The sequence below is a fragment of the Mirounga angustirostris genome, unplaced genomic scaffold, assembly GCF_029215605.1.
Source record: "Mirounga angustirostris isolate CCGP_5_RB_7025 unplaced genomic scaffold, mMirAng1.0.hap1 SCAF_9, whole genome shotgun sequence".
Taxonomy (NCBI): Eukaryota; Metazoa; Chordata; class Mammalia; order Carnivora; family Phocidae; genus Mirounga; species Mirounga angustirostris.
This window is the reverse complement of record NW_026991717.1, coordinates 37,352,978-37,425,066: the sequence shown is the minus strand read 5'-3', so window position 1 is coordinate 37,425,066 and position 72,089 is coordinate 37,352,978. Positions and strand designations below refer to the sequence as shown.

The following is a 72,089-nucleotide window of genomic DNA, read 5'->3' as shown; positions in this document are numbered from 1 at the left end:
CTGAGAAGTCTGACATTTAGAAATAAATAAGAAAACAAGAATATCTAAAATCATGCTTTCTTTTAAAAAAAGGAAGATGTTCACCTTACAATTTTTAACTTGTGCCATTCACTGGACTTTTCTATGTAAATTAATATTGTTAAAAATTCTGAACTTATCTTGTGAATAGCACAAGAATAAAGGGATTGTGTATTTGGGGTGTTTTAAATGCATTATTTTTTATATGTAAATGTTAACATGTGCCACAATTTTACAACTATTTTGTCATTTCTACAAATGACAAAGTAATAGATATAGCTGAGCCTGTTTGCACTGCTGGGGTTTCCCATAGGAGCCCAATCCTATGGGTGCTCCAGGATGCAGGGCTTTTAGTGCTAAAAGTAGGACAGTCCCCTCCAGGCAAACCAGAATTATTGGCCACCCTATACAAGCCCTTTAGAGTATAGCACATTCTGATCTTACAGGATGGCTGGTTCCTCACTGGCTGAGTCTGCAAATCTTTTCTGAAGAGGAACAGAAGCTACCCATTCCCCCTTTATGCTGAAACAGGCACTCATACTAGGAGCATTCAGCCTAAAATCATGATGCCTCCATACACAACTGCCCACTCCTCCCAAACTAACCTCTTTTTAACTCAAATTGAACATTTATCTGATGACAACAACAAATGCAATTATGTAATATCCCTTATATAAATCATAGTAGAGTGTTTTATAAACTAAAACCAAGATGAATGTAGAAATCTTACAATTTTTTAGGACCTGGCAAAGATTTAGCTTTCTCAAAATCACCTGGAGGCTGCTGCCACACCTATGTGGTATAAATTTAGAAAACCCTAGATATGGGGTTCCAAGGCTGAAATTTGAAGTATCTAAGACAGTTGAAAGATACAGACTTTTGAATATATAATTAAATAAAAGGTTTGGAGAGTGTATGGTCCTGCTAAAACTGTGCACTGTGTGAGTTAAATAACTAAAAAAAATCAATACACAATGTTACTGACAACCAAGCTATTGTATTGTGGAGGTTTTGTGCTGAAACAGATAGTAGTAAAAGAGAATGATGGTGTTTTTCATGCATCATGTGCTGCCCTCCAACCAATGGCATGATCTGGGGAATCCATAACTAATGATTTATGGCACAACTCAAGCCTTGAAATGAAGTCATTTGTAATCACTTGTGATCAACATCTTCACCTGTTTGTTATTTAAAATGCAATAAAAGACTTCTAGACCTGAAAGATAATCACCCATGTTAAAAGAATAAATGGGTTACAGAAACTTCTTTAACCGCCACTTAAAACTTTTCGCAGCACCAGTAAGATTTAAATTGCAAGGTCAGTCAAAACAAAGCCAATTGTAGTTTATGAATGATTGGAAATGGATCAGCTTTGCCAAGTGGAGAGCCAAATAAGAAACTCCCACCACAAGCAAGGGTGTGGTTTGAACATGCTCATCAGCGATTGTGGAAAGGTAAGGTGGGACAAACTTGTTAGAGGGCAATTTGGCCCTAAATACAAAGTTTTATGTTTCTTTGTTTTTTAAGATTGATTTATTTATTTATTTATTTATTTATTTATTTATTTATTTATTTATTTATTTATTTATTTATTTGAGAGAGAGAGAGAGAATGGGGACGGGGGAAGAGCAGAGGGAGAGGGAGAGAGAATCCCAAGCAGACTCCGCACTAAGAACGGAGCCCTACTCGGGGCTTGATCTCGCGACCCTGAAATCAGGACCCCAGCCCAAACCAAGAGTCAGACACTTAACTGCGCCACCCAGGTGCCCCCCTAATACAAAATTTTAAATACAACGTGTCTGATGGAGCAGGGTTATTTCTAAGAATTTTGTTCACAGAAATATTGGCACAGATCTACAAAGATCTATAAACAAGAAAAGCTTATGCTGAATAGTTATACTATTTGTGATGGTGAAAAGTTGACCATCTAGATGTTTAACAATAGTGTTAAAAACCTTATTGTAGATCCAGGGGCGCCTGGGTGGTTCAGTTGGTTAAGCGTCCCACTCTTGATCTCAGCTCAGGTCATGATCTCAGCATCATGAGATCCAGCCCCACGTTGGGTTCTGCTATCTGCTTGAGATTCTTTCCGCCTTCCTCTCCCTCACCCTCTGCTCTCCTCGCCCCCCGCCCCCGCTTGCATGCATGTTCTCTCGCAAATAAATAAATAAATAAATACTTTATTGTAGATCCATACTGAAGAATACTATGCAGCCATCCAAAGGAAGTAAATAGATCTATATGCATTGACTTGGAAATAAGTCTGGGATATACTGGGGAAAAGAGAGCAAGTTGCTGAGCAGCATGCATAGTATAATTTTATTTTGTGAAATAAATTCAGAAAAACAATCTGAATACACATTCATATGTATGCTCATAAATAATTCAGGAAACACTATATTCAGAGCAAACTTAAGAGTGGTTAGTGTTTGAGAGTGGGAATGCTTCATTTAAATTTTTTAGGATGTACTTACTTTTGTTTTTTCAAGGCAGAATTTCCTTTTTCTTTTTCTTAAAAACTAGGGAACATGTCAGTTAGGTCCTGACTCTGAAAATCATTGTATCTCTCCCTTGCAATAACCACATCAGAGACAAAAGATAGCAGAGATCATATATAAAAAGACATCAAGGATCCTGCCAGTAAAATCAGGCCTCTTCACACCATCCCAGCTACAGGGACGGAAGAAAAAAAAAGAAGAGCTGTTCTATCCTGTGTTTTTGGCAAGTTTTCAATTAGGTAACATATTAAACCATTTATCAAATGAAGATAATATATTATTTAAAGAATCAAAGTTATATATTTGTACCTATTCATATTGCTCCATTTTAAATTTGAAGGATAAAGAATCCCTTTCCTTCTTCCTTATTTCTCACTTCCCTGGGTTTTCCCAAGCCCACATCTGTCTCTCTCTAGAATCCATTCATTTGAACTAGAATTTGTTTATGCACTTTAAAAAAATTTTTTAATTCCAGTGTAGTGTTATATTAGTGTCAGGTATACGATATGGTCATTCAACACTTCCATATATTACCCGGTGCTCATCATGATAAGTGTATTCTTATACCCTTCAACTATATCACCCATCCCCCCACCCACCTGCCCTCTGGTAACCACTAGTTTGTTTTCTATAGTTAAGAGTCTGTTTTTTGCTTTCTCTCTTTTTTCCCCTTTGTTCATTGTTTTGTTTCTTAAATTCCACAAATGAGTGAAATCATATGGCATTTGTCTTTCTCTGATTGGCTCACCTTGCTGAGCATTACTCTCTAGCTCCATCCATGAGATATATATATATACACACACCACATCTTCTTTATCTATTCATCTATTGATGGGCATTTGGGCTGCTTCCATAGTTTCGTTATTGTAATAATGCTGCAATAAATATAGGGGTGCATGTATCCCTCTGAATTAGTGTTTTTGTATTCTTTGTGTAAATACCCGGTAGTGTGATTGCTAGATCATAGGGTAGTTTTATTTTTAATTTTTTGAAGAACCTCCATACTGTTTTCCACAGCGGCTGCACCCATTTGCACTCCCACCAACAGTGCACAAGGGTTCCTTTTTCTCCACAGCCTCACCAACACTTGCTGTTTCTTGAGGTTTTTATTTTAGCCATTCTCACAGTGTGAGGTGATATCTTATTGTGGTTTTGATTTACATTTCCCTGATGATCGGGGATGTTGAGCATCTTTTCATGTGTCTCTTGGCCAGAGTGTCTACTTTGGGGAAATGTCTGTTCATGTCTTCTGCCCATTTTAAAATTGGATTATTTGGTTTTGTTAGTGTTGAGTTGTATAAGTTTTTTTTGTGTATTTTGGATACTAATCCTATATGGATATGTCATTTGCAAATATCTCTTCCCATTCCATAGGTTGTCTTTTAGTTCTATTAGTTGTTTCTTTCGCTGTGTAGAAGCTTTTTATTTTGATGTGGTCTGAATAGTTTATTTTTGCTTTTGTTTCCCTTGCCTCAGGAGACATATCTAGAAAGATGTTGCTACAGCCAATGTCAGAGAAATTACTGTCAGTCCTCTTATCTAGGATATTTATGGTTTCAGGTCTCACATTTAGGTCTTTAATCCATTTTGAATTTGTTTTTGTGTTTGGTGTAAGGAAGTGGTCTAGTTTCATTCTTCTACATGTGGCTGTCCAGTTTTCCCAACACATTTGTTGAAGAGACAGTCTTCTTCCCATTGCATATTCTTGCCTCCTTTATTGATGATTAATGATCTATTTTTGTGCCAGTACCATACTGTTTTGATTACTACAGTTTTGTAATATAACTTGAAGCCCAGAATTGTGTACCTCCAGTTTTGTTTTGTTTGTTTTTTTCAAGATTGCTTTGGCTATTCAGGGTCTTTTGTGGTCCCATACAAATTTTAGGATTGTTTGTTCTAGCTCTGTGAAAAATGCTGTTGGCATTTTGATAGGGATTGCATTAAATGTGTAGATCACTTTGGGTAGTATAGACATCTTAACAATATTTGTTCTTCCAATCCATGAGCATGGAATGTTTTTCCATTTCTTTGTGTCATCTTCCATTTCTTTCCTCAATATTTTATAGTTTTCAGAGTACAGGTCTTTCACCTCTTTGGTTAGATTTATTCCTAGGTATTTTATCATTTTGGTGCAATTGTAAATGGGATTGTTTTCTTAATTTCTCTTTCTGCTGCTTCATTATTAATGCACAGAAATGCTATGGATTTCTGTACATTGATTTTGTATCTGTTACTTTACTGAATTCATTGATCAATTCTAGTAGTTTTGTCGTGGAGTCTTTAGGGTTTTCTATATATAGTACCATGTCATGGGCAAACAGTGAAAGTTTTACTTCTTCCTTACCAATCTAGATGCCTTTTATTTCTTTTTGTTGTCTGATTGCTGTGGCTAGGACTTCCAGTACTATGCTGAATAAAAGTGGTGAGGGTTTGACATCCCTGTCCTGTTCCTGATCTTAGGGGAAAAACCCTTAGCTTTCTTATTGAGTATTATGTTAGCTGTGGGTTTTTCATATAAAGTCTCATGTTGAGTTATGTTCCCTCTAAACCTACTTTGTTGAGGGTTTTTATCATGACTGGATGTTGTACTTTGTCAAATGGTTTTTCTGAATCTATTAAAATGATCATATGGGGGCACCTGGGTGGCTCAGTAGGTTGGGCGTCTGCCTTCGGCTTGGGTCATGATCTGGAGTCCCAGGATCGACTTCCATATTGAGCTCCCTGCTCAACAGGGAGCCTGATTCTCCCTCTGCCCCTCCCCTGTCTCATGCTCTCTCTCTGTCTCATTCTTTCTCTCTCAAATAAATAAATAAAATCTTAAAAAGAATGATCATGGATTTTATCCTTTCTGTAACTGATGTGATGTATCACATTGATTGATTTGCAAATATTGAACAATGTTGCATCTCAGGAATAAATCCCACTTGATTGTGGTGCATGATTTTTTTTAACATATTGTTGGATTTGGCTTGACAAGATTTTGCTGAGGATTTTTACAATATGTTCATCAGAGATATTGTGCCTGTAATTCTCTCTCTCTCCCTTTTTTTTAGATTTTATTTTTAAGTAATTTCGACACCCAATGTGAGGTTTGAATTTACAGCCCCAAGATTGAGTCACATGTTCTACTGACTGAACCAGCCAGGCGCCCTTGTAGTTCTCTTTTCTTTCTTCTTCTTTTTTTTTTTTTTTTTTGTGGTGTCTTTGTCTGGTTTTGGAATCAGGATAATGCTGGCCTTATACAATGAATTTGGAAGTTTTCTTCCCTCTTTTATTTTTTGGAATAATTTGAGAAAAATAGGCATTAACTCTTCTTTAAATGTTTGGTAGAATTCACCTGTGAAGCTATCTGGTCCTAGACTTCCATTGTTGGGATTCTTTTTTTATTTATTATTGATTCAATTTCATTTCTAGTCATTGACCTGTTCACATTTTCTATTTCTTCATGCTTCAGTTTTGGTAGGTTATGTTTCTAAGAATTTATCCATTTCTTATAGGTTGTCCATTTGTTGGCATATACTTTCTCATAATATTCTTTTACAATCCTTTGTATTTCCGTGGTTTTGGTTGTTATTTCTCCTCTTCCATTTGTGATTTTGTCTGAGTTCTCTCTCTCTCTTTTATTTTTTTGATGAATCTGCCTAGAGGTTTATCACTTTTGTTGATCTTTTAAGAACCAGCTCCTGGTTTCATTGTTCTGTTCTATTGTTTTTTTTAGTTTCTGTATCACTTATTTCTGTTCTAATCTTTATTATTTCCTTCCTTCTACTGGTTTTGAGTTTTGTTCTTCTTTTTCTAGCTCTTTTAGGTGTAAGGTTAGGTTGTTTATTTGAGATTTTTCTTAGTTCTTGAGGTGGGCCTGTTTTGCTATAAACTTGCTGCTCAGAACCATTTTTGCTACATCCCAGAGATTTTGTACCATTGTGTTTTCATTTTCATTTTCCTCCATGTAATTTTTTATTTCTTTTTTTATTTCTTGGTTGACCTATTCATTATTTAGTAGCATGTTATTCAAACTCCATGTATTTGTGGTCTTTCAAGATTTTTTCTTGTGGTTGATTTCTAGTTTCACAGTGTTGTGGTCAGAAAAATGCATGATCTATTGTGGAGAGCGTTCCATGTGCACTTGCAAAAAATGTGTATTCTGGTGTTTTAGGATGGAATGTTCTGAATATATTTGTTAAATCCATCTGGTCTAGCATATCATTCAAAGCCATTGTTTCCTTGTTAATTTTCGGTTTGGCTGATCTGTCCATTGATGTAAGTGGGGTGTTAAAGTCCTCCACTATTATTGTATTACTGTCAATTAGTTCCTTTATGCTTGTTATTAACTGTTTTATGTTTTTGGGTGCTCCTCCCATGTTGGGTGCATAAATATTTACAATTGTTATATCTTCTTGTTGGATTGTCCCCTTTATGATTATAAGGTGTCCTTTTTTATCTCTTGTTATAGTCTTCATTTTAAAGTCTATTTTGTCCAATATAAGTATTGCTACCCTGCTTTCTTTTGACATCCATTTGCATGATAAGTGTTTCTCCATCCCTTCACTTTCAGTCTGCATGTGTCTTTCGGTCTGAAATGTATCTCTTATAGGCGGCATATAGATGGGTCTGGTTTTCTTATCATTTGGTCACCCTATGTCTTTTGATTGGAATGTTTAGTCCAGTTACATTCAAAGTAATTATTGATAAGTATGTATTTATTGCCATTTTGATACTTGTTTTGTGGTTGTTTTTGTAGTTCTTCTCTGATTCTTTCTCCTCTTGCTCTTTTTCATCGTTTGTTGCCTTCAGTGCTATACTTGGATTCCTTTATTTTTTGCCTATCTATTACGTATCTATTACTGGTTTAGATCTTCTGCATATAGCAGTCTACATTAAGTTGATGGTTGCTTAAGTTTGAGCCCATTCTTTACTCCTCCCCTCCAACATTTTTGGTATATGGTGCCATACTTTACATCTTTTTATTTTGTGAGCCCCTTCACTGATTTTTATAGATATGCTTGTTTTTACTGCTTTTGTGCTTCCTACTTTTTAAACTCTTACTTATGGTCTTTCCTTTCCACTCAAAGAGTCCCCTTTAACATTTCTTGTAGAGCTGATTTAGTGGTCATGAACTCCTTCAGCTTTTGTTTGTCTGGGAAACTCTTTATCTCTCCTTCTATTTTGAATGATAGCCTTACTGGGTAGAGTATTCTTGGCTGCAGATTTTTTTCCTTTCAGCACTTTGAATATATCAAGCTACTCCCTTCTAGCCCACAATGGTTCTCCTGAAAAATCCACTGATGGCCTTATGGGGTTTCCTTTCTATGTAACTATCTTTCTTTTTTTTTCTCTCTTGCTGCTTTTAAGATTCTCTATCATTACTTTTGGTCATTTTAATTACTATGTGTCTTGGTGTGGACCTCCTTGGGTTGATTTTTTTGTGGGATCTCTGTGCCTCCTAGATCTGGATTTCTGTTTCCTTCCCCAAATTGAGGAAGTTTTCAGCTATTATTTCTTCAAATAAATTTTCTGCCCCCTTTTCTCTCTCTTCTTCTTCTAGGGTCCCTATAAATGTTAATGTTATCATGCTTGATGGAGTCACTGAGTTCCCTTAGTCTATTTTCATTTTGCATAATTTTTTTCTCTCACATGCGCAGCTTGATAACTTTCCATTACCTGTCCTCCAGGTCACTGATTTGTTCCTCTGCTTCTTCTAGCCTGCTATTTATTCCATCTAATGTATTTTTAATTTATTGTGTTCTTCATTTCTGATTGGTTCTTTATGCTTTCTATCTCTTCATTAAGGGTCTCACTGATGTCCTTCACTCTTTTCTTAAGTCCAGTGAGTATCTTTATGATTATTACTTTAAATTCTCTATCAGATAAATTACTTATATCTGTTTTGCTTAGGTCTCTTATCGTAGTTTTGTCCTGTTCTTTTATTTGGGACATAGTCCTCTGTCTCCTCATTTTGTCCAACTCTTAGCATCTTTTTCTGTGTGTTAGGAAAGTCAGCTATGTCTCCTGCTCTTGAACGTGATGGCCTTATGAAGACAAGGTCCTGTAATGCCCTGCAGTGCAGTGTCCCCTGGTGCTTCAGGGATGTCTCCTATGTGTGTTGCTGTTGTGTCCTGGCCATTTTTTCTTTCAGTCCTGTTGTCTGCAGAGTCTCTCTTTGCCTGTGGTGGACAGTGTTTGGTCCCTGGCCATGGTGAAGCATACAGTTTTAACAAGGTATACACCAGTGGGCGTGCAAAATGTTTTCCAACATCCATTCTGCTGCCACTGCTGGGACTGGGGCTGCCTGGACAGGGTGCTCAGTTTTAACAAGGTGTGCCTTGGGTTTGCACAGGGCCTGCAGCCACCACCCCCACCATGTTGGGGGGTGGGGGAGGGAGATGGCACCTACCACCTCCTTTGTTCCTGGAGAAGTACCTCCAATGCTGGCCCTCTAGACATGCTCTGAGATGCATAAATAACTCTCTCACTCCTGTGCACTCCAGGCATTTTTCATTGCTGTTTCTGTGCTGTAACTCACAGGCTGTTTGTCATGCTATCTCTTTAAGGGTGGGGACTTCGCTTCCTATTGCCCTCCAGGCTCTCCTAGAACTGAGCCCTCTGATTTTTAAAATTCCAGGCTTTCGGTCTCATTGGTTGTAAGAAGTCACAAAATTTGGTCCCTTTAGTTTTCAAAGCTAAATGTTTTGGGGTTTTGTCTTCCCTGCACAGGCTCCCTGGTGAGATAATCTTGTTTCTCTCCCTTCTCTATGCCTGCAGCTTCCTCCCCCATGGACAGCCACAGTTCATTTAGTTCCCTACCATGTCTGCCCTTCTTGCCCTCTTTGATGTCGCCTCTGGCTTCTTCTCTACCTTTTGTTGTGGAGTTTGTTCTGTCAATCCTCAGGTCATTTTCTGGGTTATTTACACTGATGTGTTATCTAGTTGTATCCATGGGACGAGGTGAACTTAGGGTCCTCTTACTCTGCCATCTTGGCACCCCTCTCAATTAAAGTAAATTTTAAGATATTTTAAAACAGGAAGCAGAAGCTTTCTGTGAGTGGCTCTAAAAGAAGGGTTATTTCTGGAAGGTTCCAAATGGACTAGGGGAATGGAGTGGGTCAGGACATACTTGTGAGACCCAACAATTAGGAAGAGACTGAAGAGCAACTACTCAAAGACCAAGGATAACTCTCTCTCTCCCCACCCATTAACAATCCCTGTCAGTCAATTTAGTACTCTGAGAAAGCAACCAAAGAACTAATGGAGAGTATTAGAAATGCAGGGAATTAAGGAGAATTGCTTTGAACAACAGCAGTTTAATCTTGGAAAACATCATTTGAACTCTTACTCTTCTTGAAAATAAACTTTTAATTGCAGTATAATATACAAACACAAAAGTGCACATATATTAGTACAGCTTATTAAATTTTCACAAACTCAACACACTCATGTAACCAGCATCTAGATCAAGAAAGAGTATATTATTAGTACCCCAGGATCCCCCCATTGTTGTTTTTTAATGTCAAATGACAGTGTGGGCCTGTTTCTGGGCTCTCTTGGGAGGGACTGACATTGTCACAATACTGAATTCTCCAATCTTTGAACATGGTCTACCTCTTACAAAGGGAAACTTTATGATTCAACAGCTGGTGGGAAATGCAGGAATATCAGGAAGAGATTGGCTGACTTCATCAGTTTCTCTGAAGTTTCTGAGAGTCCCTTGAGGAAGCAGATGTCCCCCGCTCTCCATATGATCTAGAAAGAATGTGAATGTGCTCCTTGGCTTCACGGAGTAAGTAAAGTTGCCACCTGGAGCCTCCACTCCATTTCTTTATCCAAATCACAGCAGGTGCTTGGTGTCTTCCATTCTCCATAGGACGTCCTCCATCATTTTGTGCCACTTTTTCTCCAGTTCCTCTGCTAAGAATTTAAGTATGATCCAGCACTTTTGGTGGCCTTCCATCTTGGTGCAGGGCTGTTGCTCTAGCCTTTATTCTTGCTGGTCACTTTGGAGTGGTGCTGCTAGCTGTTCCTTGTTGATTGACCTCTTATCCTAGGACTGTCTTTGAAATTTGTTCTTCATGCTGGTGTGCCTTAAGGGAAAACAGGGATACCTTCTTAACATGGAATGCTTCCCACCAATTTCCATGATAAAGTTTTCAACATAAAAAAAAAAACTAGAACAAATCAAATAGTTTATATACACATACCAATCAACTAGAGTTAACAACTGTTAATATTTGCCATGTTTGCCATAGTGGTCTTACTATTGAGATGTTGTGAAGTGAATACAGACGTCATTATATTTCACCTTAAGTATTTCAGTAGGCATCTCTAAAAAGGTCATTTCCCTACATGACCACAATAACCTTATCATCTCTAACAATATCCCTTCATATTATCTAATATCTAGAAGTTAGTCAATATTTTTCAACTGTCCCCCAAATATCTTTATGGCTGGTTTATTCATTTATTATCTTACTGTATGTCTCTTCAATCTTGAATTATCTTACCATTCACTTGTTGAAGTCACACCTTCTGGATTTGTCTGCTTGCTTCCTCATATAACTGTGTGAGTTGTTTTTTCTATCCCCCCTCTTTCTTTCAACCAGAATTTAAATATTTTTTGGCAAAAATACTTTATAGGTGGTGCTGTATACTTCATATTTCATCATACTAGAAGGCACATGAATCTAGTTCTCCCAATATTTGCAATGCTAAGAGTGATCTTTGGATTAAGATGATGATAGCTTGATACTAGAATTACAAAATTATATTCTCCTGCTTGTGCTTAGCAAGTAACCCATGACGTGAAATTTTATGAATATGTAAAACACCAGTTCCCATCAGTCTTTCACCTAATGCTTTTAACATCTTTTGTTGATCCTTGCATGAATCAACTATTTCATTAGGTGTTGTAAATTGATTTTCTAATTCTATTATTCCTTCGACATTTATTATCCAGCATGCCTCTATAAGTCAGACTCTCCCTCATCAACAAGGTTAATCTGATTATCCTGATAACAGATCCTAATGAAAAAGTGGGATAAATGCTTAATTACTTTCCTTTAATAACCTATTTTCAAAGTAAGAAAGTAATTACCAATTTTCAAAGTTAATGCTATAGCTACCACCACTGGTAACAAATGAGTTTGTTTTTTACTCTTATTCAAATAGCATTGTGAACTTATAATGTAATATCATTATGAATTCTAAGTACTTCAACCAATTACATTAAATGTTTTTTGATGCTCACATTGTTATACATTTGGCCAGTAGAACCCCTTCAAGGTGGTTTACTTCTTTTGACAAGCTTTTATAAGCCTTTGAAAGTTTCCTTACTTTCTGACATAACCAGATCATCCACACTCACCAGCTCATCAATTTACAAGCTGTGTAAACTTGAACAATTTTCTTAAATTTTCCAAGCTTTAGCATCCTCATTTATAAGATGGAAATAGTGGTACCTACCTCATAGTATTAATATGAAGAATAAATGAGATACTGTTATTTGCTATAGTAACTGGCATTCAGTAAGTAAGTAATAAATCATAGTTATTATTATTATTACTATTGGTCCAAGCTCTGGTTAACTTGGTTAAGACATGTAGCCTCAGCTTCTCTATCTATACAATGGGAGATTTGAACTATAAACTTTGAGGTCCATTCCACTTCCAACATTCAATGATTCTCTTTTGTAACCAGATCAGTGGTTCTGTACAGATTTGACAAAAACAAAAACAACAGAAAAAAAAAAGAAGAGCATTTATGAAAAACCCACAAATAACACCATATTCAATAGTGAAAGACTAAAATCTTTCCCCTTAAGAATAGAATCAAAATAAGAAGCCCTCTTTCATCACTGCTATTCAACATCATACTGGAAGTTCGAGCCAGAGCAAGTAGGAGTTGAAATGAGTTGAAGGAGCATTGAAGGAGTGTCCTAGAACTGAGCCAATGTGCAAAGACTGGGAGAGGTCTCTCTCTGTCTTTTTCCCATTCAGTTTCTGGAATTCAAGGAAATCTGTTAAAACACTACCTGAATATAAGCTAAACAAAGAGAGACTTCAGAGATCACTTATAACAAAGATTGAAAACTTTACAAAATAGTTTAGAAAAGTAATTAGGCAAACAAATAGCTAAAGCTTATAGCAAGCAACAATAACAAACACTGAAGGAGTAAACAATCTGATTTTTGGAGTTGCCATGTTATAACATTCAAAATGTTCAGTTTTTTAAAAAAATTATGTAGTATAAAAAGAAATGAGAAAGTATGGCCCATTCACAGAAGGTATGACTGTCCCTAGGGAAGACATTGAACTTACTAGAAAAAGCTTTTAAATAAATTGTCTTTAATATTCTCAAAGAACTAAAGAAAACCATGAACAAATAGGTAAAGGAAAACTGAAAACAAGAGGGGGGAAAGATGGCAGAGGAGTAGGGGACCCTATTTCAACTGGTCCCCGGAATTGAGCTGGATATCTACCAGACCACTCTGAGCTCCCACAAAACCAGCCTGAGATGTAAGAAGATCTGGATCTCTATAAACAGAATATCGCAGGCAGTTAGTTTTGAGGTACAAAGCAGGGAGCCATGATTCCGTGGGCAGATATCGGAGGATAAACAGCAGCGGGAGGACGCCTGGCCGTGGGGATACTACACCGCCAGTGAGTGACAGTTTCGCTCACTGTGGACGGGGCACAGACTCACAGACTGGTAGCGGCGGGGAAAGGACTTTAGGGCAGGCCCCTGGGCAGAAACCCAGAGTGGTGGGGTCGCGCCTGCGAACTGCAGCCCCCGGGACAGAAACCCAGAGCGGCGGGGTCGCGCGTGTGAACTGGGAGCAGCTGGTGGTTTTAGAAGCACAAAGGGCAGAGACATGCCCCGACCTGGAGGCAGGACTGGGGGTGCTGTGGAGGGGCGCACAACCCAGGACGCTGCAGTTTATAGCAGCATGGACAGAAACGGAGACAGTGTGGCCTGGAGGGCTCACTGAAGAACAGACTGCGGTCTCTCTGCTCTGAGGCAGAGGGTTGGAAACGGTCTCTTCTCCTCTGACTCACGGAAGAGACGTGGAAAGCCGCCAGGGAAAGCTGCCAGAGAACAAAAGCCCCCCAAAACTGATTCCCACTGAGCCCATTCCCCCGCCACAGGGGGGCAGGGCAATACTGCCCAAACAGGGTTGCCTGAGTAACAGTGTGGCAGGCCCCTCCCGCAGAAGACAGGCTGGGAAAACAAGAGGCCAACAACCCTAAGGTCCCAAGAAAACAGGTGCATCTTGCTTGGGTTCTGGTCAATAATTTGGACTCTATACATTCCCTCAAACACCTATCAACAGAATGACTAGGAGGAGGAGCCCCCAAAATAGAAAAGACTCAAAGATTATTACTTATGCTGCAGATTTACAAATGGATGCAGATATAACCAAGATGTCGGAGATGGAATTCAGGCTAGCAATTGTGAAGACAATGGCTAGAATGGAGAAATCAATTAATGGCAACATAGAGTCTCTAAGGGCAGAAATGAAAGGTGAATTGGCAGAATTTAAAAATGCTATCAATGAGATCCAATCCAATCTAGATAATCTAACAGCTAGGGTAACTGAGGCAGAAGAGCGAATAAGCGACCTGGAAGACAATATAACAGATAAAAAGGGAAAAGAGGAGGCCAGGGAAAAACAACTCAAATTCCATGAAAATAGAATCAGAGAAATAAGTGACACCATGAAGCATTCCAATGTCAGAATAATTGGAATCCCGGAGGGAGTGGAGAGAGAGAGAGGACTAGAAGATATATTTGAGCAAATCGTAGCTGAGAACTTCCCTAATCTGGGGAAGGAAACAAACATTCGAATCCTAGAGGCAGAGAGGACCCCTCCTAAGATCAAGGAAAACAGGCCAACACCCCAGCATGCAATAATAAAACTTGCAAATCTTAGAACCAAGGAAACCATCTTAAGGGCAGTTAGGGGGAAGAGGTTCCTTACATACAGAGGGAGGAACATCAGAATAATGTCAGACCTATCCACAGAGACCTGGCAAGCCAGAAAGGCCTGGCAAGACATATTCAGGGTATTAAATGAGAAGAACATGCAGCCAAGAATTCTTTATCTGGCAAGGCTTTCATTTAGAATGGATGGAAAGATGCAGAGCTTCCACGACTGGCAGAAACTGAAAGAATATGTGACCACTAAGCCGGCCCTGCAAGAAATATTAAGGGGGATTCTATAAAAGGAGAAAGACCCCAAGAGTGATATACAACAGAAATGTACAGGGACAATCTATAAAAACAATGTCTTCACAGGCAACATGATGACAATTAATTCATATCTTTCAATAATCACTCTCAACGTGAATGGCCTAAATGCTCCCATAAAATGGCACAGGGTTGCAGATTTGATAAAAAGACAGGACCCATCCATATGCTGTCTACAAAAGACTCATTTTGAACCTAAAGATACATCCAGACTGAAAGTGAAGGGATGGAGATCTATCTTCCATGCCAGCAGACCTCAAAAGAAAGCTGGGGTAGCAATTCTTATATCAGACAAATTAGATTTTAAACTAAAGTCTGTAATAAGAGACACAGAAGGACACTATATCATTCTTAAAGGATCTATCCAACAAGTAAATCTAACAATTGTAAATATCTATGCCCCCAACATGGGAGCAGCCATCTACATAAGCCAACTGTTAACCAAAATAAAGAGTCATAGTGATAACAATACGTTCATTGTAGGAGACCTCAATACACCACTCTCAGCAATGGACAGATCATCTAAGCAGAAAATCAACAAGGAAACAAGAGCTTTGAATGATACATTGGACCAGATGGACCTCATAGATATTTACAGAACATTCCACCCTAAAACAACAGAATACTCATTCTTCTCGAGCGCACATGGAACTTTCTCCACAATAGACCATATACTGGGTCACAAATCAGGTCTCAACCAATACCAAAAGATTGAGATTATTCCCTGCATATTCTCAGACCACAATGCTCTAAAACTGGAACTCAATCACAAGAAAAAATTTGGCAGAAATTCAAACACTTGGAAGCTAAAGACCACTCTGCTCAAGAATGTTTGGGTCAACCAGGAAATCAAAGAAGAACTTAAACAATTCATGGAAATCAATGAGAATGAAAACACATCGGTCCAAAATCTATGGGATACTGCAAAGGCGGTCCTAAGGGGGAAATACATAGCCATCCAAGCCTCACTCAAAAAACAGAAAAATCCCGAATTCACCAACTAACTCTACACTTTAAAGAACTAGAGAAAAAGCAACAAATGATGCCTACGCCATGCATTAGAAGAGAAATAATTAAAATTAGAGCAGAAATCAATGAATTAGAAACCAAAAACACAGTAGATCAGATCAACGAAACTAGAAGTTGGTTCTTTGAAAGAATTAATAAGATCGATAAACCACTGGCCAGACTTATCCAAAAGAAAAGAGAAAGGACCCAAATTAATAAAATTATGAATGAAAGGGGAGAGATCACGACTAACACCAAGGAAATAGAAACAATTATTAGAAATTATTATCAACAACTATATGCCAATAAACTGAGCAATCTAGATGAAATGGAGGCCTTCCTGGAAACCTATAAACTGCCAAGACTGAAACAGGAAGAAACTGACAACCTGAATAGGCCAATAACCAGTAACGAGATTGAAGCAGTGATCAAAAACCTCCCAAAAAACAAGAGTCCAGGGCCTGACGGATTCCCTGGGGAATTCTACCAAACATCCAAAGAAGAAATAATACCTATTCTACTGAAGCTGTTTCAAAAAATAGAAACAGAAGGAAAACTTCCAAACTCATTCTATGAGGCCAGCATTACCTTAATCCCCAAACCAGGCAAAGACCCCATCATAAAGGAGAATTTCAGACCAATATCCCTGATGAATATGGATTCCAAAATCCTCAACAAAATCCTAGCTAATAGGATCCAACAATACATTAAAAGGATCATCCACCACGACCAAGTGGGATTTAACCCCGGCATGCAAGCGTGGTTCAACATTCGCAAATCAATCAGTGTGATAGAACACATTAATAAGAGGAGGGAGAAGAACCATAGGGTCCTCTCAATTGATGCAGAAAAAGCATTTGACAAAATACAACATCCTTTCCTGATTAAAACTCTCCAGAGTATAGGGATAGAGGGAACATTCCTCAAGTTCATAAAATCCATCTATGAAAAACCCACAGCGAATATCATCCTCAAAAGGGAAAAGCTGAGAGCCTTTCCCTTAAGATCAGGAACACGTCAAGGATGCCCACTCTCGCCACTATTGTTCAACATAGTACTAGAAGTCCTCGCAACCGCAATCAGACAACAAAAAGAAATAAAAGGGGGGTGCCTGGGTGGCTCAGTGGTTAAGCGTCTGCCTTTGGCTCAGGTCAGGATCCCAGGGTCCTGGGATCGAGCCCCACATCGGGCTCCCTGCTCAGCGGGAAGCCTGCTTCTCCCTCTCCCACTCCCCCTGCTTGTGTTCTCTCTCTCGCTGTGTCTCTCTCTGTCAAATAAATAAATAAAATCTTTTAAAAAAAAAGAAATAAAAGGTATTCAAATTGGCAACAAAGTCAAACTCTCTCTTTTTGCAGACGACATGATACTTTATGTGGAAAACCCAAAAGACTCCACCCCCAAATTACTAGAACTCATACAGCAATTCAGTAATGTGGCAGGATACAAAATCAACACACAGAAATCAGTTGCTTTCTTATACACTAACAACGCAATTGTAGAAAGAAATTAGGGAAACAAATTCCATTTACAATAGCACCAAAAACCATAAGATACCTCAGAATAAACCTAACCAGAGAGGTAAAGGATCTATACTCTAGGAACTACAAAACACTCATGAAAGAAATTGAAGAAGACACAAAAAGATGGAAAAATATTCCATGCTCATGGATCGGAAGAATAAACATTGTTAAAATGTCTATGCTACCCAGAGCAATCTATACCTTCAATGCCATCCCGATCAAAATTCCAATGACATTTTTCGAAGTGCTGGAACAAACAATCCTAAAATTTGTATGGAATCAGAAAAGACCCCGAATCGCCAAGGAAATGTTGAAAAAGAAAACAAAGCTGGGGGCATCACATTGCCCGATTTCAAGCTATATTACAAAGCTGTGATCACCAAGACAGCATGGTACTGGCACAAAAACAGACATATAGACCAATGGAACAGAATAGAGAACCCAGATATGGACCCTCAACTCTATGGTCAAATAATCTTCAACAAAGCAGGAAAAAACATGCAACGGAAAAAAGACAGTCTCTTCAATAAATGGTGCTGGGAAAATTGGACAGCCACATGCAGAAGAATGAAACTCAACCATTCTCTAACACCATTCACAAAGATAAACTCAAAGTGGATGAAAGACCTCAATGTGAGACAGGAATCCATCCAAATCCTAGAGGAGAACATAGGCAGTAACCTCTTTGACATCGCCCACAGCAACTTCTTTCAAGATACATCTCCAAAAGCTAGTGAAGCAAAAGCAAAAATGAACTTTTGGGACTTCATCAAGATAAAAAGCTTCTGCACAGCAAAGGAAACAGTCAACAAAACAAGGAGGCAACCCACAGAATGGGAGAAGATATTTGCAAATGACACTACAGATAAAGGGCTGGTATCCAAGATCGATAAAGAACTTCTCAAACTCAACACCCAAAAAACAAATAATCAAGTCAAAAAGTGGGCAGAAGATATGAAAAGACACTTCTCTGAAGAAGACATACAAATGGCTAACAGACACATGAAAAAATGTTCATCATCATTAGCTATCAGGGAAATCCAAATCAAAACCACATTGAGATACCACCTTACACCAGTTAGAATGGCCAAAATGGACAGGGAAAGAAACAACAAATGTTGGAGAGGTTGTGAAGAAAGGGGAACCCTCTTACACTGTTGGTGGGAATGCAAGTTGGTACAGCCACTTTGGAAAACGGTGTGGAGGTTTCTCAAAAATTCAAAAATAGAGCTACCCTATGACCCAGCAATTGCACTACTGGGTATTTACCCCAAAGACACAGATGTAGTGAAAAGAAGGGCCATATGCACCCCAATGTTCATAGCAGCAATGTCTGCAATAGCCAAACTGTGAAAAGAGCCGAGATGCCCTTCAACAGATGAATGGATAAAGAAGATGTGGTCCATATATACAATGGAATATTACTCAGCCATCAGAAAAGATGAATACCCAACTTTTACATCAACATGGATGGGACTGGAGGAGATTCTGCTAAGTGAAATAAGTCAAGCAGAGAAAGTCAATTATCATATGGTTTCACTTATTTGTGGAACATAAGGAATAGCATGGAGGACATTAGGAGAAGGAAGGGAAAAATGAAGGGGGGGAAATCGGAGGGAGAGATGAACCATGAGAGACTATGGACCTGAGAAACAAACAGGCTTTTAGAGGGGAGGGGGGAGGGGGATTGGTTAGCCTGGTGATGGGTATTAAGGAGGGCACGTACTGCATGGAGCACTGGGTATTATACGAAAACAATGGATCGTGGATCACCACATCAAAAACCAATGATGTATTGTATGGTGACTAACATAATAAAATAAAATAAAATAAACTGGAAAACAATACAGAGAAAGAGAATATTAACATAGAAATAGAAATGATAGAAAAAGAGCCAAACTGGAATTCTGAAGCCGAGAATACCATAACTGAATGAAAACCTACTAGAGGGTTTCAATACGAGATTTGAATAGGAAGAAGAAAAAAATGGCAAACTTGAAGTTAGATCAAGTGAAAATATCCAGTTTGAGGAACAAAAAGAAAAAAGAACAAAGAAAACTCAACAGAGCCTGAGAGATGTGTAGGACACTACCATACTAACATATGTACAATGGGGGTTCCAGAAGGAAAGGACAGAGAGAAAGGTGCACAAAGATTATTTGAAGAAATAATGGCATCACACTCCCCAAATCTGATAAAAGACATGAATCTACACACTCAAGAAGCTCAAGAAATTTCAAGAAGGATAAACACAAAGAGAGCCACACTGAGACACATAATCAAATTGTCAACAGCCAAAGACAAAGAGAACCTTGAAAGTAGCAACAGATAAGTTGACTAAGTATATAAAAAGGATTTTCAATAAGATTAAAGCAGATTTTTCATCAGACACATGGAGGCCGGAAGCGAGTGAGATGACATTTTTTAATGTTCTGAAAGAAAAAAAAAAAAAAACAAACCTGGCAGCTGAGAATTGTGTATATGGCAAAATTATCCTTCAAAAACGAAGGAGAAATTAGGACATTTCTGAATAGACAAAAACTAAAGGAATTTGCTGCCAGTAAAACTGTCACACAAGAAATGCTTAAAGGTGTTCTTTGGGTTGAAATGAACAGACACTAAGCAGTAACTCAAAGCCATATGAAAAATATAGCTCTCCAGTAGAAGTAAGTACGTAGGTAAATATAAAAGCCAATATTGCTGTATTTTGGTTTCTAACTCCATTTTTTATATCCTACATGATTAAAAGACAAATGCAGAAAACAATCACTGAGTTTATGTCATGGGTGCACAATGTATAAAGATGTAATTCGTGAGGGAAAAAAAAACTAAGAAGGAAATGGAGCTGTATAGGAGCAGAATTTTGTATGCTATTAAAGTTACATTGGAATCAATTCAAACTAGATTGCTATTTAGGATGTTAATTGTAATCTCCATGGTAACCACTAGGAAAATATCTAAAAATTATACACAAAAGGAAATGAGACAGGAATCACAATGGTGCACTACAAAAAAATTAATGAGCACCAAAGAAGGCAGTAATGAAGAAAACAGAAGAACAAAAAAGTATAAGATATACAGAAAACAGCAAATGAAAAAGTAAGTCTTTTATCAATAGTCACTTTAAATGTAAATGAATTAAACTCTCCAGCAAAAGGCAGAGATTGGCAGGATAAATTTAAAAAAACTATGATCCAAATATGTGTCGATTAAAAGAGACTCACTTTTTTTCTAATTTTTATTTATTTATTTAATTTTTAAGTTTCAGGTGTAGAATTTAGTGATTCATCACAACACCCAGTGCTCATCACAACACATACCCTCCTTAATACCCATCACCCATTTAACCCATCCCCCCACTCATTACCCCTCCAATAACCCTCAGTTTGTTCTCTATAGTTAAGAGTGTGTTTTCTGGTTTGCCCCTCTTTTTTCTTTTTTCCCCTATGTTCATCTGTTTTGTTTCTTAAATACCACATGTGAGTGAAATCATATGGTATTTGTCTTTCTCTGACTTATTTCACTTAGCATATACTCTCTACTCTGTCCACATCATTGTAAATGGCAAGATTTCAGTCCTTTTTATGGCTGAGTACTATTCCATTATAGATATAGATATCTATGTCTCTATATATCTATAATGGAATATAGATATATAGATATAAGATATACATATATATCTTATCTTCTTTATTCATCAGTTGATGTACACTTGAGCTCTTTCCATATTTGGCTATTGTTGATAATGCTGCTATAAACATCAGGGTGCATGTACCCCTTCAAATCTGTACTTTTGTATCCTTTGGGTAAATACCTAGTAGTGCAATTGCTGGATTGTAGTTCTATTTGTAACTTTTTGAGGAACCACCATACTGTTTTCCAGAGTGGCTGCACCAGTTTGCATTCCCAGCAGTACATGAGGGTTCCCCTTTCTCTGCATCCTCACCAATACCTGTTGTTTCCTGTGTTGTCAATTTTAGCCATTTTGACAGCTGTGAGGTGGTGTCTCATTATGGTTTTGATTTGCATTTCCCTGATGATGAGTGATGTTGAGTATCTTTTCATGTGTCTGTTGGCCATCTGGATGTGTTCTTTGGAAAAATGTGTATTCCTGTCTTTTGCCCGTTTCTTGACTGGAATATTTGTTTTTTGGGTGTTGAGTTGGATAAGTTCTTTATAAATTTTGGATACTAACCCTTTATCAGTTATGTCATTTGCAAATATCTTCTCCCATTCTATAGGCTGCCTTTTAGTTTTTTTTATTATTTCCTTCACTGTGCAGAAGCTTTTTATCTTGATGAAGTCCCAATAGTTCATTTTTGCTTTTGTTTTCCTTGCCTCTGGTGACATGTCCAGTAAGAAGTTCCTTTGGCCGAGGTCAAGGAAGTTGCTGCCTGTGTTCTCCTGTAGGATCTTGATGGTTTCCTGTTTCACATTTAGGCTTGAATCCATTTTGAATTTATTTATGTGTATAATGTAAGAAAGTGGTCCGGTTTCATTCTTCTGCATGTGGCTGTCCAGTTTTCCCAACACCATTTGTTGAAGAGACTGTCTTTTTTCCATTGGATATTCTTTCCTGCTTTGCTGAAGGTTAGTAAACCATATAGTTGTGGGTCTATTTCTGGGTTTTCTATTCTGTTCCATTGATCTATGTGTCTGTTTTTGTGCAAGTGCCATACTATCTTGATCACTACAGTTTTGTAACATAACTTGAAGTCCAGAATCATGATGCCTCCAGCTTTGCTTTTCTGTTCCAAGATTGCTTTAGCTATTCGGAGTCTTTCATGGTTCCATATAAATTTTAGGATTGTTTGTTCTCCTCTGTGAAAAATGCTATTGGTATTTTGATAGGGATTGCATTAAATCTGTAGATTGCTTTGGGTGGTATAGACATTTTAACAATATTTGTTCTTCCAATCCATAAACATGGAATGTCTTTCCATTTCTTTATGTTATCAGTTTCTTTCATAAGTGTTTTATAGTTATCAGAGTACAGATCTTTAACCTTTTGGGTTAGGTTTATTCCTAGGGATCTTATGGGTTTTGGTGCAATTGTAAATGAGATCGATTCCTTGATTTCTCTTTCTGCTGTTTCATTATTGGGGATATAGAAATGCAACAGATTTCTGTGCGTTGATTTTGTATCCTGCAAATTTACTGAATTCGTGTATCAGTTCTAGGAATTTTTGGTGGAGTCTTTTGGGTTTTCTATATATACTATCATGTCGTCTGTAAATAGTGAAAGTTTGACTTCTTCCTTGCTGATTTGGATGTCTTTTATTTCATCTTATCATCTGATTGCTGAGGCTAGGACTTCCAGTACTATGTTAAATAACAGTAGTGGGAGTGGACATCCCTGTCTTATTCCTTACCATAGAGGAAAAGCTCTCGGTTTTTCCCCATTGAGGATGATATTAGCTGTGGATTTTTCATATATGGCCTTTATTATGTTGAGGTATGTTCCCTCTAATCCTACTTTGTTGAGGATTTTTATCAAGAATGGATGTTGCACTTTGTCAAATGTTTTTTCTGCATTTATTAAGAGAATCATATGGTTCTTATCCTTTTAAAAAAATTATTAATGTAGTGTATCACGTTGTTGATTTACAAATATTGAACCACCCTTGCAGCCCAGGAATAAATCCCACTTGATCATGGTGAATGATCATTTTAATGTACTGTTGGATTCTATTTGCTAGTATTTTGTTGAGAATTTTTGCATCCATGTTCATCAGGGATATGGGCCTGTAGTTCTCTTTTTTAGTGGAGTCTTTGTCTGGTTTTGGATTCAGGGTAATGCTGGCCTCATAGAATGAGTTTGGAAGTTTCCCTTCCATTTCTATTTTTTTAGAATAGTTTGAGAAGAATAGGTATTAACTCTTCTTTAGTGTATGTTCTGCTGAAGCAAGCACAGGTGTTAACTCTTCTTTAAATGTTTGCTAGAATTCCCTTGTAAAGCCATCTGGCCCTGCACTTCTGTTTGTTGGGAGATTTTTTATTACTTATTCAATTTCTTTGCTGGTTATCAGTCTGTTCAAGTTTTCTATTTCTTCCTGTTTCAGTTTTGGTAGTTTATATGTTTCTAGGAATTTGTCCATTTCTTCCAGGTTGTCTCATTTGTTAGCATATAATTTTTCATAATATTCTCTTATAATTGTTTGTATTTCTGTAGTGTTGGTTGTGATTTCTCCTCTCTCATTTATGATTTTATTTACTTGGGTCCTTTATCTTCTTTTTGATAAATCTGGCTAGGAGTTTATCAATTTTATTGATTTTTTCAAAGAACCATCTCCCAGCTCTTGGTTTCATTGATCTCTTCTGTTTTTGTTTGTTTGTTTCTATATCATTTATTTCTGCTCTAATCTTTATTATTTCCTTTCTTCTGCTGGCTTTAAGCTTCATTTGTTTTTCTTTTAATAGCTCCTTTAGGTGTAAGGTTAGGTTGTTTGAGATTTTTCTTGCTTCTTGAGGTAGGCCTGTATTGCTATATACTTCCTTCTTATGACTGTTTTGATACATCCCAAAAGTTTTGAACCATCGTGTTTTCATTTTCATTTGTTTCCATGTAATTTTTTATTTCTTCTTTAATTTCCTGGCTAACCCATTCACTCTTTAGTAGCATGTCCTTTAACCTCCATGTATTTGTGGTCTTTCCATATTTTTTCTTGTGGTTGACTTCAAGCTTCATAGTGTTGTGGTCAGAAAATATACATGGTATAATCTCAATCTTTTTGTACTCATTGAGGCCTGATTTGTGACCAAGTATGTTATCTATTCTGGAGAATGTCCCATGTGCACTTGAAAAGAATGTGTATTCTGCTGCTTTAGGATGAAATGTTCTGACTATATCTGTTAAGTCCATCTGGTCCAGTGTATCATTCAAAGCCATTGTTTCCTTGTTGATTTTTTTGCTTAGATGATCTGTCCATTGATGTAAGTGGAGTGTTAAATTCCCCTACTATCATTGTATTATTATCAAAGAGTTCCTTTATATTTCTTATTGTTTTATACAAGTGGGTGCTCCCAAGTTAGGGGAATAAATATTTACAATTGTTAGATTTTCTTGTTGGACAGTTCCCTTTATTATGATATAATGCCCTTCTTCATCTCTTGTTACAGTATTTGTTTTAAAATCTACTTTGTCTGATAGAAGTATTGCTACCCTGGCTTTCTTTTGCTGTCCATTTGCATGATAAATGTTTTTCCATCCCCTCACTTTGAATCTGCAGGTATCTTTAGGTCTAAAATTTGTCTCTTGTAGGCAGCACATAGAGGGGTCTTATTTTTTTTTTATCCATTCTGACACACTATGTCTTTTAATTGGAGTGTTTAGTCCATTTACCTTCAGAGTAATTGTTGATAGATATGTATTTAGTGCCATTTTATTACTTGTTTTGTCATTGCTTCTGAAGATTTTCTCTATTCCTTTCTAGTCTTTCTCACTTTTGGTCTTTTTTTCCACTCAAAGAATCCCCTTCAATATTTCTTGCAGGGCTGGTTTAGTGGTCACAAACTCCTTTAGTTTTTGTCTGGGAAACTCTACCTACAAGAGAGTCACTTTAGATATAAGGACATGCATAGGTTGAAAGTGAAAGTTTGTAAAAAGATATTCCCATGCAAATAGTAAGCCAAACAGAACTTTATGACAATAGTAAAATAGAAAAAAATAGACCTTAATTCAAAAACCATTATGAGACAACAAGGACATAATATATTGGTAGAGGGGTCAATTCATCAAGAAGTTATAATAATTATACACCAAGCAACAGAGCCCCCAAATATATGAAGCAAATAGTGATAGAAGTGGAAAATAGCTCAACAATGGTAGTTGGAGACTGCAATATCATACTTTCAATAATGAATAGAACATCTAAACAGAAGACCAATAAGGAAATAGAACAACACTGTAAACCAACTAGACCTAACAGACATATATAGGACATTCCACCCAATAATAGCAGAATACACATTCTACTGAAGTGCACATGGAACATTCTCCAAGAGAGACCATACATTAGGCAATAAAAAACCCTACCAGCTTGTTTAACCATTTACCCATTGAATGACAGCTAAGTTGTTTCCAACTTTTTTGGTTATTATGAATAAAGCTGCTATGAAGATTCATGTCCAAATTTTTGTATAAACACAAGTTTTTAATTCACTTGGATAAGTGCTCAAGATTGCAACTACTGAGTCATATAGTTGTTTCATTGGGTTTTATAAGAAAATGCCAAACTGTCATTCATAATTGTTAGAACATTTTATATCCCACCAGCAATTTATGAATAACCCTGTTTCCCCACATTCTTTTTTAAAAAGTTTATTTAAGTAATCTTTATATCCAACAAGGGGCTCAAACTCATGACCCCTAAATCAAGAGTCACAGGCTCTTCCAACTGAGCCAGCCAGGTGCCCCTTTCCCTTCATTCTTGGCAGCATTTGGTGTTGTCACTATTTTTATTTTAGTAATTCTAATATGTGTGTGGTGGTATCTCATGGTGAGTTTAATTTGCAATTCCCTAATGGCTAATGATATTAAACATCCTTTCATGTGCAATATTTGCCACCTGTAGATTCTCTTCAGTGAACTGTGTCTTGCCCATTTCTAATTGAATTTTTCTTTTCTGCTGAGTTTTGAGAACTCTTTATGTATTCTGGATAGTAGTCCTTTGTCAGATTTGTAGTTCACAGATATTTTCTCTAAGCCTGTAGCTTGTCTTTTCACCCTTTTAACAGGGTGTTTTTTGGAAAAAATGTTACTAATTTTGAGGAAGTCCAATTTATCAATTTTTTTCTTACATAGTCATGCTTTTGGTGTCGTGTAAGAATTTTTTGCCCAGTCCTAGGTCCTAAAGTGGTTTTTTTTCTATTTTTTCCCCTAAAGTTTTACAGTGATCCATTTTGAGTTAATATTTGTGAAAGGTGTGAGGTTTAGATTGAGTTATATTTTTTAACCTATGGATGTCCAATTGCCCCAGCTCCATCTCTTGAAAAGGTTACCCTTTTTCCACTGAATTGCTTTTGCATTTTGTAAAAAATCGGTTGGGTATGTATGTCTGGGTCTTTTTCTGGATTTTATATTCTGTTCCATTGATCTACATGGCTATCCCTCTGCTGCCAATATGCAAGGTCTTGATTACTGGTTATTTTTTAAAAGCTCTATACTAATTCTAATGTGCTGTGAGGACTGGGAACTACTGCTGGAGCCAGAAAAATGGTTTGAAGAGACTAACTAGTGTGATTATCTCTTACACTTTGGAGAAATACAGTGAAAAGCATGCTGTACTTAGAAGCAAAAGACCTGTGTTTTGTAGTCTTAGTGAATGAATGTGGCTAGGTGATCTGGCCAAATCTTTTAGCCTGAGTCTCAATTTTCTCATCAATGGAACTGGGATGCTATTTAGTCTACCCTTCTGGTATGCCTGTGAATATAAAAGGAAATATAGAGTCTGTAAGCTTTAGACTGAAGCCAGTAAACAAATACAAAGCGTTATTATTTGAAAAAAAATGGAAAATGAGATCCAGAGAGATTAAGGTCTTTCTTACCCAAGGTCACCTTCTATTTTATTTGGTGGCACTAGCTAGGAAATTTCAAGTTATTCAACAAATACTTACAGAGCACATTCTGCCAGACACTGTGAAAGTCCCTGGGATACAAACACAAAAAGACACAGTCCCTGTCCTTAAGAATCTTCCTGTTTAATGGGGACATATACTATTTTTCAAAAGTTAAGTGAATTAAAATTAAATTTGTATTGAGAACTCCTTTAGAATTCCAGGGACCTTCCAGGTAGATGGATCCATAGGGCAATAAATCATTGTTCTGACATCTCTGTAAGTCACAAGCTATATTCTTAGACTTTCACAGGATTTTGCATGCTGATTTTGTAGAGACAAAAGGAAAGAGGGAGGGTTTCCCTGGAAAGAACTAAAAACAATCTTAGGCTCACGTGCTTGTGACTCCTTCCAAACTCTTCTCATCCCCATTCCAAAATTTCTTTGCCATCCATTTATTAAAACAAAACAAAAACATTCCATGGTGCCAATTCAGAGTCCTATATTGTGAATAAAAAATGCAGTCGCCTACCTAAAGTGGTGCAGCACCTGTAAAAAGAGGGCAATCCCAAGCGTCAGCCTACTTCTTCTGTGTGCTTCCAGGTCTCATTGTACAAACTGATTTCAGCCCAGGTCTGTCTGTAATGCAAATGCATATGGAGTAGCTTTAACAGCTAGAGGAAGACTGGATATGCAACATTCCTCTAAACAGCCTGCACTGAGAAAATCTCCCTTGGAGAATAAAGGCTAGTATTACAGAATCATTTTTAGTATTATTAAATGCTATTTGGTGTGTTTAGAGTTCAAGGCATGAGAATAAAACAAAACACACGATAGCAAAACATGCTCCAGCACAACAAAATCAGAACCCAGTTCCCAGACTCCCAGCTGCAGAGAAGCTAAGAAGTAATAGCCAAGTTCTAGCCCAGCCATTGGCAAGGCTCTGCTGCCCCCAGGTGGCTGAAGTCCTTCTTGGACAAAGCTGCTGGTGCTCTTGTGCTAGTAAGTGCTGAATTTTAGAACGGTGGAGTGGATGGATGGGTAGGGAAGTGGGTGGATTCATTCATTTCGTAAATATTGAATTTCAACTATTTTGCCAGGCACTGTGCCAAGTGATGTTAGGAAGTGTAATTTGAGATCTGAGATCTGAAAATTGCTTTGGCATTAAGTAAAGCAAGGGCTATGGTCAGAGCTACCCTGTGCATTGGTTCCAGGAGAAGAGTGGGGATGGGGGAAGGACTTCCCCAATATGCTTCATTCTTCAGGGAGACAAACATAACTCTAGCTAACTTAGCCTATTAATTCAAATCCACTGGGTTAATTAACAGGAGAAAGAATACAGAGCAGGTAAATGCGGGCTTTAGATACACACTAGGAGTATAGGGGAAGTTCTAGGTGGGGGCAGTGAGGGAGAGTAAGCAGAACTCTGTCTCACTGAAAAACAAAGGAAAACAGATAAAAGAACAATGTACCATATTTAACATAGTTGGTCCTCAAAGATGATGACACCCAGTATTAGTAAGTCATTATGCAATTTGTTTGTTTGTTTGTTTATTGAGAGAGAGAAAGCACGCACAAGCAGGCAGGGTGGAGGGGCTGAGGGAGAGAGAATCTTAAGCAGGCTCCACATCCAGTACAGAGCCCGATGTGGGGCTCAATCTCACGACCGAGATCATGACCTGAGCTGAAATCAAGAATTGGACATTTAACTGACTAAACCACCCAGGAGCCCCTTAAGTCATTATACTATTGATGGGTATGGAAATTGGTGCATTCCATTTGACAGCAATTTCACAATTAGGAATTTATTGTCTGGAATTACTTGCAGAGGTATATAGAGAAAAGAGCAGATGAGACCAGTGCCATTCCTTTCACCTGGGCTTAAATAATGGCATCATAGACACGTAAGAGCTGAGGAGTTTCTTGAGATTGAAATTTGTGCTGGAAGTTGTCTCTGCAGCTGAGTAACTTAGTTCCTTTCAGGATTCTGTAGAAGCCTACAGAAAAAATCCCAACTTTTCAATTTCCTTTGAACTCAAACATGCATTTATTGAGCAACCAATGAATGCAAGACTTTGGCTAGGCTAGGGAGCGTGCAATGCAGGGATAACTTAGATCTGCCTCTCTGACCTCAAAGACTTTGGTCTAGAGAAGACTGACTTGTAAAAATAAAACACAGTAATTAAATGAAAAAACAGCTGTAATATAGCTTGTGGAAATATGGGATAGGGAAAATACGATCTATTCTAATTGGAGAGGTGAGGAGGGGGTGGCTTCCTAGCAGATGTGGCATTTGGGCCTTGAAACACAAGCGGATTTTGATAGGTCTGGGACGTTCAGAGGAAGGACAGGTTGGTATCTCTTCCTTTAGGTCGGAAGAGCATGAACTGTTATGTTAGTCTTTATTGAGCACCAACAAGGTGCTATGTGAAATGGAGAAGCGTAAGAACCACCATAAAGGGAAGATACAATACATCCCTGAGGAAAAAAATCATATAATATGAAATGATACTGTGTGATTAAATATCAGAACAGTTTACAGAGTCCAGAGGTGAAGCAGAGATACAGGCCAAATACATTTTTTTTTGGTAGTGAATTAGTCACTTTAAAATGTTTCAGTGAAGGGCTCCTGGGTGGCTCAGTCACTTAAGCATCTGACTCTCAGATTTTGGCTCAGGTCATAATCTCAAGGTCGTGAGATTGAGCCTCTCATTGGCCTCCACACTGGACATGGAGCCTATTTAAGATTCTCTCTTTTCCTCTCCTTCCATTCCTCCCTCCCCCTCTAAAAAAATAAAAATATTTCAGTGAAGTCAGTAGGAGAAAGCATGAAGCATAAAATGCATATTACTTTTACTACTACTCCTTTAAGCTTTTAGATTTTGTAAAGTTTTTAATTACATGAGAAATGCATAATATATAATATAATCTTGTTTGAAAAATTCAAGAGATGAGAAAAAATTAGAGTAAAAAGAAACATTCTCCCTTCAAAATCTCCTCTTTTCCACCCAATCTCATTTCTTTTCCTAGAAGCAAGCACTGCTATCAGCTTGCTGTGTTTTCTTCCAGAATGATTTCTGGAGTATTATAAATATATAACTATGCTATGACTTTACATAAATGGATATGTGCTTTTCCACACTTTAAAAAATACTCAGTACCCTATTTTGGAGATTTTTCTGTTAGTACATAGATCATAAAGTACACAGAGTTAAAAGTCATTCTTGGTAACTAAATTTCCACAGTAAGGATACACCTTGGCTATTTTACCATGTCCATTTGTTTTTGTTTTATTTTGTTTAAGTTTATTTAAGTAATCTCTACACTCAATGTGGCGCTTGAACCTATGACCCTGAGACCAAGAGTCACATTTTCTTATGACTGAGCCAGCTAGGTGCCCTTCAACATGTCCATTTGGATGATCCATAAGATGAAAGCCACTAAGGTCTTACCCGATTTATATAAACATACAAAAAAGCAAAAAACAACCCCAACTCTGGGCTTAACCGACAGACATCTTTGAACCTCTCACTTACAGCCCCTCACTCAATTCGGGAGATGTAAGTAATCTCTGCAACCACCAAAACCTGTGAGGGGATTCTGTATGTAAACTGCAATCAGTATTGGGGAAACAAACTATACATCATCCTGAATCCACCTATGGTTGGAATCCACCTGAAACCATCTATGGTTTATGCTCTCCTGTCCTCCAGTTTCCTTGGCTTTTGATATTCAAAGTCAAGCAAGCATGTCCACTAAAAAACACAAACAAAACAAATTAACAAAAACAAAACTTTTCACCTAAGCAGCAGCTCCTATAAAAGTGATTTAGCTGGGTGCCTGGGTGGCTCAGTTGGTTAAGCGACTGCCTTTGGCTCAGGTCATGATCCTGGAGTCCCTGGATCGAGTCCCGCATCGGGCTCCCTGCTCGGCAGGGAGTCTGCTTCTCCCTCTGACTCCAACCCCTCTCATGTGCTTTCTCTCATTCTCTCTCTCTCTCAAATAAATAAATAAAATCTTTAAAAAAAAAAAAAAAGTGATTTAGCTTTGGGGCGCCTGGGTGGCTCAGTCGGTTGAGCGACTGCCTTCGGCTCAGGTCATGATCCTGGAGTCCCGGGATCGAGTCCCGCATCGGGCTCCCTGCTCAGCTCGGAGTCTGCTTCTCCCTCTGACCCTCCTCCCTCTCATGCTCTCTGTCTCTCATTCTCTCTCTCTCAAATAAATACATAAAATCTTAAAAAAAAAAAAAAAGTGATTTAGCTTTCAACCCCATCATGAATTGAAAAAAAAAACCCAGCCCTTCTTTTGACTTCTCTGTTCAAGACTCTAGCTGTCCTTCCTTGAATCACATACATTAAGGTGACCACAGATACCTCAATGGTGGAATGAAAGGTAGAGGGACAAGAAGCCCAGAGAGGGTGAGACCTCAGTTAATACTTCAAATATAATCCACTACAATAGAAAGATTTCCCCAAACTAGATATACTTTATGAACACCATTTTAATACTTGCCCAGTATTCTAACAATATTTTAGAATGTTCATTTAGAAACAAACTTTACCATTCTTTTTTTAAAAAACTGTATTATAGATCATGATCCGTTACAGCTATCTTAGGACATAACCGCCACTGAACTTATATAATTTAGATCATAGTATTTATATTATGTTAAGGCTGTTGTCACATATTCCAAATGGCTTTCCCAATAGTTGTAAGCATTTGATTCTAGAAGGCTGCTAGAGTGCTGGTAGAACATACCTAAGACTCCTGCACCAAACTTGAAAAGGTTGACTGTAGTAGCTGTCACCATTGCCTGGGCTCTTAGTCATGCCTCAACTCATGTAGTCTGGCTTCTGCCTAAACTACTCCACTGAAACCGCTTCTGCCAAGGATCCTGTTGCTGAATGGAAGTTCTTCTCCTGTTCGACTTCTCAGAGGCATGTGACAGCCTTAAACTCCTCCTCTCCCATGAAGCTTCCATTCTTTCCTGCTTTTCCTCTCCCCATTTTCCATCTCCTTTGCTCTTTCTAGCCTGCCAAGGTTTCCAGGGATCTAATGTAGGCCCAAAGGGCTTCACCTCTAAAAGCTCTCCTCAGGCAATCCCACACATCCCCACTTCTAGATGCTGATGCCTCCTATACCTCCCTCTCCATCTCGGCTTTTTCTGGGCCCCACATCCATTCACTCACTGGACAGGCCCCACCAGTAGGATGTCCTAAGCCCATCTCAACAGAACAATGTTGAAACTAAACTTCTTTTCCTCCATCCCCAACTCCCGTATTCCCCATCTCACACCACACACAAAGTGCTCAAGCCAGAAACATGACCATGATCTCCTTCTCCCTCAGTCCTCACATTCAGACAATTTCCCAGTCTTGTTGATTCTAACTCTAAATGTCTTTCAAATCTGTCCACGGGCCCCATGTGCTCTGCCAGTATGAGTCCAGGTCTCTGTCAATCCGTGCTTGGAATACTGGAACAGTCTTCTGACTTGGCTCCCGGCCTCTTAGTCTTGCTTCCTTCCCTCCAACCAGTTCTCGACACAGCAAGGAGAGCTTTCTGAAATGCAAATCTAATGACACCTTTCCCAGCTCTAAACCTTGCAGTATCTCCCCATTACCTCAGAATAAAACCCATGCCCTTTGTTTCCTGAAGCAAAGGTATGGGTGCATATAGGTTTTTAAATATTACCCTATAGTAAAACTTATTCTTGGTGGTGTACAGTTCTGTGAATTTTAACACATGTATAGATTCTGAGGCCACAACTACCTGCCGCTCCAAATCACTCCCTCATGCTGTCCTTTTATAGCCAGGCTCTCCCCCATCCCTAACCCCAGACAACCACAGATCTATTCGCCATAGCTTGTCTCCATAGTTTGGCTTTAAAAGGGGGGTGGGGGAATCTTTTAAAAAAACAAAACAAACCCAAGCCCCTTAAAGTGGCTTTAAACTACTTAGCTCTCCTCCCTCACCTCCAACACCTGCCCCCATCGCTGCAATTAGACCCGACTATTTTCGGTTCTCGGGGTGCGTCCAGCTTTCTTCCATCTCGGGAGCTCCTCCCCGCCCTTCTGAGTTGGGGGACCTCCTCTGGGCTTCACGGTGCCGAGTGCTTCCCCCACTGCAGCACTTCCACGCGGCTGTAACTGCCAGGCTACTCGTCTGTGTCTTCCATCAGACAGTTCCTTGCACGCAGGGGCAGTGTTTCAGGCACGGCTACACGCCCAGCCTTCGCGAAGCCGCCGAATCCCGCCACATGCCAGCCCTCACAGCTCCAGAAGTCGCCCGGGCTTCCGGACGTTCGGAGCCCGGCGCGCCGCGCAGAGCTTCGAATCCCGAGCGAGCATGCGCACCGGGGCGCGGCGGAGCGCTGTCGCCCCGCCTCCTGCGCGCCGCTCCAGGAGGGGCGGGCCTCGGCCGCTCGCGCTCCCCTCCCCCACCCCTCGCTGCGCCTGCGCGCTGGGGACAACCGTTGCAGGGCGCCCACGGCCCTGAGGGGGGACGGTCGCCGTAGACACCCTCTCTTTTCGGCCCTGAGGTACCCGGCCTAGTGGCCCAGGACGTTCCCGTCGCATGGCGGAGTGCTGCGGACGATGCCCATGAAGTGCTTAGTCCTTCTAGTTGCGCTGTTGCTGTGGCCTTCGTCCGTGCCGGCCAGTCCGAGTGAGTGACCGACCTGCGGCGGCAGCGACCCAGGGGATACACCTGGGCGAAGTCCCAGGTTCCCGGGCCCGTCGGAGACCCGGTCCTGCACTCCTCCCACACCTCACTGCCCCGGGCCCTAGGCCTCCGTTGCGGAGGTGTGGCCCTCTTCTCCTTGCCTCTTCCTCCGCCGCGACCTGCACGCTGCAGGGGGCGATGCAGGTGGCGGGTCCCAGGCGTGACCCGGGAAGCGCCGGGCTGGGCGCGCTGGGCTCGCGGGTGTGACCTCCTCACCCCTGGCGGACACATGCCTTGACGTTAACCTCGTCCCCTTTTGCCAGAGTCTGTGCCTGTGGGATAAGGCAGGGTCTGCAAACTGCGGCCCGCGGGCCAAGGCGGCCTGTTTTTGCGTGGCTGGCTGGCCAAGAACGGTTTTTACGTTTTTAAAGGTGAATATGAAATGTAGTCTCTCCTGACATGCGGAAAAGTATGAAATTCCAATTGCATTGTTGATAAAGTTTCGTTGGAACACAGCCATGCTCGTTCCTTTTTGAATTGCCCATGGCTGCTTTACCGCATTGTAACAGCAGGGTTAAGTAGTTGCCGCAGAGACAGTATGGCCTGCAAAGCCTAAATATTTACTTCTGGCCCTTTACAGAAAAAGTTGGACCCCCATGGTGAAACATGGAGAGCAAGCGGATTGTGGTGCCTGTCTAGGCCACTTACTGACCCCCTATGCACTCCCACAGTGCATCCCGGTGCGCAGGATTCACAACCGTATTTAAGCAGAATTGAAACTTAACGACTTGTTCCTGTCCCTCCCCAATAGCTGAAAATCACACCTGCCAAGACTACTATATTATCATGTGGAGACGTTGAGGTATTTAAGTGGAGTGTCTGATATCTGATATTCCACATAAGACTGTGAGGCTTGGGCGCCTGGGTGGCTCAGTCGGTTATGCGTCTGCCTTCGGCTCAGGTCATGATCCCAGCGTCCTGGGATCGAGCCCCACATCGGGCTCCCTGCTCCTTGGGAGCCTGCTTCTCCCTCTGCCTCTCTCTCTCTCTCTGTCTCTCATGAATAAATAAATATATATATAAAAAAAAAAAACAGAAAAAAAAAAAAGACTGTGAGGCTTGTCCATCTAGTCCAACTAGTTCATTGTAACATTTAGTAATGTTGGGGTTGGTTTAACCAAATAAAGTTTAACAGGCAGGTGTGAAAAACGTACCAAGGAGCATGCCAGTTATGAAGAGCTATATTTCAGAATTGTCAAAAGGTCTTAGTTAAAAATTAGATTTAAAAAATGAAAATACAACACAACCTAAATCATGACTGGTAGTGAGAAAAATTCTGGATAAAGTGTCCTAGATCACCAGTTAGCGCTTTAAATACTAGCACTTATGATTGTTAGCTGTTTTAAACAGAGCTCTTTGTAAAATGTTTCTTCTTTGCCATAAAGAAACAGACACCTTGAAGATGATATCTTTTCTTGATGTCTGATGGTCATTATTTCTAACATCAGTTACTGCATTTTGGTAGCTTTAGATCAGTAAGTCACAACTGACATGTATGGAGACTTTAGTTAAAGTTGACATTAATACAGTCATAAAGTACACTCTGAGATTGCTAGATCCTTACTTAACTCAGTGTAAGCTCCTGCCTGACTGCATCATTTTGTGGCCTATTCTTTTTCTTTGTGGCCTCTTCCCTAAGTTTTCTTAAGGCTTGTAGGAAATGAAGATACTTTTCAGGAAAAAGAGCCATTTTGTGTTGAATGTATAGATGACACAAGACATAAGGAAAATATATATAGATCATAGAAGATACCTTGAAAATGTAATTTACTTTTCTACAGAAGGGGGTTAAGGGATATGTAGGGCAATATTAACATGGCTACTTTCTCTCTCTTACTCTTTTTCTCTAAGTAATTTTAATTTTGTTTATGTATTTTTTGGAATAAGTACACCAAAAGAAACCAGGCTTATCCTTGTGTTTGATTTAAATCAGATTTGTATTCTTTATTTTACAAGGCCACTATTCCAACATTTGTTGGTAAGAGAATCATATAAAAAATATTGTCATGCCAAAGAAAAGGCACATAGATTTTTTAAAATTTTTATTGTTATGTTAATCACCATACATTACATCATTAGTTTTAAATGTAGTGTTCCATGATTCATTGTTTGTGTATAACGCCCAGTGCTCCATGCAGAACGTGCCCTCTTTAATACCCATCACCAGGCTAACCCATCCTCCCACCCCCTTCCCCTCTAGAACCCTCAGTTTGTTTTTCAGAGTCCGTCGTCTCTCATGGTTCGTCTTCCCCTCTGATTTCCCCCCTTCATTCTTCCCCTGCTGCTATCTTCTTCTCCTTTTTTTTTTTTTTAACATATATTATATTATTTGTTTCAGAGGTACAGATCTGTGATTCAACAGTCTTGCACAATTCACAGCACTCACCATAGCACATACCCTCCCCAGTGTCTATCACCCAGCCGCCCCATCCCTCCCACCCCCCACCACTCCAGCAACCCTCAGTGTTTCCTGAGATTAAGAATTCCTCATATCAGTGAGGTCATATGATACATGTCTTTCTCTGACTGACTTATTTCTCTCAGCATAACACCCTCCAGTTCCATCCACGTCGTTGAAAATGGCAAGATCTCATTCCTTTTGATGGCTGCGTAATATTTCATTGTATATATATATATATATATATATATATATATATATATATATATATATACACACCACATCTTCTTTATCCATTCATCTGTCGATGGACATCTTGACTCTTTCCACATCTTGGCTATTGTGGACATTGCTGCTATAAACATCAGGGTGCACGTACCCCTTCGAATCCCTACATTTGTATCTTTGGGGTAAATACCCAGTAGTGCAATTGCTGGATCGTATGGTAGCTCTATTTTCAACTTTTTGAGGAACCTCCATACTGTTTTCCAGAGTGGCTGCACCAGCTTGCATTCCCACCAACAGTGTAGGAGGGTTCCCCTTTCTCCACATCCCCGCCTACATGAAACTGTTGTTTCCTGACTTGTTAATTTTAGCCATTCTGACTGGTGTGAGGTGGTATCTCATTGAGGTTTTGATTTGGATTTCCCTGATGCCGAGCGATGTTGAGCACTTTTTCATGTGTCTGTTGGCCATTTGGATGTCCTCTTTGGAAAAATGTTCATGTCTTCTGCCCATTTCTTGATTGGATCATTTGTTCTTTGGGTGTTGAGTTTGATGAGTTCTTTAGATTTTGGATACTAGCCCTTTATCTGATAGGTCATTTGCAAATATCTTCTCCCATTCTGTCAGTTGTCTTTTGGTTTTGTTGACTGTTTGTTTTGCTGTGCAAAAGCTTTTTATCTTGATGAAGTCCCAGTAGTTCATTTTTGCCCTTGCTTCTCTTGCCTTTGGTGATGTTTCTAGGAAGAAGTTGCTGCAGCTGAGGTTGAAGAGGTTGCTGCCTGTGTTCTCCTTTAGGATTTTGATGGACTTCTGTCTCACATTTAGGTCTTTCAACCATTTTGAGTCTATTTTTGTGTGTGGTGTAAGGAAATGGTCCAGTTTCATTCTTCTGCAGGCACATAGGTTTTTATAATGAAAAGTGCAGCTTTGACTTTTTTTTCTAGAATACTAAGACAATTTTGAGGTCATCTTATACAGACATCGTGGGTATTGTATTAAGTAATTACATTTATTAAAAACCTCAGTACTTCTTTTAACTGTCCATACCTTTCTAATATGCCCAACTCAAGTTTAGCTAGTACTTGTTTAACCTAAGTTCAGTTTGACATGAATAAGGCTTGGATGTACAGCAGTCTGCATTCCCGTACATGCACACACATCCTGATAGTGCTGGATAAACACCTTTTTACTATATACTTAAATTTATATACATTCAATTTTCTTATATCTGATTTTTCCATAGTTTAATTTTAAATATTTTCCAAATTTAAAAATCATACCTCTTTAATATATTTGCAGTATATAACTTCTTAATGAGAATTCTTATTGCTTTAAAAAATTATAACTTCTAAAGTGTCATTTACATAATAGTTATATATTTAAATACTATTAAATTATGTAATTTGCCTTTTATAATTTTAAGTCACCAAATATTGGTGAGCCCAAAGCTACAAACACAAGAATGTGAAATATTAGCTTTTAGGCTCCTTTTTGTATCTCATGGATAAATTGTTTTTTCCTGATTATCTCTTTGGATCAGTCAGCAAAGGTAGAGTAAATAATACAGGATTGTTTTAAGCTTGGATAAGAAAACCTCTTAACTTGCTTCTCTAGGTTGGTATTTAAAGAAGGCTCAATATTTGCATTTTTGGCATATATCTTTGTCCTTAGAAGACCTTTGTCCTAATAGACCACAGAAGGCAAGGGAAGTAGTAAAGCAGCAAACAGCAATAACTGTTGAAATGTATTGGGAAATACATTAAAAAAGAAAAGCAGATTCCTTTTATCTCAAGTATATTCAAAAGATAAAATTCACTTCTGATGCTGCAAGTTCACTTTACATTGTTTCAAGGCCCAAGGCTATAGCACTGGGAGAGTCTCTCAGACCTGTAGATGGAAGGCCATGACACACTTCATTAATGTTTTAGATAATGAGCATGTTACCATATATGTGAATGTCCAGAGAGTTGTCTTTAGGGGTGTAGCAGTAGTTGCATTAGCCTGTCCTTTAATTTTTTATCAGAAAAAAAGCCGTCTTTCTGTTCTTTTGAGCTGCTTTTTGTGTTCTTTTTATAAGATCTCATGTGTTTTTAAAGACTTCTTGTTTTCTGTTATTAGCTGGTTGTCCTAAGACCACTTTGTATCTTCCCTACTCTGAATGGGTTCAGCCATCCTTCTGAGGATACAGTAGAACATGGTATTAGAGACCAAAGTACCTGGGATACATATCAGACTTCCGTGCTCGGGTGATATTGTTATTTAGGTCATTTTATTGAACAGAAGAGATCTATTTCAAAGTCATGAGTTTGCTTTGGTTCCAATTAAATTTTAACATCACTCCTGGGATAACCTGGTTTTTAACTCCACTGGAACTGAATTTGGAAATCTTTTTAAAAGTATTATTTGGGATGCATGGCGGCTCAGTTGATGGAGCATGTAATCTTGGAGTTGTGAGTTTGAGTCCCATGTTGGGTGTAGAGATTACTTAAAAATAAAATCTTAAAATAAATAAATAAAAATATAATTTAATGAAGCTGTTTCGGTTATGTGTTGCAGCATACAGACCACCCCCCAGATTTATTATTTCTCATGATCTATGGGTTGACTGGGCTCAGCAGGGCAGTTTTGCCTCATATAGTGGATTTGAGGTCACTCATTCAGCTGTATTCAGCTGGAAGCTCAAGTGGGATGAGAACATCCAACATGGCCTCTTATCTTCCAATGTCTTTCTCTACGTGACTTCTCATCTTTTAGTAGTCTCGCCCAAATGTCTTTTTACCATGGCACCTTGCTTCTAAGACGGAGCTTTACAAGCCCCCAGTATGCAAGCTCTTATCAAGCCTATGCTGTGTCAGATTTTCTAATGTCTCCGTAGGCCAAGACAATCACATTGGGCAAGCCCGTATTCACTATGGGAATACGCTAACCAAGAACATAAATACCAAGAGGTGCAAAGTCATAAACTTACGTTTCTTTTTCTCCCCCAGCTTTATTGAGGTATAATTGACAAAACTGTAATATATTTAAAGTATACAATGTGATAATTTAGGGGCGCCTGGGTGGCTCAGTCAGTTAAGTGTCTGCCTTCAGCTCAGATCATGATCCCAGAGTCCTGGGATCAAGCACCGCATTCGGCTCCCTGCTCAGTGGAGAGCCTGCTCTCTCTCCCCCTGCTGCTCCCTGTGCTGTTCTCTGTCTCTCTGTCAAATAAATAAAATCTTAAAAAAAATAAAATATATAATATGATAATTTTATATATGTCTACATTGTGAAAGGATTCCCACTGAGTTAATTAGTACGTCACCTCACATAATTACCTTTTGTGTGTATTTTTGTGTGTGTCATCAACCATAGTCACCATGTTATACATTAGATCCTTAGGCCTTATTCATCTTATAACTGAAAGTTTGTACCCTTTTACCGGACTCTCTATTTCTTCCACCCCCAACCCTAAAGTTACATTCCTTTACCTGGAACACTTAATTAATATGAACAAAATTACTTGTTTTGTCTGTCCACAAAAATTTAAATTAACAAATTATAGGAAAACTGCTGGATGAATGACAAGATATAATGTTTCCCTTTGCGTCCATTCTTTGAGTGTACCCCACTAATGAAGCACAGTTATTAGAACTTTGAGTTACAAGTATCTCATCTTAGTTATTTATGTTCTTTTTAATTTGAAAATGTTGGTGTGTTAGCTCGCAGTTCTTACATGATGACAGATTTCAGGTATTCTTATTTGTATCACTTCTGTAGAATAAGGGAAGTCTATTTGTGTTCCCCCTTAATGACATGGATGGAAAATACAAGGAATTTGTTCTCCAAATTAAGGACATTCAGCCAGAGTCTGGTCCACCTATACATGATTCCATGCTTGGGTATATGTTAAGCTTTATATACATGAGTTCTTTATCAATAAAGCCATTCTGTTTTTCATTCCTGTGGTAATAAAAATCCTAGCTATATTCGAATCTTTAAAAAAAGGAGCATTCATGGTTCTTGGTTAAATCTTGAGCGTAATCACCAGATGCCATAGCAAGGTTATAGGCCTAGGCAAAGTAAAAATGCATTTCTTAAAGCACAAGGACCAGAGGTATCCTATTGAACTTTAATTTCTTTCTCTTCATGTGAAAGTTAAAAAGTTTATCTTTTCCTCTTTACTGAGCTACCAAGTTTCCTCCATATATGGAACATTTTACTACTACCTTTAACTTACCACATATTTGAAAATTAACAGTATTATTGGGCTTTAAAGTCTTTGTTTTTTTAAAATATAAGTTGTATATTAAACACATGATCAGATAGCACCCATCTTATATTGAGAGATGCAGATTTTGTTAGAATTTCCTCTGATTTATGCTGTTTTTGAGTGTGTCTTTGAATAGCCTACATATTACATTATGTATACATAACTTATCACAATCTTTTGGTATCAGTATTTTACCAGTTTGAATGAAATGTAGAAACCTACTTCTCTTTATGTCCTTTACCCTCTCCCATTCACGGTATAATTGCTTTAAATATTTCCTTTACATACCTTGAGAACCACATCAGAGTATTAAAAATTTTGCTTTAACGGTCAAACGTAATTTGAAAAAGTCAAGAGAAGGAAAGTCTATTGCATTTACCCATACTTTTGCACTTCCTTTTATTCTTTCTTCCTTCCCAGTGTTCCAGGATTCCTTCTTGTATCAGTTTCTTTCTGTTTAATGACCTCCATTTAGCCATTCTTATAGAGTAGGTCTTTTGGCAACAACTTCTCTTCATTTCCCTTCATCTGAGAGGTGTTGATCGTTCTTTCATTCCTGAGGAATACTTTCCCTTGATAGAGAATTCTAGGTTGACAGTCTTTTTTTTTTAAGCTCTTGACAAATTATGCCATTTTCTTCTGACCTCCATGGTTTCTTCTGAGAATTCAAATTGTCATTCAGAATTTTTTCCACCATAGATAAGGTGTTATTTCTCTCTTCATTCAAGATTTTTTTCTTTGTCTTTAGTTTTCAGAAGTTTGACAAATGTCTTGGCATGGATTTCTTTTGGTTTATTCTGTTTGAGGTTCACTTAACTTTTTGAATCTGTAAGTTCATGTCTTTTACCAAACTTGAGATTTTTTTTCAGCCATTATTATGTCTTTGAGTACTTTTCCAGACTCACCTTCTTGTTCCTTTCCTTCCAAGATGTGGATGACATGAATGTTAGGTCTTTTTGTTATAGTCTCACACATCTCCGGGGCTCTGTTCATGTCTTTTTCAGTCTGTTTTCTGTTTTTCACATTGAGCATTTGTCATTGTTCTGTCTTCCAGTTCACGGATTCTTTCCTCTGTCCCCTCCATTCTGCTGTTGAGCCTATCCATGAAGTTTTTTTCATTTCAGTCTTTGTGTTTTTCAGTTCTAAAATTTCAGTTTGGTTCTTTTTTATCTATTCTGTGTCTTTGCTGATATTTTCTAGTTCTTTGCTGAGAGTTTTTATTTTTCTTTTTTTTTTTAGATTTATTTATTTTAGAGAGAGAGTACAAGCAGGGTGAGGGGCAGAGGGAAAGGGAGAGAAAGAGGGAGAGAGGCAGACTCCCCACTAAGCAGAGAGCCCGATGCAGGGCTTGATCCCATGACCCTGAGATCATGACCTGAGCTAAAATCAAGAGTTGGATGCTCAGCCTACTGAGGCACCCAGGCGCCCCAAGACTTTCTATTTTTTAGTTGTGTCAGGCATGTCCATAATTGCTTGTTGAAGCATTTTTGTGATGCTGCTTTTAAACCCCTGCCAGATGATACTAACATCTGTGTCATCTTTGTGTTGGTATCTGTTGACTGCTTTTTCTCATTCAAATGGGGATTTTCTTGGTTCATGTTGTGACTAGTGGCTTTTGATTAAAACCTGGACATTTTGGGTATTATGTTGTAAGACTCTGGATCTTATTGAAATCTTCTGTACATATTTAAATAGGCCTCTGAGCCTTTGATGTCACTTGAGTGGTGGAAGACAACTGTTGCCTTGTTACCACAGGTCCCAAGTCCTCAGACAGCCTTCTCTACTGGAAGAGAAGGTATTAATTTGTACTTGGTAGCAACATTTCTATGGGATAAGGGCAGAGGGGTTGGAGCACATCACTGAAGCCTAATGAGGGTAAAAGTCTGGGCTTTCCACTCAGCGTTTGCTAGTGGCTGTAGGGCCACAAAGTTTTCTGCAGTGTTTGGCTGCAATAGAGTGGTTATTGCCTAAAAGTTTTCTGTCTTGCTAGGCTACCCTTTTACTTGTCCTTTGGCTATAGAGAGCAGTATTTTCTTGGAGACTTTTTGTCTATGTCCACTGGTGTTTCTGGGTTGCTGGCTTCTCTAGTCCACAGTCTGGGGTATGTGTGGCAAAAAGAAAACCCAGGGAACTCGCTGCTGTATCATTCCTTGGATCTTGAAGTTCCTAGTTGGTCTGTCTTCTCTCTGCCTTTCAGAATGCATATTTTATATATGGTGTCCAGGGTTTTTAACTGTGCTTAGTAGGAAGAATAGGGGAAAAGTACATGTTCTCTATCTTTTTGGAAGTGAAAATCCAGATACATTGTTTTAAAACATTTTATTTGGGACTTATGGAAGAGACAACGTGCTTTACAAGTAAGCAAGAATACTTAAGTAGAGGATACATTGGAATGATGTGGTGACCTGTTTTTATTTTATTATTTATTTATTTAAAAGATTTTATTTATTTATTTATTTGACAGAGAGAGACACACAGCGAGAGAGGGAACACAAGCAGGGGGAGTGAGAGAGGGAGAAGCAGGCTTCCCGTGGAGCAGGGAGCCTGATGCGGGGCTCGATCCCAGGACCTCATGACCTGAGGCGAAAGCAGATGCTTAACGACTGAGTCACCCAAGCGCCCCGACCTCTTTTTATTTTTAATTTTGGTCAAAATATGTTGGAATTAGGCTTGCAATGATTTTGTTTGTATTATTTTCCAGTTTGTATATAAAGTAGTAGATATTAGGAGAAAGAAGTTTTAGTTGACAATCAGACATCTAAATTATTTAGATAGAATTTTATCTGACTAGTGATTCATAATACTCCACCTAAATAACTTACAGAGAATGTAAATAAATTCAATATTTTGAGAGTTTGTTTAAAGTTCTTCAAGTTTTCAATTTTATAGGCAATTAACCAGTATACATTACTTTCCTAGCAACATTCCTTTTAACTTACAAGCAGTTTGATGCCAAACCTTAATGTTTTTCTTTTAAGTCTTTAGCTAAATACGTATGTTACTAGTTTAAATGTTAGCTTATAGGCCCATAATTAAAAATGGCAGGAAATATAACAAGTTAATGTCAAAATAAAATACAATTCATATTAAATATTATCAGAAAATTATAACACTTAAAAACTCTACAGAAGACATTTTAATGGAAAAATTCTATTGGTCATTATGATCTTATAATATTGTGTAGGTTTCATAATAACTAATTTTTAAGACACCAGATATTTGGTTTATAGCACATTTCAAGTGAAATTTTATATTCACATTATAATTATTATATGTTTTCAAATCATTTCTCAAAAAATTTAGATATATTAGCCTAAGTGCAAAAATCCAAATTCTGCATAGATTTGGATATGCCCTGTTTACTCTCTAGTTTTGTGTCCTGTGATAACAGCATGATCACCACACAAATGAAACACATTAAAAAATGCTTTTTTTAAAAGGTACAGTTTTTTATAAGACCTAAATTTTACCAATATTCTTCTGGAATTTTAAATTGTAACAGTAAGTAAGAAATTCCCCAAAGAAATATTAAAATTACCTAGTTTTATTGTAGACCTGTATTTTATTATTCTTTAAAGTAAAGTTAATTCATATAAAAGTTCCCAAATTTGAATTACATGTATATTTTTAAAAAATTATATTCCCCCTCCTTTTTTTTTTTTAACCAAAGAAGGGGTGGGAGTGGTTTAGTTTTCTTTTTCTTTTTTTTTTTTTTTTTAAGATTTTATTTATTTATTCATGAGAGACAGAGAGAGAGGCAGAGGGAGAAGCAGGTTCCCAAGAAGCAGGGAACCCGATGTGGGACTCGATCCCAGGACCCTGGGATCATGACCTGAGCCGAAGGCAGACGCTTAACCATCTGAGCCACCCAGGCGCCCAGTTTTCTTTTTTAATTCAGAAACTATTCAGAAACTATTGATTCTTTGCTTAAGATTTAAGGTGACATGTTTTTCCTTTCTTAAAAGTTTAGTCTCAAAGAAACTAGATATGTTACTGTATAAGATTTTTAATATTAGCATTTATTACTATCATTACATTTTATTGTAATTTTTGGCATGCTGTTACTTAGGAGCATAGAATTTTTTTTCTTTGTTTTTTTTTTTTCATTTTTGAGTGTAAGGTTTTATGGAAAAAAGAAATTGTTATTAAAGCAGTTAATGCATAATACCATTTTAGCTTTACCAATTAGGAAATCTCTCCAGAAACAAAGCAAGTTGAAGCTTTTCGGATTTTTACAAAAAACACATCTATATATATCGACTCTTTTAAATAGACATTGTAGAAGAAATTATTTGGTTTTTTACACCTGTTACCAGTTGAAGTTTTATGTATGCAATTAGATATTTTAATTGATGCTTGAGAGTACATTTTTAAGAACTTGAGACTTCCAAACATCATTTTTAAAACTCGATTAATGGGGCACCTGGGTGGCTTAGGCGGTTAAGTGTCTGCCTTTCGGCTCAGGTCATGATCCCGGGGTTCTGGGCTCGAGCCCCACATTGGGGCTCCCTGCTCAGCAGGGAGTCTGCTTCTCTTCTTCCCTCTCCCTCTGTATGCTCTCTCTCTCTCAAATAAGTAAATAAATAAATCCTTAAAAATAAATTAAAATAGGGTGCCTGGGTGGCTCATTCGTTAAGCATCTGCCTTCGGCTCAGGTCATGATCCCAGGGTGCTGGGATCGAGCCCCTCATGGGGCTCCCTGCTCCGCGGGAAGCCTGCTTCTCCCTCTCCCGCTCCCCCTACTTGTGTTCCCTCTCCCGCTGTCTCTCTCTTTGTGTCAAATAAATAAATAAAATCTTTTTAAAAAATAAATTAATTAAAATAAAACTCGATTAGTATGCAATATATTTGCATAGATAATAGAGCACTAGGTTTTCTTGGGGTGGTTCGTTACACAGTTTCATTAAAAAAGAAAATAAACCATGTAATTTACATGTGTTAAAACCACTTTTGTTATTTAAAATGACTAGAGCTAAAAATCACATTTTTTAATTTTAAAAATTTGTAATATCTCTGGCCACAGAAACCATGGTTTCTCAGCTTAGACAGGGGAACCAAAGCACTCCTAACTCTTTGGTAGAAGAAAAAAATCTTATGAGCTATACCGTCATATCCGTAATCTTAAATGTAAGAAATTTTATATTAGTTTTGTCTTAGTTCAAAGTAATAAAATCTATAGCATAACGAAACTGGGAAATGTAGCTCAGTTTATAGAATGTCTTCAATTAGTTCTACTAACTGAAGTGACAATAACATCTATTGATAAAATCAAATTTTTATAAACTCGTTCTTTAAAAATGATTTTTTGTTTTATCTTTATGTTAATGTCCAGTAACTATAATGCAAAACAGAGTGATAAACATGACATTTTAAATATATACATACAATAAAGTACATAAATCAGAGGCTTAATGAATTTTTATGGTTAATGCCCCTGTGTAACCAATGCCCGAACCAAGTGACAAAATATTACCAGCCTAGGCTAGTTTACAAGTATTATGTTCTAATGCATGCAACTATTTAAAATCTTGCATAGAGGGGCACCTGGGTGGCTCAGTTGATTAAGCGACAGACTCTTGATTTTGGCTCAGGTCATGATCTCAGGGTTGTGAGATTGAGCCCCGTGTCAGGCTGAGCCCAGAGTTGGCTTGAGATTCTCTCCTCGCCTTTTGCCCCTCCCACCACTCACTTATGCTCACTTGCTTTGTCTTTCTCAAATAAATAAATAAAATGTTTAAAAAAATAAGTAAACAAATAAAATATTGCATAGAGATTTAGGTGACTGGAATTTCCCAAGTTTCTTACACTTCCAAAACTGAGTTTCTCCAGGAAGAACTTATATAGAGTGAAAGATTATTCATGTAGCTACATGAATCATTAGGTTAACCAGATAAGATTCTTGAATATGACAGACCAAACTGCTTATATTTTTCATCCATCTCAAAGTGTACTTAAAAAAAAAAAAGGCTTCTTTTAAACTCTAGTACTGTAATGCTGCTACCAAGAAACAATCGTCAGTTAAAACATTAACAATCTCAAATGAAAATTAAGCAATTAGAATAAAGAATGTATCAGAATATGGTGTATTTAACAACAAAACAGTTTTAAAAATTACACATAACCCCAAACAAGATAATTTGACCATCCATTAGTTGGAGTGGAATGTAGTCAAATTATCCAAAAGCGATTGTAATGTTCAACCTTGTTATTCAGTCAGTATTTTTATGGTGAACTTTAATATTAATAAATTGTTATTGACAGAAACAATAATTATGTCAGTTTTAATCAAGATTTACAGCTAAAGTAATAGTTGTATGACTTATTATGTTATAAAAGGGAATGCATTATAATTTAGATGAGGGTTTAAAATTCAGGTAGGTGTGCTTTAAATTAATGTTAAAAGTCAATTGGAAAAGATCAGTAAAAATTAATGTCTGTACATATATATTTTTTAGTTCTGTTGACTAAGGTGGCCTAATAACAATGTCACCCTGTAATGCTAGTTTTGATATGTACTTCTAGCCCTCAGATTTTTATCTCTAATATTGTTTTCCATAAAAAGAAACTAGGATTCCTTGAACAGATAGCTGATTTTCATCTTTAGGGAAATAAGTACAAATTGGAGGGTTAAGGATGAGAGTGGGATAGGAGATGGCAGGGAGGCAGGCAGCAGTACCTACCAGAGAACAAGCAAGGATCCTTTAAAAATTCAGAGGTTCCCTCAAAAGGACAGGAGACAGCTTACAGTGGCTCCAGCTGGCTAAGTTGTGACCATATGAACATAAAAAAAGAAAATGATAATATAAGACTGTTAAAAAATATGTGAGTCGTTGGGCTCCCTGCTCGCAGGGAGCCTGCTTCCCCCCTCCCTCTGCCTACCACTCCCCCTGCTTGTGCTCTGTCAAATAAATAAATAAAATCTTTAAAAAAATCCTTAAAAAAAAAAAAAAAAGTGTATGGGTCATAATGAAACTCAAAAGTGTAAGAACTACTTTTCAAATACTTAATACTTTACTTGGGTGAATTTTCTTCAAATGCTTAAAAATACTGTTTACATTTCATTTTATTTATGTAACCCAGATCAGCAAAAGTGTTTCCTTACTCTAAAACTAATACAAATCAGAGCTTACAAGAAGATCTTACTTTTCTCCCTATAAAATATTTATGGACAGACCCATGATTCTTTTGCCAACCTCCCTCCCCGCAACCCCCGCCAGAGGCTACCCACAACAGGATTCACATATTAGAAGATATGCTACCATATTATTTCAGAAGTTAATGAAATGTGTCAAGATGGTCCATTCACACTAAGGTGCTCTCCCAAGTGATCCTGATAGCTGTACCACAACAGGATAAAGAGAACGTGATGCCAAAGCCAAGTAACCTTTTAAATGTGCTTAAAACATATAGAATTATGCTTTTTATTTACATTTATTTGCTTGTTGATGGGTTTGGTAGTTGTTGCTGGTGGCTATTTTAACTTCTCTCCTTGCCCTTTGTGGTTCTTAAAAAGAATGGAGTGGATGAAAACATCCCCACAGACATTGTTAGAAGCCAAGAACTTATACATTGGGCCTTCTGCTTTCCTAGTCCAAAATAATCTTGCCCTGAAAATTTCATTTGTACCATTTAGTCATAAGAGATGAAATGAGAAATAATTTGTGTTGCTTACTCTGCAGATGAAAAAGACCGAATTCTTTAGGCTCTTGGCTTTGTGGCTTCAAGGCCAAGAACACTTGATGACTTTAAAATGCATAAGAGGCATATTTCAATAAAAAATTTAAATGTTGATCAAAAGTAGTAGTATATATATTGTGATCCTATTTATGTAAATATATTATGTATAATCTTGAGTTCTGTTTAAAAATGTATCAGATGGCAATACTCCCAAATTGATTTACAGATTCAACACTTTGTCACAATCCTAGCTTGCTTTTTTTGCAGAAATTAACAAGCTGATACTAAAATTCATGTGGAAATACAAGGGACCCAGACTAGCCATAACAATCCTGAAAGAGAACAAAGTTCAAGGACTCACACTTCCTGATCTCAAAACTTACTATACAGCTGCAGTAATCAAGACAGTGTAGTACTGGCCTAAGAATAGACATATAGATGAATGAAATTGAGTCGAGAGTCCAGAAAGGACCTCTTACATTATTGGTCAATTGATTTTCAACAAGGATACCAAGACAATTCAGTGGGGAAAAGAACAGTCTTTTCAGCAAATGGTGCTGGGACACTAGGCAAAGGAATGAAGTTGGACCCTTACCTCAAACCATATATAAAAGTTAATTCAAGCTAGGTCATAGATCTAAATGTAAAAGCTAAAACTTAGAACTCTTAGATGAAAATGTAGATGTAAGTATTTGTGCGCTTGGATTTGGCAACAGTTTCTTAGATATGACATCAAAAGCCTCAATAAAATAGATACATTGAACCACATTAAAATTAAAAACTTTTATGCTGCAAATGATAACCTTAAGAAAATGAAAATACAACTAACGAGTAGGAGAAAATATTTTCAATCATATATATGACAAAGATATGACATATCTGACATATGTCATATATATGACAAAGGCCTGGTCTCCAGAATATATAAAGAATACTTACAACTCAGTAATAAGGAAAACCCAATTAAAAAATGGGAAAAGTATCAGAATACAGATTTCTCCAAAGAAGATATACAGATGGCCAACAGGCATGTGAAAAGATGTTCAGTGTTATTAGCTATTAGAGAAATACAAGTTGAAACTACAATGAGTTACGACTTAACACAAACAAGGATGGCTGTAATCAAAAGGACAGGTAAGTATTGGGATGATATGGAGAAATTGGAACCCTCATATATTGATGGGAATGCAGCTGCTTTGGCAGTTCCTTAAAGGTTAAACATAATATTATCATATGACCTAGTAATTCTACTCCTAGACATATGTTCAAGAGAAATGAAAGCATACATCCACACAAAAACTTGTACATGAGCATAGCAGCATCACCATTATCACTAAAAAGTAGAAACAAGCCAAATGTGTAGCAACTGATGAATTCATAAACGAAAGGTGGTATATCCATACAATGGAATATTATTTGGCCATAAAAAGGAATGAAATACTGACGTATGCTACAATATGGATGAGTTTTAAAAACATTATGCTAAGTGAAAGAAGCCAGTCACAAAAGAACACATATTTTATGATTTAATGTATATAAAACATCAAGAATAGGCAAATCCATAGAGACAGAAAGTAGTTTAGTATTTGCCTAGGGCTGAGGAAATTGGGGAATGGGTTTATTTTGGGGATGATGAAACTGTTTTAAACTTAGATCGTGGTTGGTGATAGTTGCACAACTGTGAATATACTAAATACCATTGAATTGTATACTTTAAAATATGTAAAAGATAAGTTATGAAGGTATTTTAATCCTAGTAACCCTTAGGGATTTTTAATCCCTAAGATTGTAATTTACTTAAAATTATGTTAATGCAATGTTACCTTAGAGATTGATAAAATCTAATAAAAGAAAATTAACAGAACTTAAACAAATTTAGTTAAATTTATGTGATCTAAATTTATATTAGGCTATTTAGTAAGGACCAGTTAGAAGTACAGGGCTTTCTGAAAATTGGAGCTATTTAACTATAATAATTATGATGTTGTTGTTGATAAACTTCAGACTTAGAAATTTAGAAAAACATAAAAACTGCCTTCTTAGCCTAAAATAAGAGAACTTTTTTTTTAATGCCCAGATTTTCTCACTAATTATTATTGGACTATTAGCTAAGAAACAAAACCAAACAAAAAACCCGAAAACTAAACAAACCCAAAATCAAAACAAATCAAAACAAAGACACTCTTTAGACCAGCAGATTTATTTTAGACATAACATGACATTTAGTTTTCCTCTACAGCGTTCTAACAGAATTTTATAGAAATTTTTTTTACCTGTGATTATTTCCTTAAGATAAATTAGTGGAGGTACAATTAATTTACATACCTGCCAGCATTTGGTTTATTCATTCAGTCATTCACTTAACAAATGCTTTTTTGACTGCCATGGCTCTAGGCACTGGGTAGAACAGGGGATATAGAGAAGCAGACATGGTCACAGCTTTCAAAGAGCTTACAATATGTAGTAGTTAAAAAACATTAAACAAATATATATAGTTAAGATTATCTTAAATTCTATAAAGAAAAGATCAGTGTGCTTGTGAGAAACTAATGAAGGATGTGAGGATCAAAAAGGAAGAAAAGTTACTTTTTTTTTTTTTTTTTTTTTTTAAGGAGGCTCCACACCCAACACAGAGCCCAGCGTGGGGCTTGAACTCATGACCCTAAGATTGAGACCTGAGCTGAGATCAAGAGTCAGATGCTTAATTGACTGAGCCACCCAGGTGTTCCAGGAAGTTACTTCTTTTACTAAGGAAGTAATTATACACATGTCAATCCTAGGTTTTTAGAAAAATTTTTTACCTACTTGACTGACAAAGATTGTTTTTAACTTGCATTTCTTTTATGAACAGTGAACTTTAGCAACTTTTCATGTTAACTGGCTTTTATTTTATTTCTTGTACTCTCTTCTTCCATCTTTAATTGGCCATTCTTGAGAAGGAAATGTATGTTTTGAAACTATTGTTTGTTGATTTAAGTTTTTTATTACATTGCTCATTTTAAATCAGATTTTATTATTTTCCTCAAAATAAACTCAAAACTAACTTTTTGCTTCTGTGTGAAGTGAATGTATTCTTTTATAAGTCATTGACTGTCAGTTGCTATCCATACTTTGTAGTAACAAAAATATATCAAATTTGGATCAGTTTTAGACACTTTTCCAAAGAAGACATACAGATGGCCAACAGACACATGAAAAGATGCTCATCATCACTAATCATCAAGGAAATGCAAATCAAAACTAAAATGAGATATCACTTCACATCTGTCAGAATGGCTAAAATCAACACAAGATATAACAGGTGTTGGCAAGGATGTGGAGAAAGGGGAATCCTCTTGCACGGTTGGTGGGATTGCAAAATGGTGCAGCCACTGTGGAAAACAGTATGGAGGAGGTTCCTCAAAAAGTTAAAAATAGAACTACCCTACAATCTAGCAATTGCACTACTAGGTATTTACCCAAAGAATACAAAATACTAATTCAAAGGGGTACATGCACCTTAATGTTTATGGCAGCATTATCTACAATAGCCAAATTATGGAAACAGCCCAAGTGTCCATCAACTGATGAATGGATAAAGAAGACGTGGTATATGTATACAATGGAATATTACTCAGCTATACAAAAGAATGAAATCTTACCATTTGCAATGATGTGGATGGAGCTAAATGAAATAAATCAGTCCAAGAAAGACAAATACCATATGATTTCACTTATATATGGAATTTAAGTAACAAACAAGCAAAGGGAAAAAAGAGCGAGGCAAACCAAGAAACAGATTCTAAACTATAGAGAACAAACTGATGGTTACCAGAGGGGAGGTGGGTGGGGGGGTTGGTGAAATAGGTGATGGGGATTAAGGAGTGCACTTTGTCATGATGAGCACCTGGTGTTGTATGGAAGTGTTGAATCACTGTATTGTATACCTGAAACTAATGTGACACTATGTTAACTAACTGGAATTTAAATAAAAATTAAAAAATAAAAAGTAAAAAAGGTTTTTGGATCAGGTTTAAAAATTCTAAATACATCTTAATATATGAAAGGGATATATTTTCATCCAGTTGACAGTAGAGCAAAATTTTATATATTTTACTTATGTATTGATTGATTGTATTTTAATATTTACATGTATTTTAAAAGAGAGTTGTATTCTTCCAGGACAATTTTATTATCATACTTCTATTTTGCCAGCATCCTTGTGTCATCTTTTTATGACAACATTGTGTAGTTGTTATGTGTACCAGCTTTGAAATAAGGCAGCCTCTGTCTGAATGCCATTATTACCACCTACAAATCAAATATAATCTTAGGCAAATTACTTATCCTTTCTAAGTGTCCTTATTTTCTTCTTTGTAAAAACACTCCTCACGTTCAAAGCCCTTAGTATAGTGCCTGGCACAAAGCAATTGCTCAGTCAGTCAGAGCTATTATGGTCTTTTCAATCACTGTCTTCCAATTTTCCCCTTCAGATTTCATGCCACTTTTGTTCCTACAGTTGTTTTCCCATTTTGTTTACTTTCCTATTATTTCTGTCATGTGACTGATTCTCCCTGTACTATTTCAAGAAGAAAAGTGCAGACAGTCTCAAGCACAGCTATGACATCTGTGTCTGTGATTCCTGTTAAACCTTAAGCCTGCATAGCAGGGAGCCATCCTTCTAACTAGAGGCACTGGAAAACAGCATTATGGTTTCTAAAGGTGGAAGAGATTCTTACCTTATCCACATTCTGAGACATTGCTATGTTTGGTTGGATCACTAACTGGTAAAGAAGACAGAGGAGGATAAAGCACACCAGTGTAAACTATACATATCCAATGTGTAAAAACTCAACTTCTAGCAGAGTAGTCTGGTCTTTGTAAGAATTTGAATTTTGTTCATCTTTCTAGGAACTTTTTTTTTTTTTAGGTTTTTTTTTTTATTCTTATGTTAATCCCCATACATTACATCATTAGTTTTAGATGTAGTATTCCATGATTCATTGTTTGTGCATAACACCCAGTGCTCCATGCAGAATGTGCCCTCCTCAATACCCATCACCAGGCTAACCCATCCTCCCACCCCCTTCCCCTCTAGAACCCTCAGTTTGTTTTTCAGAGTCCATCGTCTCTCATGGTTCGTCTACCCCTCCAATTTTCCCCACTTCATTCTTCCCCTCCTGCTACCTTCTTCTTCTTCTTTTTTTTTTCTTAACATATATTGCATTATTTGTTTCAGAGGTAAAGATCTGTGATTCAACAGTCTTACACAATTCACAGCACTTACCAGAGCACATATCCTCCCCAGTGTCTATCACCCAGTCACCCCATCCCTCCCACCCCACCCCCCACTCCAGCAACCCTCAGTTTGTTTCCTGAGATTAAGAATTCCTCATATCAGTGAGGTCATATGATACATGTCTTTCTCTGTTTGACTTATTTCGCTCAACATAATACCTTCCAGTTCCATCCACATCGTTGCAAGTGGCAAGATCTCATTCCTTTTGATGGCTGCATAATATTCCATTGTATATATATAGATCTTTCTAGGAACTTCTGAAGAATGGGGAAAGCAGGTTTTCATAGTGGTCGGGGCCATTTGTCAGGGTGTTTGAGCCTTGACTATCTTTTACTACCTTGCCTGCAAACATTTGTATAAAGATCAAATTGATTTGCAAGAGCAGTCCTGATTAGGGAAACTGAGAAGTCAATATGAAGTAAGTAGATGTTTTAGGGGTACAAAAGTAGGAGGTGGGAAGTGTGTAGCGAGAGGATAGATTTAACAATAGAACAATATGGACACAAAGGGTTCATGAAGAAGAGAAGAAAAACAAGGTAGAAGATAGGGTGCTGTATTGTTCGGCAACCATGAACAGGTTTTTTAATGTTGCCTAAGTAATAGTATAAAGGGATAATGAGTACGTCAATTTTTTTTAGGAATCAGCTAGCAGTAAGGATCTCCTTTTCCTGTCCTTTGACAATCTAATTCACCTAATAGTAACCTGGATGTCCTATTTACTACTTTGAGAAGGGAGAAGTTAAATGATTAAAAATGGAATGTTTAGGGTGCCTGGGTGGCTCAGTCAGTTAAGCATCTGCCTTTGGCTCAGGTCATAATCCCAGGGTCCTGGGATTAAGTCCCACATAGGGCTTCCTGCTCAGCGGGGAGTCTGCTTCTCCCTCTCCCTCTACCCCTCCCCCTTGCCCTTGCTCTCTCTCTCTCTCAAATAAATAAAATCTTAAAAAAAAAATAACTTAAAAAAATGGAATGTTTAGCAGCCTACAATCTATTGGCAATGTCTTTTTAAAAGCATTTAAGCCTTTGTTGGTTGCAGATTTTAGATTTGCATGTGAATAGTGGCCCAGAATTGAAATTTTTCCAAAACCGATATAAAAAAATTTTATTGTGGAAAAACTTAAATATATACACAAGTAGAAAGAATGGTATAATAAATCTCCATATACCTATAACTAGCTTCAACTACTAACCCACAATTAATTTTGTTTCATTGATATGTCCACCCACATTCCTTTCCCCCTCACCTTCCTGGTCCCTCTCCCCAACTTCTCAGACTTGAATTTTTTAGAAGCAAATTTGATACATCATATAATTTCATCAATAAATATTTTAATATAAAGCACTAAAATATAAATAAACACAATAATAATGTGAATTTCACACCTAAAAAATAATAATTCCTTAGTATTATCAAGTATCTGGCCAATGTTCAAACTTCCCTGATTCTCTTCTAGTTTGTTTGGTTGAATTGAGATTCAAATAAGATTCGTACATTTAATTCATATATCTTTTAATTCCATTTTAATGTAGTCCTCCTTCATCTCTATTTTTGTCCTTGCAATGTAGTTGTTGAAACTGGATCATATGTTCTATAGTTTCCCATAGTCTAGATTTTGCTGATTATATCCCTATGGTCTCGTTTATATCTTCCTTTGTTGTCCCATGAACTTTCAGTATATTGTCAGATCTAGAGACACCTGTTAGATTCAGGTTTTGACCATTTTTACAAGACTGCTTCATAGGTGCTAGAAATACATAATGTCTGATTGTGTATCTTTTTGTAATACAAATAATCTTTGATACTGATAATCATTGCAAAATGTCATAATTATAGGTGGCTTCTTCATTTATTAGCTAAGTAAGTTTATAAATTGAAACTTCCCTCACTTAGAGAGCTATTTTTCCATATGCAGTTGGGTCTGTTTCTGTATTTTCTGTTCTGTTCCATTCATCTGTACATTCATGTGCAATGCTATACTATTTTTATAATAGAGGCTTTATAATATATTTCAATATTTATTGGGGCTAGCCTCTATTTTCCTGGCTATTCTTACTCATTTTTCCTTCCAGATGAGCTTTATAATCCATTTTCCTAACTCCAGAAAACAAGTAATGATATTTTGTTAGGAGCATATTAAATGTATACATTAACAGAGAGAATATGACATCTAAGCATCTTTATGATATTGAATCTTCTTGTCTAAGAACATGGTATATCTTTCCATTTGCTGAAGCTTACATTATGTTTTTTGGAAGATTTTGTTACATTCCTGTATCAGTTTTCTGTGGCTGCTGTAACAAATTACTATAAACTTGGTATCAAAAAATAACAAATTTATTCTTTCACAGTTTGAGGCCATAAGTCTAAAATCAGCTTCACTGAGCCAAAATCAAGGTGTAAGGCAGAGCTGTGTTCCCTCTGCAAGCTCAAAGAGACAATATTTTAATTGGCTCTTCTAGCTTCTGGTAGCTGCCAGCATTCCAAGTCTTATGGCCACTTCATTCTAATCTTTGCCTCCTCCTCCATATTACCCCTTCCTCTTCTGTGTATCAAATCTCTGTTTGTCTCTCTCTTATAAAAACATTTGTGATTGGATTTAGAGTCTACCCAGATAATCTAGGATAATCCCCTGTCAAGATCCTTAATTTAATCACATCTGCAAAGACCTCTGGATGCCTATATTCAGCCTAATGTAATTACTCCTATAGATTTTGGACATGTCTTTTTAAATTTATGATTAGATATTTTCTTTCATTATTTGTTATCAAAATAGCATCTTCTTTCTCATCTTTTAACTGGTTTATATTGGTATACTGATTTTTGTATGTTGACTTTATAACTTGCTACTTTTCTAAATTCTCTTAACTCCTTGCAGTAGCTTTTCAAAGGAATTCTTTTGTGTTGCTAGATGTCTAATTATATCATCTACACATAAACATAGTTTAACCTTTTTCTTCCCAACTCTCATGCTTCCAGTTATTTTCCATTGTCTAATTACATTGACTAATACCTCCAACATGATGTTAAATAATAGTGGAGATATTAGTATCCTGATCTTATTTCAGTCTTTAGCAGAAAAGCTTCTAGTGTTTTTTACAGATAGGATCCAAAGCATATTTTTTTAAGGGATTTAACTTTGTATTTTAAGATGAGAAATGTCAGCAGTTATCTTTATAGAGCTTTTATTTATTTATTTTTCTTTATAGGGCTTTTAAAGTGTTTTTCAAGTATCTAATTTATTTGGTTCTATGAGATAAAAGGGCAAATAGAGTAACTTAATTTTATAGTTAAGTAAATGTTGAGAGAAATTAAGTAATTGCCTAAGGTCATGATACTTAGGAAGTGGTACAAGGAGGACCAGAATAAAAAAAGTTTTTTTTCACTGCACTAGGCTGCATATTCATTTTACTTAATATTTTCCTCCAGGAAACCATAGATTCAGGACAACGCCTTACATGCCTATGAGAATACATAAATAAGTTATTTTCCTTTTTAAAATGTGAGTTTTAATGGTTCGCTATATTGAATGATTGGGTATGTGTGCTTATGTGTTTTTAGAGAGTAAAATATTATATGTGGGTAAGTGTAAAGTTCCCTTTAATGACCTGACTTCAGTCCCATTTCCTCTCCTCGGAGGCAATGTAGTATAGACTCGGACAGTTGTGGGTTTTTTTCTTTTTTTGTAATGCAAGTGCCAGACTTAAGCTTTGATTGTAGAGGCATCCATATCAAAGAGCCATTCATCTCAAAGATTGCTCTCTTAAATATACACAGTGCCAGCCACAAGCCTAGATAAAGAGCCAGGCCACCTGCCCCTAATGAGGCTCCTTTGTTTTGCAGATCTTAATTGATTTTGATAACTGTCCTTTTGGGCCAGTTGTTTTTTCCTCTTCCTGAGCTTCAAATTCATGCTCTTATGTTTTAATTCATCAATAAAGAGTGAGCCCTAGAGCCCCCACATTTGACCCCAATAAAAGGAAAACCCCTGGCCCATTTGCACTTTACCAGCCCCAGCCCCACCCCCCCCCCACCCCCAATCTCTGGCACTGTCTCTGACTCCCTTGCTTTCCTGGGCTCCCACACACTCTCCTCTCCCTCTCTGTTTTTTTCTCTCCATCCGTCTCCACCTCCCACTGTGTGGCCCCAAGTGTACTATGTAATTTCCAGGTCTTATAAGTAATAAACCCTTGTTTTGTCAAAGTTTCCTGATGGTTGTTGCTGAAGGATGTCTTGGAATCATAATAAGAACCACAAGGGTCAGTCCAGTCATAACACTGATCTGGAAAGGGGAAATGTCTGTGGGTAGCTCACTCCAGGGCCCAGGTGAGCACCACCAGGCATTTCTAGTCTGCAGCTTTATTATGGATAGGCTGAGACTGGCACAAAATAGGCAACGACCCACAAGAGTTAGGTATGTTAACCTTCTAGTCCATTTTTTAAAATCCACAATTCACAGACAAAATGCATGATATGGGGTCAGCGATTTTAAGAAAATTATTACAGAGATAATATCAAAATCTGTCTCCCTTTTTTCACCTATCATCGTCATATGGATTTTGAAGTATGCAAGGCTTTTCTAAGCATAACATAAAATGCAGAATGTACTTTTAGAATCTAGATCTCCAGAGAAGTCTGGTATCTTTCCACTATCACTTTGCCTACTAAACTGTTCTCATTAAGAAATTTTTAAAATTTAGGGGCGCCTGGGTGGCTCAGTTGTTAAGCTTCTGCCTTCGGCACAGGTCATGATCCCAGGGTCCTGGAATCGAGCCCCGCATTGAGCCCCCTCATCGAGCCCCCCATTGAGGCCCGTATCGGGCTCCCTGCTCAGCGGGAAGCCTGCTTCTCCCTCTCCCACTCCCCCTGCTTGTGTTCCTTCTCTCTCTGTGTCTCTCTCTGTCAAATAAATAAATAAAAAATCTTAAAAAAAAAATTTTTTTTTTAATTTAGAAATATACTTTCAATTTTGATTAAATATCCATCTGGCCTTTCTAAGTTGTAACAAGAGTTACGGAAGAGAGGGAAAACATTTAAATATAAAGCATTTTAAACTGTTTTGTGCTTGTGAAAGTGCTGAATAGAAGTACCTGCTGAATATAAAGTTTGTAATTTCATTTTGCCTGCAGAGGGAGAATTTAGGTAGGAGTTAGGCATTAGAGTTTGGTAAAAAGTGACTTACTTTCTTGAATTAAGTCAATTTATATCCTTGATAGTGGCAAAATCATTTCAAAATGAAATGTAGTACAAAATTCCAGCACTTAATATTAAAAACCATCTTAGGAGTAGGGGACCTGAGGAGAATTTCGGAATATCTTATTCAATAATCTTTTTTGTTTTCCGTGTTGGAAATGAGAGGCTTCACCAACCACTCAGATGCTGCAAAATACCTGCATAAATAGAACTGCTATTTTGTTTTAAGAGTGAAATGTTGATGGTTTAGACCAGGAGTTGGCAAACTTTTCCTGTAAAGGGCCAGATAGTAAGTATTTTAAGCTTTGTAGCCCATGTGGTCTCTGTTGTAACTACTCAGTTCTATTGTTGCAACCAAAAGCAGCCATAGATAATACATAAACAGATGGGCAAGACTGGCTGGGTTCCAATAAAACTTTATTTACAAAACAATTAGGTGGATATTAATGTGGGAACCAAAAGCAAAAGAAAAAATTAAATTTCCTTACAACTGGCAGCCAGTTGACAAGTCCTTGATACAGGCAGAGTGACCTTCCTCTAGGAACTCAATTACCTTGATGTCGATACTTTGCTAAGGGCAAAAGGCAATCTTAGTGTAACATTATCCCAACCACCAGGATCCTGTAAGTCTCCTTTGGAAACTTCCTTTTTCTATAACCCCCAAGATATATGTTAGCAATCATCCTTCAAGCAGATGGCCCAGTGATATACATCTGAAGGGTTTCATGACTAAGGTTTTACTAGACAGTGATAAATGACTTTTCCTAACAATAGTTAGCCCCTCAAGGTCCTGGAAACCTTGCTTCCCAATTCCTTAGAGACCTAGGCTATCCTTAACCCCCTCCCAACTTGAAAATATATAATGGGCCACCCCTCACAATCCCAGTGCAGCTCTTTCTGCCCATGGGTCCTGTCCCCTTGCTTTAATAATACCACCTTTTTGCACCAAAGTTGTGTCAAGAATTCTTTCTTGACTGTTTGCTCTGAACCTTAACATTTCCCCATCAGATATGATCCACAAGCTGTAGTTAGATCTTTGCTGGGTTGAAGGCAGTGGTGTACTGGTAAACGTTCAACAACTGGCTTTTTGGAGAGACTGGTAAGCCGAGATTTATAGCACTTGCCCATTAACATGACGTAAATATTCCCATCACAGTTGATTTCAGGCTATTTATTTCGTGTTACTGAACAGGGACAGAGAAAGGGATATAGACTAGTACACCATCACATAGCTTTTCTACCGTACAGCTACACTAGATGTAAATAACCTCAAGACCATAGACAATAGTAAAATGACATAAAGTAATAAGAAGTGATGAATTTTGAATATTTATTACCTTTATTTTGAATATAATTCATTTAATTGCAAATTAAAATAATTTTTAATAATGTCTATGTTTAACATTTGGTTCACAAAATTCCTAAAAATTGAGTAATTGGTTCTGGTGAGCCAGTATGAGCCAATTCCAGCACACCACTATGGTGGAGGATATGATCAAGAATTTTGTTTTAATAAGCTACCTACTGAATCATATGGGAGAATAAAAGCGAAAAAATATAGAGAATTGTGTTAATATGCAACTTTTGCACTAATCTTGTTCATGTGTTAAGGATCTGAATAAATTTATTTTTTTTTATTTAAGTGAAAATCGACTGAGCCAAAGGTGCTTTATTTCTTGGTTCTTTATCTCAACTTTTAAGTGATAACATAGGAAGTAAATTTAGGTCAGTAGATTCTGTCAATATATCATATATAATATTAAGTGTTACTTATTGTTTGATTTTTTTTTCCTTTAAGGCATAACTGTGACGCCTGACGAAGAACAAAACTTAAATCATTATGTAGAAGTTTTACAGAACCTAATACTAAGTGTTCCTACTAGGGAGCCAGGTCCTGAGAAAAAATCAAAGTCTCCAAATAATGTTCATTCTATAGGACCGAAGGTATCAAGATTAAAGGAGATAATCACACATGGAGACGTTTCTACTGAAAATAATGTTTTAATCAATCGTATCAGTGAAGACACCACAGCTTCCCCTACTGGAGGCTTCACACTGGAAGTAGAGAAGAAGAAAACTACCAAAAGTACAGCATTCTGGTCGATTAAACCAAAAAATATTTCTATTGTGTTACACACAGATGAACCGCTTATTGTAAAAGAGCCAGAGCCAGAGCCGGAACTGGCACGAACTGAGGCACCAAAGCCACTGCCAAACGTTACTGAGACATCCCCAAGTCCAGATGTCACCTCGGGCCAACCGTTTATTACCTCTTCAAGTAGGAGCACTGACGTGGATACGGTCACAGAACTAGAAGATGTTCCTCAGCTCTCAGGTGATTATGAAATGGAAAAATCGGACGCACTAACATTTGAAAAACGCCCACAGATTCTGAGTATTGAAGACATTTTGAAAAAAATTTCAGATATTCATTCACAGGTACAACGGGTACCTCTTGCTGAGAGCCTCAAGCCAGAATACAGAGAGGACATTCGAGCCTCTAGAGAGCACCTAAAACGGAGCCTTGCTTTAGCAGAAGCAGCGGAACATAAACTACAAAAGATGTATAAATCCCAGCTGTTACCACTAGGACAAAGCAGTGACACTGGAATTGATGACATTGAAACTGTTATTAACATGCTGTACAATTCCAGATCTAAATTGTCTGAATATTTAGATATTAGACACGTTCCGCCAGAAATGAGAGAAAAAGCTACTACAGTATTCAGTACATTGAAAAAAATATTATGTGTAAGTCAACTAGAAACTCAAAACCTTATTAGGAAGTTATTAAACAATAATATAAAAATTTTAAACCTACTTGATGTTCCACGACAAAGTTGATTTAAGCGAACTGTGCATTCATTTCACTGAAGAAATAAACATATTAGTGATTCACAAGTTGTATGAAAATATTTTCTATTGTTCAATGTGCTAACATCTTTCCATGTCATATATTATAAAAAATTTTCATATGCATGAAAGCCTAATAATTTAAAATAAAATTTTGGTTCAGGAGTTTGTAGTTTTTTCTCATTAATTAACTTTAAAAGTTATGAAGATCTTTGATTTTACTTGAATAGATTAGTTAAATTCACCCATTTTATAAGAGTTGAGACCGTGTGCAATCTGTATGTAGCCTGTTTTAAATAAATGAATATAAATGTAAAATTTTAGGATATATGGTCTTTATTACTCTTCGAGAGAATCTGAGTTTTCTGTCTGAATAACAAAGTTGGAACTTGAATCAGCACTTTTATTTGAATATCTGTCTGCCTCCTTTGAAAGGTGGATGGTATATGAAGATACGTCCCTGTTTCTTTGTTGTTAAGTACTTTTGGAGTATCAGTGAGTGGTTGTAACTTGGATTTGTAATATAGCCATTCCTATGATTGCTGAGAAGCATTCGTGGATTTTAAGCAAAAGATGGGTATGATCAAATTTGTGTTTTTAAAAAAACCACTCTGGCTGCAGTTTTGGAGGCAGACAAAAGTAGAAGTGCACTAAGCAAAGGCCAAATTTAGCTTGGACTAGTTCGAAAAAAGTGTTAGTTTAGAAGTAGAATCAACAGTATTTGGTGATTGCATGGACATAGAGACTGAGAGAGTAGCAGGGATCAAAAATAATTTCTACACAATTAGCTAGATCATAAAAGGACCACATAGGTTTTGTTTCACAATAACACTCTTTACTGTTTCCTGTTGCTTGGTTTTTTTTAATTTTTTTATTTTGTGTGTGTGTTGCTTATTTTTAAAATTAATTTTACTATGGAAGATTTCAAACATGTGAAAAAGTAAACAGATTAATGTAATAGATCTATGTACCTAATGTCCAGTTTCAACAGTGATCTACTAATGACTCGTCTTGTTTCACCTAAACCCTCACCTTTTCCCCTTTCCTATTTTATGTTGAATTAAATCCCAGATACTTTTTCATTTCATTTGTAAAGATTACAGTGTGAAGCTCTTTAAGTTTTTAAAAAAAATAACCACAATATCACCACACATACAAATTTAATAATTCTTTATCATCAAATATCCAGTCATTGTTCAGATTTCCAACTGTTAATAATTTTTTTAAATTTAGAGTTTGTATGAATCAAAGATCCAAATAAAGTTCACACACTGAGATTTGATTTGACTCGTAAATCTTTTTTTTTTTTTAAGATTTTATTTATTTATTTGACAGAGAGAGACACAGCGAGAGAGGGAACACAAGCAGGGGGAATGGGAGAGGGAGAAGCAGGCCTCCCAATGAGAAGGGAGCCCGATGCCAGGCTCGATCCAGGCTCGATCCCAGGACCCTGAGATCGTGACCTGAGCCGAAGGCAGACGCTTAACAACAGGGCCACCCAGGAGCCCCATAAGTCTTTTAATCTAGACTTTCTTTCACCTTTTTTCCCCTTGAAGCTTACTTATCAAAGAAATTGGTCATTTGACCTATAGTTTTACACCTATCGATTTTGCTGATTGTATCCCCATAATGCCTTTTAGTATGTTTTCCTGTCCTCCGTATTTTCTGTAAATTGATAGTTGGATCGAGAGAGGCTTTTTCAGACTCAGGTTTGTCTCTTTTTTTTGGTCAAGATAGCATAGATCATCTGGTTGTGTTTACTTTTTTTTTTTTAAGATTTTATTTATTTATCTGACATAGAGAGAGCGAGAGAGGGAACACAAGCAGGGGGAGTGGGAAAGGGAGAAGCAGGCCTCCTGCCGAGCAGGGAGCCGGAAGCGGGGCTCAATCCCAGGACTCTGGGATCATGACCCGAGCTGAAGGCAGATACTTAACGACTGAGCCCCCCAGGCACCCTGGTTGTGTTTACTTTTGTATTTATAAAGCAGCCTTTGATGTTCATTACCTAGATAGATTATTGATCAGGTGTTGCAAAATGGACATATCATTCCTTCCTTATTAGCTGGAATATGTCTATAATGAGAAACTTCCTCTCCTCTATTATTTGATTCCCTAGGAGTCCAGTGTGTATTGGAAAGACATCAAATCTTTCTCTTTTTTAACAGTTTTCAAAATAATTAGTTCATAGAATCCTCCAATGGTGACCTGTTTTTTTAAATTAGATCTTTATTCTTTGGAACAGTTGGAGGCTTATAGAGAAATTGATCAGAAAATACAGAGTTCCCACATACCTCTCTCTAGTCTACCATAGTTTCCACTATTATTTATATCTTATATTAGTGTGGTACAATTCTTACAATTGATGAACCCACATTGATACATTATTAGTAACTGAAGCTCCATAGTTTACATTAAGGTTTACTCTTTGTATTGACATTTTATGGGTTTTGACAAATATATAATAACACATATCCACCATTACAATATCATACACAATAGTTTCACTGCCCTAAAAATCCCCTGTGCTTCACCTATTCATCCCTCCCCCTTCCTCCCCAATCCCTCCAATCTCTGGCAAAACTGATGTTTTTTACTCTCTCTATACTTTTGCCTTTTCTAGAATGTCATGTAGTTAGAATCATATAGAATATAGCCTTTTAAGATCGGCTTCACTTAATATGTGTTTAAGATCCCTGCATGTCTTTTTGTGCCTTGACAGCTCATTTCTTGTAGTGCTAAGTAATATTCCATTGTATGGATGTACCAGAGTTTATACATTCCCCTGTTGAAGGACATCTTGATTACTCCCAAGTTTTGCAATTATGAATAAAACTGCTTCAAACATCTGTGTGCAAGTTTTTGAGTAGACCTAAGTTTCAATTGTGCCAGTTTTTTTCACACCTTTGAACGTGCAAAAGTTAGCAAACTTTTATATTTTGGCCAATCTGATAAATGAAAAGTATTATCTAGTTGTTTTAATGTATGTTTCCTTAATTATGAGTGAGGTTGGACATCTTTTTATATGTATATTTTTATTTCTGGAAACGGCTTGTTCCTGTTTATTTCTCTACTGGTTGCTTTTCCTTAGTGATACATACAACCTTTTAATGTAACAAGGAAATTGGAATTTTGTGTCATATTTTTACAAATGTTTTGTCTAGTTTATTATTTGTGTTTTGATTTTCCCATGTAGAAATTGAAAACCTTCATAAATCAAATTTATACATTTTTTTCTTTGGGTGCCTTTGTGTTTTGTGTCTGACCTTTCCCACTCTGAGATTTTACAAAATTCCTCTTTTTTATTCTAGTGTTTTAGTGTTTTTACCTTTTTAAAAATAAACTATTTTTTAGAGCAGTTTTAGGCAAAATTAAGGAGAAGGTGCGGAGTTTCCATATATACCCACACACGTACAGCCTCCCCCACTATCAGTTTCCCCCACCAAAGTGGTACATTTGTTACAATTGATAAACTTACATTGATGCATCATTATGACCTCCAAGTCCATAGTTTACATTAGGATTCACTCTTGGTGGTATACATTCTGTAGGTTTGGACAAGTGTATAGTGATAGGTTTTCACCATTATAGTATCATAAAGAGTAGTTTCATTGCCCTAAAAATCTTCTGTGCTCCGCCTACTCATTCCTTCTTCCTCCTCTCAATCTCTGGCAACCACTGATCTTTTTACTGTCTCCATAGTTTTGTCTTTCCTATAATGTCATATAGTTGGAATCATATAGTATGTAACATTTTCAGATTGGCTTCTGTCACTTAATAATGCACATTTAAGGTTCCTCTGTGTCTTTTCATGGTTTCATAGCTCATTTAATTTTAGCTCTGAATAATGTCTATTTATCCATTCACCAATAAAGGACATTTTGGTTGCTTCCAAGTTTTGGCAATTATGAATAAAGCTGCTATAAACATCCAGGTGCAGGTGTTTGTATGGACATAAGTTTTCAATTCTTTTGGGTAAATACCAAGGAGCCCAATTGCTGGGTTGTATGGTAAGAGTATTTTTAATTTTGTAGAAGCCATTAAACTGTCTTCCAAAGTGATTGTACCATTTTGCAATCCCACCAGCAATGAATGAGAGTTCCTGTTCCTCCACATCCTCACCAGCACACGGTGTTGTCAGTGTTCTGGATTTTTACCATTCTAATAGGTGTGTAGTGGTCTCATTGTTGTGACTATTACCTTTTAATTAAAATTTTTAAGTTTTTGATAATTATAGATAAACATGCTGTTTTAAGAAATAATACAAAGAGATCTAGTTAATGTGCTCTTCACTCATTTCATCTAATGGTAATATCTTCAAAACTATAGTGCAATATCACAAGCAAGATAAGTACATTAGTATAAGATACAGAACATTAACAAGACTGCAAGGATTCCTCATGTTGCCCTTTTATAGCTACACCTACTTCCCTCCTGTTTTCACACCTTTCTAACCTCTGCTAACCACCATTCTCTTCTCCATTTCCATAATTTTGTCATTTCAAGAATGTCCTATAAGTAGAATCATACAGCACGTAATCTTTGGGGATTGGCTTATCTTCCCACAGCTCAGTTCTCCAGAGCTTGAGCAAGCTTGTTGCATGCATCAATCCCTTCCTTTTTACTTGAGTGGTGCTGCGCAGTTTGTTTATCTATTCACCTGCTTAACAACCTTTGGGTTATTTCCAGGTTTTGGCTATTACAAGCTCCTATAAACATTCATTTACAGGTTTTTTGTGAACATAAGTTTTCATTTCTCTGGGATAAATGCCCAGGAGTGAAACTGCTGTGATGTATGGTAGTTACATATTCAGTATTAAAAGAAACTGCCCACCGTTTTCCAGAGTGGCTGTACCATATCCTAAAACCACCAGCAATGTATGAGTTTCTCTGAAACCTCACCAGCATTTGGGGTCATCACTATTATTTAACATTTATTTATTTTATTTTAAAGTGTACAATAGTTTTAGTGTATTTATAAAATTTTACAACCATCATAACTAACTAATTCCAGAATATTTCAACACCCCCAAAAGAGAACCCCATATCCACTAGCAGTCCTTTCCCCATTCCTCTCTCCCCAAGCCCCTGGCAATTGTGTTCTCTCTCTATGGATTTGCTTATTTGGACACTTCAATATGATGTAATCATACAATATGTGTTCATTTGTGACTGGCTTCCTATTAACAGTGTTTTCAAAGTTTATCTGTATTCTAGCATGTATCCGTACTTCATTACTTATGGCTGAATAGTATTCCATTATATGGATATATTGCATTTCGTTTATGCATTTCTCAGTTGATAGACTTTGGGTTTTTCCCACTTTCTGGCTATTAAGAATAATGCTGCTGCAGATGTACACATTTTTGTGTACACATAAGTTTTAAATTCTCTTGGGTGTATACCTAGGAGCAGAATTATTGAGTCATATGGTAACTTTATGTATAACTTTGGGAGACTGCCAAACTGTTTCTGAAAGGGGTTGAATCATTTTTTACATTCTCCCTAGCAATATATGAGGATTTCAATTTCTTCACATCCTCCCCAACACTTATCAATGTCTTTTTTTTTTTTTTTTATTACAGCCACCCTCGTGGAAGTGAAGTGGTATCTCATTGTGGTTTTGACCTGTATTTCTCTGATGGCTAATGCTGTTGAATACGTTTTCGTGTGCCTATTTGCTATTTGTATATCTTCTTTGGAGAAAAGTCTGTTCAGATCCTTTGCCATTTTTTAATTGAGTTCTTTGTCTTTTTATTATTGAGTTGTAATTCTTTATATATTCTGGACACAGGCCCCTTATTAGATATACAATTAGAAAATATTTTCTCCCATTCTGTCAGTTGTCTTTTCACTTTCTTAATGGTATTGTTTTCAGCACAGAAATTTTATTTTATTTATATTTTTTAAAAGATTTTATTTATTTATTTGACAGAAAGACAGAGAGAGAACACAAGTAGAGGGAGTAGAAGAGGGACAGAGAAGGAGGGTCCCAACCGAACAGGGAGCCAGACACGGAGCTTGATCCCAGTACCCTAGGATCATAACCTGAGCCGAAGGCAGACGCTTAATGACTGAGCCACCCAGGCGCCCCTCAGCACAGAATTTTAAATTTCAATACAGTCCAATGTTTATTTCCTTTTGCTGCTTGTGCTTTTGTGTCACGTCTAAGAAACAATTTCCAAATGCAAGGTCCCTTATTCAGTATGACTGGTGTCCTCATTAGAAGATTAAAAAGCCACCTGAAGACTGAGACACACAGAGAGAACACTGTGTGATGACAGAGACATAGATTGGAAGGACAAGGTTCAATGGCCATCACCCAAAAGCAAAGAAGAGGAAAGGCAAGAGGGAGAATGACATTGCTGACACCTTGATTCTGGAATGCTAGCCTCCAAAACCATGAAAGACTAAAATTCTGTTGTTTAATGCCATCTAGTTAATGGTATTCTGTTAGGACAGTCCTAGTAAACTAAAATAGTTATGGTGTTTAATTCTTTTGTATATATTGCTTAATTCCATATGCTAGTATTATTAAGGATTTTTGCACCTACTAATGAGCAATATTGGTCTGTAGTTTTCCTTTTTTTTTTGCATTTTTTTGGTCTGGTTTTGGCATCAGAGTAATATTAGCTTCATCAAATGAATTGGGGAGTGTTCCTCCTTCTTTCATTTTCTGGAAAAGATTGTGTAAATTCGTCTTAATTCTTCTTTCAACATTTAGTATTCTCCAGTGTACCCTCTGGTTTCCCTTATCTGAAATATCTTCATTTTCCCCTCATTCCTGAAGGATATTTTTGCCGGATATTGGCTTTTGGGTTGATAGTTCTTTCTTTTCATCACTTTCAAAATGTTGTACTAATTCCTTCCTGCCTCCATGGTTTTTGTTGAGAAACCCATTGTCATTTGCATTGTTTTTTCTTATTGGTAAAATGTCATTTCTCTCTCACTGTTTTCAAGGGTTTTTCTGTTTTTCTTTGATATGAATTTTCAGATATTTAACTATAATGTGTCTTGGTGTAGATTATTTTAGATTTATCCTATTTGAAATTTGTTCAGCTTCTTGAATCTATGGGCTTATGCTTTTTGCCAAGTTCGGAAAATTTTTGTCCATTATTTCTTTGAGTACTTTTTTTTTTAAAGATTTTATTTATTTATTTGACAGAGAGAGATAGAGAGAACAGGAACACAAGCAGGGGGAGTGGGAGAGGGAGAAGCAGGCTTCCTGCCGAGCAGGGAGCCCGATGTGGGACTCGATCCCAGGACCCTGGGATCATGACCTGAGCCGAAGGCAGACGCTCAACGACTGAGCCACCCAGGCGCCCAACTTTTTCTTTTTTTTTTTTAAGATTTTATTTATTTATTTGAGAGAGAGAGAGTGAGTGAGAGAGCTAGCATGAGCGGGGGAGGAGTAGAGGGAGAGGAGAAGCAGACTCCCCACTGAGGAGGGAGCCTGATGTGGGGCTCGATCCTGGGACTCCAGGATCATCACCTGAGCCAAAGGCAGACACTTAACCCACTGAGCCACCCAGGTACCCCTCTTTTGAGTACTTTTTCAACCCCACCTTTTTCTTTCTTTCTGGGACTCCAATGTTGTGAACACTAGATCTTTTATTATAGTCCCATGGATCCTGGGGCTCTATTCATTTTTTTTTTTTTTCCAGTTCACTTTCCTTTTATTATTCAGATTAGGTAATTTCTATTATTCTGTCTTCAAGTTTACTTATTATTTCCTCTGTTCCCTCTGTTCTTCTGTTGAGCCCATCCAATGAGCTTTTTGTTTCAACTATTTTATTTTTCAGTTCCAAAATTTCCACTTGGTACTTCTTTATATCTTCTAGTTCTTTGCTAAGACTCTCTTTCTTTGGGGGAGATTTTATACTTTTTTCATTTATATCAAGCATGTTTGTAATGTTCATTGAAGCATTTTTATGATGGCTACTTTAACATCTTTGTCATGTAGTTCTGAAATTGCTGTTATCTTGGTCTTGACATCTATTGATTATTGTATCTGCTGGGTAGTGGTAAAATTCCTGACTCTCCACTAGGCCCCTCTGACACCACTCTAGTGGTGAGGAGGGGTGACTCATTACTGCTGGATAGGGGTGGAAGTTCAGGCTACTCACATACTCTTCATTAATATGAAGTGGGGGATTAAGTACATCCACTGGGGAAGAAATTCCTGCATTCCTACTGAGTCTTCTCTAATACCACCCTTGTGAGGGGAGGGTCCCTATTTGGCTTTTGCCATTGGGGATGGGGATTGGGTCAGAAGTTACAGTTTTTTTGTAATGTTTGGCTATAATTGAGTGGTTACTGTCTAAAAGTTTTATGTGTTGCTAGCCTGCTCCTTTCCAATCCTTTGGCTACAGAGAATGGCTTTTGTTAGGGTTTTTATCTCAGTGCCTGCTCATGTTTCTGGTTTGTCAGCTTTTTTAGCTCTAAGTCTGGGATATATGAAGGAGAAAAAAAGTCTAGAGAATGCACCCCCATGTCATTTCTTGGATTCAGAGTTCTCTAGCCAGTATGCCTTCTTTTTTCCCACCACTTAGAATCTTCTGGTGTTTATTTTACATGTGATGTCCAGAGTTTTTAGTTATGCTTAGGAGTTTGCACTTTATCCTAAAGACAGTGAAAATATTTTGAAATACTTTAAGCATTTTTAATGAGTCATTCTAGTAGGCTGCAGTGCAGATAAAAGATAAGAAAGAGCAAAACTAGAAGTAGAAGCCAGTTAGAAGAATGTGATAGGAATCTTAAAGAAAATGATGTCCTGCACTTGGATGGTAACAGAGGAAATGGAAATAAGTAGTTGAATTTCAGAAATATTTAGGAATTAAGAATCAATAGAACTTGGTGATTGATATTCGAGATAAATAAAGAAGGCAGAAATAACTTCTATGCTTCTGACTTGCTCCACCGGGTGGGTGGTAGTGTACTTTTTTTTTTTTTTTGTACTTTGTTTTTTAATAGCATTTATCACAATTATGATTTTATGGTTATTTGTATATTTATTTGTTTAGTGTTTGTCTCCCATGGAGGGGCAATTTTGTTCACTGCTGTAATCCCAGCACCTAGCACAATGTTTGGCCTGTAATTATATGCTCAATAAATATTAATACATTATAGTATATTTAAAAGAGTGAGTATGATTGGGGTGCCTGGGTGGCTCAGTTGGTTAAGCTGCTGGCACTTGATTTCGGCTCACGTCATGATCTCAGGGTCCTGGGATCAAGCCCCATGTCAGGCTCCATGCTCAGCAGGGAGTCTGCTTGAGGATTCTCTCTCTCTCTCTCTCTCTCTCTCTCCCTCTGCCCCTCCCCCTTCTCGTGTGTTCTCTCTCTCCAAAATAAATAAATAAATCTTAAAAAAAAATAAAAAGAGTGAGCATGATTGTGGGGAAGATTATTTTGGAAATGTTACTTCTGAATATACTAAATTTAAGACCATGTCGCAGTTACACATTGGTCTAGAGATTAAGAGATAGCAGTAAATAAGGATTTGGTAACTATCTGCACATAAATGGAAATCTAAGCCATTGATGTAGAGAGACTCTTCACGGAGTATATAGAGAAGCAAAGAAAGCCTAGAACTAAGGCTTAAGGAACTCTACCTTAAAGGGACAAATAAGGGAAAGAGCTCCTTAAGCAACTGGGTAAGAATAGAGAAGTAGGGGGTATACAGGAAAAATGTAATTAAATATAAGGCAAAGGAAAAGTGTTTAAAGAAAGAGGGAGGAGTTAACCCTGTTGTAACTGAGAAACAAGATAAAGACTGAAAATCATCCACTGAATTAGTTAAAAAGTGGTTTTGGCAGAAGCATTGGTGAAGAAAGCATATTGGAAGAATAAGTTAAGAACATGGAAACAGAAAATATAGACAATTATTGAAATATTTAACTGAATAGAATAACAGAAAAAGATGAGGGCTGGAGGGGAAAGTAAAGCCCAAGGAAGGAGCGCCTGGGTGGCTCAGTCGGTGAAGCGTCTGCCTTCAGCTCAGGTCATGATCCCAGGGTCCTGGGATTGAGCCCCGCATCGGGCGGGCTCCCTGCTCAGCAGGGAGCCTGCTTCTCCCTCTGCCTGCCACTTCCCCTGTTTGTGCTCTCTCTCTCTCTGACAAATAAATAAATAAAATCTTTTTTAAAAAAAGCCCAAGGAAAATATTAGTTTCCTTGTTATTTTCAGATAGACTAGACCAGACTGTGTTTAGCAACTGTTGAGAAGGAGCCAGTAGAAAAGAGGTTGAAGGTGGAAGGGAGGGGGGAATAGTCAGTGGAGCAGATGAAATCCAGAATACTGGTAAAGGATTTTTACTTTATTCTTTAAGCTTTTAATTAATTACTTACTTAATTAAATTATTTAAATTAAAAATAGGTAATGTACAGTGTAAAATAATTTCAGGTTTGCAGTATAGTGATTTGACACTTCCATACAACACCCAGGGCTCATCACAAGTGCACACTCCTCAGTCCCCATCACTTATCTCACCCCTCCCCCCCACACCTCCCCGCTGGTCACCATTCCTTTGTTCTCTAGAGTTAAGAGTCTGTTTCTTGGTTTGCCCCCCTCTCTCTTGTTTTTCCCTTTGCTTGTTTGTTTTGTTTCTGAAATTCCACATAGGAGTGAAATCATATGGTATTTGTCTTTCTCGGACTGA

The 72,089-nt window shown here is 37.4% G+C and overlaps 1 protein-coding gene across 1 annotated transcript; it reads left to right on the top strand.

Annotated features, from left to right (window-relative positions):
• Positions 1-33,291: 33,291 nt before the first annotated feature.
• On the top strand, positions 33,292-64,663 carry SPESP1 (sperm equatorial segment protein 1). Its single transcript, XM_045899792.3, has 2 exons — positions 33,292-33,502; positions 60,379-64,663. Exons 1-2 carry the CDS (start codon positions 33,433-33,435, stop codon positions 61,422-61,424), a joined length of 1,116 nt encoding a protein of 371 aa, XP_045755748.1. The 5' UTR covers positions 33,292-33,432; the 3' UTR covers positions 61,425-64,663.
• Positions 64,664-72,089: the final 7,426 nt, after the last annotated feature.

What these genes read in the sequence shown, in the direction of transcription:
- SPESP1 (XM_045899792.3), top strand. Translation starts at nt 33,433, where the DNA reads ATGCCCATGAAGTGCTTAGTCCTTCTAGTTGCGCTGTTGCTGTGGCCT. An exon ending in GTCCGTGCCGGCCAGTCCGA is followed by an intron (nt 33,503 to 60,378) that starts GTGAGTGACCGA and finishes TTTTCCTTTAAG; the next exon opens with GCATAACTGTGACGCCTGAC.